The sequence below is a fragment of the Chenopodium quinoa genome, unplaced genomic scaffold (assembly GCF_001683475.1).
Source record: "Chenopodium quinoa cultivar QQ74 unplaced genomic scaffold, ASM168347v1, whole genome shotgun sequence".
Lineage (NCBI taxonomy): Eukaryota > Viridiplantae > Streptophyta > Magnoliopsida > Caryophyllales > Amaranthaceae > Chenopodium > Chenopodium quinoa.
The window spans coordinates 391,570-463,658 of NW_018744100.1; the positions used below are offsets into that span (position 1 = coordinate 391,570).

The 72,089-nt window shown below is 35.2% G+C and overlaps 5 protein-coding genes and 1 pseudogene across 6 annotated transcripts in view; 5 read left to right on the top strand and 1 right to left on the bottom strand.

Moving 5' to 3' along the window:
• LOC110692259 (probable receptor-like serine/threonine-protein kinase At5g57670) overlaps positions 1-1,045 on the top strand; it is a 4,205-nt gene extending 3,160 nt beyond the window's left edge. The window contains exon 7 of the mRNA XM_021869255.1: positions 433-1,045. Within this exon, the coding sequence (XP_021724947.1) occupies positions 433-609 (177 nt within the window). The 3' untranslated portion in view covers positions 610-1,045. The remainder of the gene's footprint in view (positions 1-432) is intronic.
• Positions 1,046-25,608: 24,563 nt separating this feature from the next.
• Positions 25,609-35,471, top strand: LOC110692260 (annotated as a pseudogene).
• Positions 33,402-35,508, top strand: LOC110692348 (uncharacterized protein DDB_G0283697-like). Its single transcript, XM_021869355.1, has 2 exons — positions 33,402-33,409; positions 33,524-35,508. Exons 1-2 carry the CDS (start codon positions 33,402-33,404, stop codon positions 34,623-34,625), a joined length of 1,110 nt encoding a protein of 369 aa, XP_021725047.1. The 3' UTR covers positions 34,626-35,508.
• Positions 34,645-35,542, top strand: LOC110692262. Its single transcript, XM_021869259.1, has one exon. It carries the CDS (start codon positions 34,712-34,714, stop codon positions 35,138-35,140), a length of 429 nt encoding a protein of 142 aa, XP_021724951.1. The 5' UTR covers positions 34,645-34,711; the 3' UTR covers positions 35,141-35,542.
• Positions 35,543-36,632: 1,090 nt separating this feature from the next.
• On the bottom strand, positions 36,633-40,251 carry LOC110692261. 2 transcript variants are annotated; one of them, XM_021869258.1, is made up of 4 exons: positions 39,904-40,251; positions 39,693-39,790; positions 37,041-37,112; positions 36,633-36,967 (listed from the first exon to the last, which is right to left on the bottom strand). In XM_021869258.1, exons 1-3 carry the CDS (start codon positions 40,163-40,165, stop codon positions 37,059-37,061), a joined length of 414 nt encoding a protein of 137 aa, XP_021724950.1. In that variant the 5' UTR covers positions 40,166-40,251; the 3' UTR covers positions 36,633-36,967; positions 37,041-37,058. The 2 variants fall into 2 exon arrangements, with proteins under 2 accessions (XP_021724950.1, XP_021724948.1); XM_021869256.1 differs by having other exon boundaries at positions 36,633-36,958; positions 39,904-40,250.
• A 30,969-nt stretch (positions 40,252-71,220) lies between these two features.
• LOC110692263 (AP-5 complex subunit mu-like) overlaps positions 71,221-72,089 on the top strand; it is an 11,280-nt gene continuing 10,411 nt past the window's right edge. Inside the window, exons 1-2 of the mRNA XM_021869260.1 lie at positions 71,221-71,596; positions 71,771-71,923. Coding sequence (XP_021724952.1) covers positions 71,508-71,596; positions 71,771-71,923 — 242 coding nt within the window. The 5' untranslated portion in view covers positions 71,221-71,507. The remainder of the gene's footprint in view (positions 71,597-71,770; positions 71,924-72,089) is intronic.

A 72,089-nucleotide genomic window follows, 5' to 3' on the forward strand; every position in this document is an offset into this window, starting at 1 on the left:
TTATTTTATTATTGTTAGATTGTCTAATTCTGCTAGCTAGCTGATTAATTAATTAATTAATTACAACCTTTTTTGTGGGGCTATTTTAATACTGTATAATTTTTTTGATTTGATATATTCATGTTTGTTTTCTTCTACATAGTACACCCCAATTATTGTTGCATAATTTGCATTGGAATTGTTTGTTAAATAATTCGCCTCTTCTGATATTAATAGTTACACATGCTATTTTTTGCTCATTAAATATTTGACAATCATGTTACATTATCTAAAATGAAGATATAATTCAAGAGCATAGACGAACAATTGTACAAGTATAGCAATATTATATCGATCATATCCTTAATTAAAATTTTTAGATGATGTGACGGTTATTTTACTACACGAGCACTTCATGGCTGATATTAGTACTTATCATCAATTATTAAATAGGTACTTGAGATGTTGATGGGAGGGGAGATAGATGAAGAAAGGTGGGAAATGCCAGAGAAAGAAGCCCAAGATCATGATCAAGAGTTTTGGGATTTTGAAGACCTTGAATTTGAGTGTGATTCTTCATTCTCCACATCTATACATGAAGATTCAATTTATACTGGAAGCTCGAATTGAATTATGGCGGAAAAGAAGATTCGAAAATTACGATAGTTTTCATGTAAGTAAGAAGACATAAGCTTCGTAGCAACATGAATTTAAATGCTGTAACATAAATTATAAATGATCGACTTTATTAAACAAAAATTATGAGAGGTTAATTTTATTTACGTTGGGCTCCTAGTGTTACATGCATGTTGTTACATACTTCTCTGGTATTATGTAAGGATTTAAGGATGGTCTTGATTGATTTGTACGTACAAAATACGAGTCAAAAGTTCGTTATTCCATTTGTTAGTTTGTAGTGCTATATTAAAAGTTAGTAGGCTCTCGTAGTCTCGTGTAGTAAAAGTAGTTGTAATAGTATAATTAGTACTGTATTAAAATAGTCCCTCTTGTTTTGTGAACACTTAATTCCTTTTAGTAGGTTTAGAACATTTAAAGGTGGGTTTTATTACTTGTTTTTAACATATTTAAATATGTTTTAATTTAATTTATAAAATATTTGAACTTATTTAATCTTATTCAGCTTATACAACCTTAAATTTTTATTATCAAAATGGCTATGTTAGCTCTTTAATTGTTTTGCCCGTCTGCCTTGCAGATATTTGAGTATCAATATTTAATTATTTATTATTACTCCGTATCAAAACTTATGAAAAGATAACTAATTTAAATTACTTATCAAGACGATTTAAGACAATTTTTTTTTTCTTTTACATCGATAATAAGTACTTACTCATAGTCAAAATTTTAACTTCTTATTCGAAATATCAATATGATTCGAAGGACTACTTATAAAAACCTGCCAACTACAGATATATATGTGCAAGATTGCAACTTGCGAGCTTGGCTAAGTTTAAAAAGTTACTATTTGTTGCAAATTAAAAGGTTGGGTAGAACCGTAGAATTATTGATATATTCGTATTAATCATAATCAAGGACAATAATAATAAGATCAGATTTGTCGATCATGTGGCCGAACACTTTGCATCAAATTAAAGGACCACATTAAAATTAACTAGAACTCTTAAATGCTATGTACTACTATTGTACTGATCAAGCTTAACAACCTAGTACCGTTCTCTTGGTAACTAAATTTCAAATCTATGGAATTTTAATCTCTTGATTTTCACGAACTTATATGAGTACTAGGTGTGATCGATTTATTTTAGCTGCATTGTGTCTTTTGACAATTTATACATATAGAAGTTTGTTAGTTAAATGAAACAAGTAAAATGAAATAAAGGGGTTATACACTTATACAGTTTTATTAATTATGCGAATTGAATCTTATATATCAAGCAGAAAAGTCACAAGTTCAACTTTTGTTTATGATGTCACTTTCTTATATGATACAATATTTCATCAATTTGGAATAAGTCTATTAATTGAGTGATTTCACTAACACTATTTATCAGAGAGATCAGCTCAGCAATGAGGATTGTTTTGAGTTTAATATGATGCACTTGATTATTATTAATTCTTCTTGTTTATTCAAACAGTGGATTCTAATGGAATCATCTATCATACAATAGGATTTTAATCAAAGAAAATTAATATATACAGTAGTCCACGGCAAGGGTCAATGTGTTATACACCTTATGTATAAGATGTGGCTTAAGCCATGCAGTTTTGACAATAATAAAATGAAGTCCTCAACAGCAGAATCAACCCGAGCCGCCTTGGCTTATAATAATAATAGATTTAGTCTAATACGGAGTAGAGAGAATTGTGTATCATATACGTAGTATTTAAATTTATTCGTTACTAATAGAGATAGTATCCTATCATACGCAACCAATTGGATAATTAATATAGGTATTTTATTTATAACTTATCTATACATCAACCATTGTAAAAATCCCGTTCTATTTGATGATATTTTAAACATCGACGCATTAACAGGGTAGACTCATGCTCGTGTGTGGTTGCTTCATTATTACGATGAAGTATATGGTAATTTTGAATTACAATGGTGAAATCCTTGGTTCTTTCTATACTCATCTAACTTGCAACGTTAGTAACATTTTGAATTTGATTAACTCTTCTAAATATAGCATAGAATTTGGTCTTGACCCTTGGATGTACATAATTACATACCCTTTATTAATAAATACACTCGAGTTTATGCATGTACGTAGTATTTGTATTTCTTTTATCTGTTAGCTTTCGTTTGCAATATGTCATTAGTTACATAGGAAGTTTGACTACTGTTGCCTATTGAATTGCAAAGTAGTCATTAAAGATTTGAAAGCATATATAATGATGTTATAATTAGAAAATTAACTAACGACTTGCATTCTTAAGTTAGTTATAATTAAGCAAACTTCTGGTCACGGACGTATGTTCTTTGTCAAACGAATGAGATAATTGATACCTAATTAAGCTATCGTTATGAAGGAATCTAGTAGATAAAATGTCTAAAAGTCTAGTTTCAACTAATTTAATTAAGTTACATTCATTTCAAAATTAGGCATCTTATAGGTTACGTATGTTATACTCCGTAGAAAAGAACATTTATTGACCCTAATCCAACTAATTAATAAGCTTCTAATTAAACTTAGGCCGTGTTTGGTGAATAGCTGAAAGTTGAAGCTGATTGTGTTAGCTGATTTTGACTAACTGATTGTATTAACTGATTTGTCTAACTTATTTTATTAACGGATTGTATAAAAGTGTTTGGTAAATAGCTGCTTGTTTAAAGTTGTTTGAGTATGTGAATTGTGAAATGACCAATAAGCTAATTGTGGGGATAGTTGATTGAGATAGGATTTAGGAGCTTTTTGTAAAAGAGCTTATTTAGTGGAATACGTTCTTTAAATAATTTCCATCAAACATTTTAAATTAGCTTATTTAATAGTCAATAAGCTAATTTTGCTCAAATAAGCTATACACCAAACACATCCTTAGAAAAACTGCCGATGTTAGTTAAAGGTCTCATTTCTTTTGTTAAATTTAATCAAGCTGTATTTGTACAGATTAAAATTTATTCTTTACTTATTCTCCAAACTATTATATGTATGAGAATGTTGTGTAATATATATATATATGAGAATGCTAGAAATACACAAAAAAAAAAAATTGCACTTTTAATCTTTGATAATTGATAGTAGATGCTCTATATCACCGACTAAAAATAATTAGCACATAAATTAACAACCACAAGAATAAAAAATAAGACTTTTTAACAAGATTAGTTTGGATGGATAACGTTGGGCGTTGTTGCAGCTTCCACCTGGCTATTTGTGAAGTAGCATAAGAATCTAATCAGAAGAATCTCTAACTAAACTATATGATATGATATGATGAAAATAATTAAGCTATTAAACTAGCAATTAAGCTTCACATTTTAGTACATAGGTAAGTACAAAACTTGTGCAGCTGGGATGGTGTTCAGCTCCTAGGACAGGTAGTCTCTAATTTCTATAGAGTCTAAACCAACAACTAAATTATTGGTGATTTCCTGCTCTTATACGCGGAGCCTTAGTATTGTCTCACCGGATGAGACGAATTTACGATAACTTATTGTGAGAATACTATTGAAGAAAAGATCCTTTGAATTATTAAGCTATAGTACATACACTTCATTTAGGTCTAAATCAAAACAAATGGAATATATAGAACAACGTTCCTGCTTAATAATGAAGTGCATATACTATAGTTTAAATTTTTTTAAAAAAAAAATTAAAAGATTTTGAGTTTATAATCTCTTAGAAAAAAAAAGGAAAATATCCTAATTATGATAGATGTTTTAAAAGTTCCTAAAAATTTAAGTTATCTTTTCTAAAATTAAAAGATATTGAATTCACAATATTTTTTTAAAAATTATACGGAGTAATTGATTAGTTGTGTTGTAAATATCAAAAAGTAGTACATATTATATAACATAATGACGCATGTTTTCCCAATAAAATTGTACAACGTACTTCTAAAAAATAAGCTAAGTAGAATTAAAAAAATTAAAAACCATAAAGTTAACATCATATATTGTTTTAACAGGAAATTTTTAATGATAACTTGACATGTGTCCAAAGTGATGTAAGCATAACCTGTTTTAGTAATTGTTAATAGATTTGAAAGAATAAAATACAATGTATTATGCTATTTAAAGATATGATACACAGGGTGATATTTATAAACAGAAAATATGTTATTATATATATGGAAAGTATGTGAATCAAAATTATTACAATTATATGCCTTATATGATTTGCTAAATATTGATTGGCAATGTCGAAAATAATATATAGTCGTACTAAAAAAAAACCTACAATATTTAGGTAATGTTCAATTAACATTTAGGTTAATGTCTTATACACTTATAGATTTTATAACTAGTTGGTAGCCCAAGCGTTGCTTCGGGGCATTGCATTACATGTTTTATGTAAAAAATGAATTAAGGGAATTGTTGAACTATGGAATGAGATGAGATAGTATTTGTTTTGGATCCATGAAATTAAGCTTCAAATTAAGCTAAGCCAATAGTTGGCCCCTCCCTTCATTCTTAAGAGGTTAATAGCTTCACCCTACAACAATTATAACAAACTACTATACCCTTGCTCATCATCATGTACGGAGTATATGGATGATAATTGTTTACCTTTTCACTCTTGCATTGGTTGTTTAGACCCTCCTTTTATTGATCTCTATGCAATCTTCCTCTCCATAACAACACCCACACAAAATACTACAAAATATATTAGTCGTTCTCTTGATGATCTCTCTCCTCCAATAGTGGAAGCTGACATGTTCTATATATTCTAATTTAGAATATAGGGGTGATTAGTAATGAAATATTTGACAAAAATGGATGATTTATATAAAAGGGTTTAGTGACAGTAATGCAATAATTAGTTGAGATTGAAATTGGTGATGTTTATTGACGATACGTTAAAACTTGCCCAAAAAAAAAATTTAAAAAAAAAAAAAAATCATAGTACTACGTATGAAGGTGAAAAGTTGAATATATTTTCAGATTTTATTTTTGGTCAGCTACAAACTTAATTAGTATGAGAATAAAAAATAGCTACTCCATAGTTAAAAACTTAATTAGTATGACAATAAATAATTAGCTACTCCATCTATAATTATGGACAATGTCAGTTACAAATATATTTTGGGTCATTCATTAAGACCATTGAATTATTTAGCGTAAATCAAGGTAAAAATTAAATTTATGATTAATGAATCAAGTAATGACTTGTTGGTGGTAAAAATTGCTATTGTTATCACACTGACATGTAATTGCTTATGTGGTGCCTGACATTTCAAAAAAGTGACACATGGAAGAATGATACTCCTTGCCTTGAAGTTTTAATAATACTGTTGATTACATGTTTGTTTTTTCGGATCAAACAGGTATGCGAAAACAAAAAAGGTGATTGTCTTTTCCGATTTTCCTCACGAACCCAGACATTCGCAAAATTGACATATTTTTTTTATTTTCGCATTATGAGTCTTATGACGGTTGTCCAATTAACATATATTATTTAAGGATCACAAACATATATTCAATGTCTCACGAACCCAGATTTTTAAAAAATCATGTATGTTGAAGCTTATTTCTTATCTTCATTGGTGTGCGATGTATTTACAGGACAAAGATTATGATATAGTGATTACTTTCATTCATGAATCAATGAAGAATAAAGTTTTGATTTTACTTTTCTTAATTTAATCTTTATTTTTTATTATATTACAAACTAAATATGATAAAATAATTTTGAAAATATCAATGTTTTCGGAAAAAATGATTTTAAAAAAAATCATTATAGGGAATTTGACCAAGAATAAAATTAATTAAATCAAAAATCGGTCAATGAAAATTAAGTATAATGGTAGTTATTTTAAGGATAATCACTGTTGGGAGAAAATGGATTTACGACAACTTATTGTGAGAATATTATCGAGGAAAATGATGCTTCAAAATAATATGTTGTGATTGACTTCTATTCAGAGTGAAAGTAGAAAAATTATACACGACTTAGAAAATTGAATACATTACCCTTTTAGTCTCCGTTTAGTAGGGTGTAAAACATTTTCACTGAAAAGTGTTTTCCCATTTTACATTGTTTGGTTTGGTGTAAAACATTAAAATGTAAAACTTGGGGTGGAAAATCATTTTCCACCCTATTGAAAACATTTTCCCCCCAATTTAGAAGGAAAACATTTTCCATCACAAGTGGAGGGAAAACATTTTCCCTCACAATTGAATTTTCAGTTCAACCAAACAATGGAAAATGCTTAAAATGGAAAATCATTTTCCATTCAACCAAACAACGGAAAACTTTTTTGAAAATGAGTTTTCCATTGTAAAATGATTTTCATCGAAAACCATTTACATTGAAAATATTTTCCATAACAATTATTTCTTGAAAAAGTAGAAACTAATTATTAAATAAGTAAAAATTTATATGTAAAGTACTACAATATTAGGTAACCCTGAGATCAGAGGTAACCTTGAGTTATATTGGTCAAAATTCACATAATAACCATTAGTCACCCTCCTCTTGGACTAAATAAAATAAAAAATAAAAAAAATAATTGTTAAATTGCCCAAATTTAAAATTTCAAGAGTCTTTCAAATTTATTGTACATCTCATTATCTTTGTCCCCCTAATTCTTCAACTACACCCAATTATTTAAACCCCAAAGGCATGGTTCAATTGCTCTATTTCAACCTATTATAAGACTTATCTTGAGAAAACCTTACAAAAATAGTAATTTAAGTAAATTAGTAACACATACATAGGAACACGATTAGAACTCACTACCTCTATTCTAATTGAGGGGACACCATTCTAAAGTTTGGAATGCTCGGATGATGACTAAGGCCCTGTTCTTTTGAGCTTCTGGGCAGAGCAGATTTTAGTAGAGCAGAGCAAATTTCAGCAGAGCAGAGCAGATTTCAGAATTATTATTATTATTATTATTATTATTATTATTGGTGTTTTAAATTAAATAAAATCAATTTATTATTCAAGTTTATGAAAAGAAGTTTTATAAGGTTCATGTACATGTATTTGGGGGTTTATTTTAATTGTTTTGATTATTTGATGACCTAATATTGATTAAGGTTATATTTAATTATAGGGTATTTTTGACAAGAGTGCTTGAGGTTCTTGTTGTGTTTGCAAAGCGAGGATCAAGGTACGTTTAGGTGGCTAGATACTTTTGAAATTGATTGGATTGAATAAGCATGTTTTGTGTGCTTTTAATGATGATTGAATTAAATCTGTTTTATGAAATAATCTTGAGAATTCATGTTTTAAATAAATATGTTTGAGAATGGATTTTTAATATCATGGTTTGATTGATTTGAATTATTTATCATGATTAAAAGGTTTGATTTTGAAAGCATGTTGAATTTAAAATAAAAGGAGTTTTGAGTTGAATTATTATAAAGGATTGAATTATTTATTTAAAGAGGAATTATTGAATTACTTATTAAAACTTTATAAGCATGATTATATTAATCCCACTGTGTGGATTTGGTAGATAAGACTTTAGACTTTGTACGACCGAGTCTTTCCTCAAGGATAGCCTTTTGATATAAAGATACTAACTTGGGGGGTGTGCACACTTAGGAGAGGAATTGGGTTTTTAAAAAGAGAAATTGATTTATTAATCACTATCATTGAATTATTGAGTTATTGGAATTGTTTTGAGAATTTTGAGTATTGGTTTTGAATTATGAGATTTGGAATTATTGAAATAAATATTGGAGTTTTCTATGATTGGTTTTAAAAGCATGTTTGCTAATAAATTGAATTTACTTATCTTGCACTTATCGTACTTAGCATGATTTGCTAATCTGTATTTTGTATTTGTTTTGGTTCGCCCTGTACTGTTTACCTTAATGGTAAGCAATGTTGACTTTTTCAGGTGGAGTCAGGTATGAGCATATGAGAGTCCCAGGATTTGCTTCACCTAGTTTAGGGGACATTGGTTTTTTGTTTTATTTTGAGTACTCATAACAATGGTTACTATTTTTATTATTATTAATAAAGAAAGAGTTTGAGTTTCAGCTGCAAAGTTTTGGTTTTGAGTTAGTAGTTTGAGTAGCCTTGCGTAATCACGTGGCGGTAACAAGCCTAACTCTATCTCTACAGTATAATTATACATATTATACTAGTATTTTCGTAGAGGGAGATTTGGAGGTGATACATTTAAAAGGAAAAAACATCAGAGACTACATATTTACTAAGAAAATTTGACTTTTACTACTACTAAAAAACACCACTTTGACTTTTGCTACTTATTGAAAATTTTATTTTATTTTACTACCACCAAAAACACAAAAATATAAATTTTGCTACCACTTAACGGTTTCGTTCCATCAGTGGTTAGCCATTAAATTTTTTTTCATTGATTTGCGTTCTGAAAAATGTTCCGTTAAGGTTTTAGGAGGTCATTTTGGCCAATAAGGAACCAAATTGAGCTTAAAATTGGCAAAAAAAAAAGGTAAGTACCTCGTTCTACATATCAAAAATGTATCGATTTACGTGCAACTTTTTTTTTTGGCCGCAAAAATTGCTCGGGTAAGGTTTTATAGGTCATCTTAGGCATTAAGGGTCTAAATTAAACTCAGAATTGCAAAAAAAAAAAAAAAATAAAACAATTCCGAGCTCAATAATGCTGATTTAAAAACGCAAAACGAGATATTTACGTTATTTTTTGTCAATTCTGAGCTCAATTTGGATCCTTAAGACTAGAATAACCCCTAAAACTTTACCCGAGCAATTTTAACGGCAAAAAGAATAATTGCATGCAAATCAATGCAATTTTGGATAAGCAAAATAAGGCACTTACGTTATTTTTTTGCTAATTCCGAGCTCAGTTTGGATTTTTAAGGGATAAAATGACCCCTAAAATCTTAACGAAATATTTTTCGGAATGCAACTCAAAGAAAAAAATTTAATGGCTAACCACTGACGAAACTCTAACTGAAACCGTTAAGTGGTAGCAAAATCTACATTTTTTTGTTTAAGGTGGTAGTAAAATAAAATAATTTTTTTGATAAGTAGCAAAAGTCAAAGTGATGTTTTTTAGTTGTAGTAAAAGTCAAATTAGCCAATTTATAAGACTACAAAAATGGCTAAAACTACAAATATTGGAAAATATTTTGTATTGAGAAAGTATTATATATGCATATAAGCATATCATATCATATCCTTGATATGATTTTATTTTATAAAAGGTAACTAATGGAAAAAATATCACCAATTAGTGAGATATTATATGATTTTATCTTTTACCGATGATCATATCATATCCTTGATATGATTTTATTTTATAAAAGGTAACTAATGGAAAAAATATCACCAAGTAGTGAGATATTATATGATTTTATCTTTAACCTGATGAAACAAAAATGTTAGGAAAAAACATTTACGAACTAACAAATTTCATGAAAAAAAATATGTTAAAATGGATGTATTTCGAATATTTTTTTTTTTTACCATATTGTGATTCTTTTTTTTTTTTTGTTTTATTTTTTATATATAGTCTTTTATGGAGTATTTTGATTATTAGTGTCTATATCAATTAAGTTAAAAATTTCTTATTTTTATGGGTTATATCAACCCAAACTAAAATCATGTTATGATAATAAATATATTCGTCATGCTAGTAACATTAGTATAATCGAAATTAACGACTTTGCGTAGCTATTCGTATCGTCATTTCTTTGAAAATTGGTTATGGGATGAAATAACTAAAAGATGTATAGTTGTTAATGATATTGATTGGTTAGCAAGTTTTCTTATTAAATGCCTAAAGTTGCTCAATTTGTTCACCCTATTCAACTTATTTCTAGTAGACCTAGTTCACAGTGTGTTGAGATTTATGTTGATGCTTCATTTTCACCATACAAGAAAACATGGGCTGCTGGTGGAGGAATTGTATTTTTTTGTTCTAATGATGATATGAGACTTTTTGTAACTAGTTTTATGGCTATTTTTCGTTCGCAACAGAAGAATTCATCTTGTATGATTCTATTAAACACGCAATCACCAAGATGTTACTGAAGTTAAAATAAAGTGTGATAGCTTTGATTGGGTTGATGCTGTAGTTGGACATGCATTCATCCGTCATGTTTACTCCGCATTGTAAAGTTATTTTTTTTTTTTTAATAAATTTAAGTTTGAGATTCCACGTAATCACTGCTACATATTAAACATACTAATAAGCCTTGATAATGGTTAATTAGAAAATCACTCCTTTTCTAGTGACTGAACGTGTCCATACTTTAGAAAGCTTTTTCAACAACGAGCTCCAAAAGATTTCCTTTGAACATTTAGTCACCAAAAATATGTGGTGTACATTGCCTATAAGTTAAAGGCAAATTTTTCGATAAATTTATAATTAATTTATTTTTATGTTTTAAAAGTTTTGTAAATTAGTTTGTAAATAAGTTATGAGTTTAAACGTTTTGAAAAGTCACCAAATGGTGAGAAACCTAATAATACTAAGAGCGATGGGGTAACAAAAGACTTTTCAAATGACTAAAATATTGAGAAACCTTATAATTGTTAATTTAGTTATACGAAAACTAGTATTAAAAATCAAATAATTATACATCTATTATATAAAATAAATAAAACATAACACATACCTTTATAACAAATTTAAAATATAAATTATTAGAACCCGAGCCCAACAAATTATGTTGTGTCCTTAAGACAATTTTGCTCCCTCTATGATACCCAAGGTTATTAAGCAATTGTCTCCCAGGATAGAACGGGTTTCATTTCTGTAAAAATGATATTGTAATTATAAGAAACTAGCGAACAAACTAGATTAAAGTAACCGCAACTATATGCATGTTTATTTAGAGAGAGTAGTTCAAACTAATATACAGTATCCATAAATCAGAACAACCAACACTATTTATAGAAAAAGAAACATGGATGAAAAGGTGCAAGTAATGAAATGACACAACTATCCATTATAATTAATGAAGAGTTAATGAAATAACACAACTATTCACATTAAAAATTATAGATGAAAAGTTACCATTATCCAAATATAAAATCCAAATAGTCATACGACACTACTCTACATAATTCTTCATTAATACAAAAATATGTACAAAATAAATATCCAACAATTCCCCACATTAATGAAGAATTTCTCATTCACAAACAATTGAAATCTATCCACAATCCCCCACATTAATGAAGAATTTCTCATTCACAAACAATTAAAATCTCACAATCATCCCCCACATTAATGAGAAAGACTCGTTATGAAATATCATGGTATGTTATGCAAATTGCAATTACTCAATGAAAAATAAGTGCATTGTGATTAGTAGTCAAAGACTTTGAACCACCCCTAGTGAAGTCCATCGAGCTTACTCAGTCGATCAGTAGAATTTTTCAACTTTGAACAACCAACTTTAAAATGTAAGTTAAAACAATAGAAATCACACAAATATTTCTCTAAATTAGTTTGTTCACATGTTCGTGTCCGTTTTGGCCATGGACACTCCTGGTTCTACAAGTGTCTTAGAGAATTCGACCTCAAAATTCTCATAGAGGCGGCCCGTCCTCACACTCACATAGGTGACTTCTATAACTTCCAACAGAAATCATTAAAAATCTAAACTTATTATTAAGCTTAAACTTAACCTTTCTCGTATGAGCACCAAAGTCACATATAAGAATGGGTTAAAGTTTTGTACTTTATTGTGCTTTTACAGTTATCATAATTTAACTTGGTTGTCCCTTTGAACCTAGATATTGGGATCTCCATTCAAATAGGTTGGGTAGCCGCTACAATAACTTAATTGATAGGTCTTAACCCCATTCCCTTTGATTACTTATCCACTCTCTAGTTAAGCCTTTTGACCTTACAAAGTCCATCGTAATAATTCCACTAGAGAGTAGTTGTCTAATGGTATCATGTCTACGACGTATATGTTTAGGCTTTCCAATATACATGACATGCCTTGCCCTTCCTATAGTTGCTTGACTATCACAATGTATGCAAATAGCAGGCATAGGTTATGGCCAATTAGGAATATCTTCTAGAAAATTTCGAAGCCACTCAGCTTCTTCACCAGCTTTATCTAAAGCAACAAATTTAGACTTCATGGTAGATCGAGCGATACAAGTTTGTTTACATGACTTCCAAGACACTGCCCCTCCACCTAGTGTAAATAAATATCCATTGGTAGATTCCGTATCCTTGGAGCAAGTTATCCAATTTGCATCACTATAACCTTCAAGTACCGCTGGATATTTGGTGTAATGCAAACAAAAATTTTGAGTTTGCTTTAGATAACCCAATACACGTTTTAACGCTTTCCAGTGATCTCCATTTGGATTACTCATAAAACGGGCTTAATTTGCTAACAGCAAAAGCTATGTCAGGTCTAGTACAGTTCATGATGTACATTAAACTGCCTAAAATACGAGCAAATGCTTTCTGAGATACACTTTGGCCGTTGTTCTTGGCAAGGTGTAAATTAATATCTATGGGTATCCTCATAGGAATTATGCCTAAACCCTTAAACTTGCTCAAAACTTTCTCAATGTAATGAGATTGAGAAAAAGCTAAACCATCAGAGGTCCTATGAATTTTAATCCCTAAAATTACATCTACAACACCCATATCTTTCATTTCAAATATATTAGTCAACATGCGCTTAGTGACATTAATATGATTAATATAACTACCTATTATAAGCATTTCATCAACATACACACAATAACATATCCATTATGAGTAGTCTTAATATAGACATATTTATCACACTTATTGATTTTATACCCATTAGACAACATTACATCATCAAACTTTTTATGCCATTGTTTCGGTGCTTGTTTTAAACCATAAAGAGATTTAACAAGACGACAAACTTTATTTTCTTGTTCGGGAACAACAAACTCTTCCGATTGTTGTATACAAATCTCTTCTTCTAGATCCCTATTCAAAAATGCAGTTTTAACATTCATCTGATGTATCACAAGGTCATTTAATGCTGCAAAAGCAATTAACATTCTAATGGATGTTATACGAGTAACTGGGAAATAGGTATCAAAATAATCAAGTCCCTCTCGTTGGTTATCACCCCTAATTACCAGTCTTGCCTTGTACTTGTCAATAGATCCATCAACTTTTTTCGTAAAAATCCATTTACAACTCAAGGGATTAACACCAGATGGTAAATTTGTTAATTCCCAAGTGTTATTGTGCATTATGGATTCAATTTCACTATTGACAACTTCTTTCCAATGAAAAGATTCTGGAAATGACATGGCCTCTTTAAAAGTTTTAGGCTCATCTTGTAACATGAAAGTTAGAAAATCCGAACCAAATGACGTAGAAGTCCTTTTTCTTTTACTACATCTAGGCTCCTCTATTTCGAGACCCTTAATATCTCGAGGTCTTTTATTTTTCCTATTTGACCCATCTTCATGACTATTGTCACCCTTTTCTAATTTATACGGAAATATGTCTTCAAAGAACACATCGTCCCTTGACTCAATAAAATGGTATGCACTACTATTTAGTGCATATCCAATAAAAACACAATCTATAGTTTTCAGTCCTATTTTCACCTTTTTAGGCTTAGGAATCGAAACTTTAGTTAAACACCCCCACACTCGAAAATATTTCAAGGATTACTTCTTTTCTTTCCATATTTCATAGGGTGTTTTTTGTGTTTTTTTATGAGGCACTCTATTAAGTATATAATTTGCAGTTAAAATAGTCCCCCCCCCCAAATTTTTTGGTAAACCAAAACTATTAGACATAGCACTCATCATTTCTTTTAATGTCCTATTTTTTCTTTTCGCAACTCCATCAAACTGTGGTGCATAAGGAGCAATTGTTTGACGTATAATACCAAATTCAGAACAAATTTCCTCAAAAGGAAATTCATACTCACCACCCCTATCACTTCTGATTATTTTAATCTTCTTTCTCAATTGATTCTCAACTTCATTTTTGTAGTTTTTGAAGGCACCAATAGCCTCATATTTACTACTTAAAAGATAGACATAACAATATCTACTGCAATCATCTACGAAGGTTACAAAATAGTTTTTACCTCCTCTAGATGGCAATGGTTTCATGTCACATAAATCAGTATGTATTAAATTTAAAGGTTCGGTATTTCTTCCATTAATTAAATGAAAAGGTTGTCTAGTAAATTTAGATTCAATACATACTTGACATTTCCTTTTTGAACAATCAAAATATGGTAATATTTCCATGCTAATTAATTTCCTTAATGAGTTATAATTAACATGGCCTAATCTTGAGTGCCATAAATAAGAAGACTGAAGCAAATAAACAAAAGTAGTAGCAGTCTTATTAATATTGTCATCCTTGGATACAATAGTCATTACATTTAATTTAAATAAGCCATCACTAAGATAGCCTTTGCCTACATACATATCATTCTTAGAAAGTACGAACTTATTAGATACAAAGACCAATTTAAAACCAATTCTACTAAGTAATGATCCAGACACTAAATTCTTACTAAGGTCAGACACATGGAGCACATTATTTAGCGTCATCGTCTTGCCAAAAGTCATTTTAGTGCTATTTTTCCAACTCCTTCAACTGTAGAAGTTGAAGAATTTCCCATGTACAATTTTTCTCCTTCTGATGCATGGGTATAAGATGAGAATATTGACTTGTTTTCACAAACATGACGGGTTTCACCTGTATCAATCCACCATTCTTTTGGATTACCTACCATGTTGCACTCCGATATCACTGCCGAAAGATGTACATCATCAAGTTCTTCAGAGATCTTATCAACCTCCACAAAACTAGCTTGGGCATTCTTCTTTTTCTTATTGGGATTTTTGCAATCTTTGGCCTTGTGACCAAGTTTACCACACCCATAACATTTACCCTTAAACTTCTTTTTGTGGCTCTGGTTGGAGTCATCATTAGTACGCTTCTTTTTCTTGGTTTTTGAAGAACCTTCAACCACATTGGCCTTGGAAGACATATGATAATGTTGCCACTGGCTTTTCGGTTATCCTCTTTGATTCTTAACCGAACAATAAGATCTTCAAGTGACATATCCTTTCTCTTATGTTTAAGATAATTCTTAAAATCTTTCCAAGATGGTGGCAATTTTTCTATACAAGCAGCTACTTGGAAAGACTCGCTTAAAGTCATATTTTCAGCATGTATTTCATGGATAATTAATTGGAATTCTTGGACTTGACTCATTACAGTCTTACTATCCACCATCTTGAACTCCAAAAATTTACCAACAATGAATTTCTTTGAACCAACATCTTCTATCTTGTACTTATGGTCTAGACTTTCCCACAATTCTTTTGCCGTTTTAATCGGATTATACACATTATAAAGTGAAGTACATAATTCCGAAACAAAAAGTCGGAATGCTTCCAAGCATCTATGGCGGCAACCATGTCTTTGTCAGCCTCTCCATCCTTCAACTTAGGGACTTCCTCTGTGAGAAACCTTGCCAATTTCAATGCAGTTAGATTAAACAACATTTTTTGTTGCCATCTCTTAAAATCAGTCCCATTGAACTTTTCTGGCTTTTCCCCATGGTTGACAGTAGGAAAAGGAGTAACCAAATTGGTGTTTAGCCATTTCTAACACAATAATAGAGAATATAATTAAATATCACATGCACCACACTAGAAGAAAGTTATTTAATTAAAAAAAATTACAAACTTCACTTAACTAAGATAATGGTTGAAGTTTTACGCACAAAAGAAGAATAAAATTAAAACAATAAAAATTGAAATAACATATAAACTTCAATTATTTATATCTTAACACATGCAAATCCCAACAAATTGCATCAAACAAAAAACGGAACAATGTAAATCATTATTACTATATTGTCAAAATACTTTATAGACTATAGTAAAACGAAAAGCAATCAAAATTGTCTTAATATTGTTAATTTAGTTATACGAATACTAGTATTAAAAATCAAACAATTATATATCTATTATATAAAATAAATAAAACATAACACATACCTTTATAACTGATTCAAAATATAAATTATTATGATCCGAGCCCAACAAATTACGATGTGTCTTTAAGACAATTTTGCTCCCTCTATGATTACCAAGGTTAATAAGCAATTGTCTCCCTGGATAGAACGAGTTTCGTTTCTTATTATAAAATGGTATTGTAATTATAAGAAACCAGCGAACAAACTAGATTAAAGTAACCGCAACTATATGCGTGTATATTTAGAGAGAGTAGTTCAAACTAATATTCAGTATCCATAAATCAGAACAACCAACAACTATTTATAGAAAAAGAAACATGGATGAAAAGGTGCAAGTATGAAATGACACAACTATCCATTATAACTAATGAAGAGTTAATGGAATAACACAACTATTCACATTAAAAATTACAGATGAAAAGTTACCATTTTCCAAATATACAATCCAAATAGTCATACAAATTGTCATACGACACTGCTTTACATAATTCTTCATTAATACAAAAATATTTACAAAATAAATATCCAACAATAATACTTTATCCATCAACAAGCTCAGTCTTGGGATTATAACAAAGTGTTAGACGGTTTCCCACCTCAGCTATCTTTTACAATTTTTGATGTGAAGTCACCGACAGTCACTAAAGCTAGCTTCTGTTAATGGACGGTATTCAATTAAAATTTGGGTATGTGATATGTCTATTTTATGTAGTGATTTACCCCCATTCCTTGGTCATATTTTGGAGTATTTATGGCTCTACGGAGCCACTTTTATTACTAATATGCATTTTCTAGTGTTTTCGTAATTTTGGTATTGTTTTATAGGAAATTGCGGATTTGGATCATTTTCCCGGACTTATTTGAGCCACTACGAGCATTGGAATAGGATCGCATTCATATGACCATATTCCGTGGCCCAAAACCACGTTGGAGCAATCAAACCGGTGATTAAGGGCTCGGTGAAGAAGAAGAGTTCGAGGCAGTGGACTGAGTATTCAAGACCCAAAGAGGAAATCCGGATTTGGGCCAAGAAAAATAGCACAAATTGAAAGAGTCCATGTTGCTCGATTGCTCGCCCGACCGGGGAGTGCCCTCGCCTTGAGGTGCACCCGCCCGACCGGGCGCGTGTTTTTGATGGACAATTAGCGTCTTTAATCTTCGTTTAAGTTTAGGATTTCTAGCTTAAGTATAATACGCTTTTCTAAGCAAGTGACGATGACGTCTTTCATTAGTTAATTTCCAGATTTTAGTTTTAAGCATTTGGTTAATACTCTTGTTCTCTCAACACTTTTGGTTTATGCAATTCCATTTTTTCGTTTATTTTGGTAACAATTCCTTTCCTTTTTATTTTCAGTAATTTAATTGCTTTGATTAATCATGTCTTGTTTATTTGTTTTGCTTAGTTTAGATTTAAATATGCATGAGTAGTTTTATTTCTAGGTTTGTGGGGATCCATAAATAATATGAAGGGGTGATTTATTATTGTTGATTTTCAATGCTTTAGTTGATTTCCTATTGATTGATTTAATGCTATGCAATTAGATTAGGCTTGCTTTAATTGTATGAGTTATGCAATATTGATTCGAGATTCGAGAGATGAGAATTGATGTTTAGGCTTAGTTTCAATAGGTAGGTTAATTTATAAATGGTTAAGTCAAGATTCGAGAGATGCGATTTAATATCGATAGATTAAATTAATTCTGTGATTGTAATACGTAGCGAAAGCCCTTTATGATCTGATTAATTGATGCATTGATATTTGATTGTTGTGTTTTACTCTGGAATATTATTTATTGGTGAACCTATATCCAAGGCTTTGATTTATTGCTTTATCCTTAATTTTATTTGCTTTAGTTTATTTAATCTCCTTAGTTTAATCCTCATAAAAACAACTTTGTTACTTAATAGTTTAGATTATATTAATTATTTAGGAATAGGAAGACTTGTTTCCCTGAGGATTAGACCCTAATTCCCTATCTACTCTAGTTAGAGGACTTAGGTAATTCTTTTGATTAGGAGATACGACTTTATCCTATCAAAATTTGGCGTCGTTGCCGGGGAAACGGTTTTACAGTTATTCCTGATTATTTTTGTAGTCTAAATTATTTTTCCTTCGTCTCAGAGAACGCAAGTTCTTTGAGACAGTTTCTCATATTTGTTTGTTTAGTTCTGTGTTTATGCCCAAGAGTTCTAGATCAGGTTACATTCCATTCAATCCTAAAATCGAACTTTCTTTTCATGGACAGAAGAACCTTTTCAGACAAGTACGAGCTACTTCGAGGGTAATATACCTTTGGAACCCCCATCTGATTCTAGCGACATAAAAATTTCTTCAGAACTAGTATCAGAGATGGCGAATCCGCCACCACCACCACCTCGCAAGCTCAGCGATTATTCGCAGCCGTCCCTGACAAATTTCCCACATCTTGCTCCTACACCAAATCTCGAGGGAGTACAATTCGAGATTAAACCCTGCTTTATTACTATGATCGAAAGGAAGCAATTTAGCGGAGCTAAGGGTGAAGATCCAAATCTTCATATTTTGGACTTTTGCCAATATCGGAACATTATTAGACAAGCTGGGGTTACGCAGGACCAAATTAGGAAGATTCTTTTTCCCTTTTCTTTATGTGGTAAAGCTAAATTGTGGTATAATGGATTGAATAGGAGTGCCCTTGGTATTAATGACTGGAATTCTCTTGCTATGAATTTCTATAATAAATATTACCCTGTAGAGAGGGCAGCTTTGTTAAGGAGTTCGATCCAAAAAATTTCCCAAGAAGCGGATAAATCTTTATATGAAGCTTGGGAAAGATTTAAGGATTTGCAAAGAGAATGTCCTCATCATGGGCTAGCACAGTGGCAGATAATCCAAGCCTTCTACAATGGGCTTGGAAATTCATCCAGATCAATCCTAGACTCAGCAGCTAATGGAAGATTTATGAATCTTCAAGAAGATGTAGCAGGAACAATTATCGAAGAGATGACAATTCATAATTCCCAATATGAGAATCCTAGAGGTTTTGCAAACAAAGGGAAACATAATGTCGATTCTGTATCCTTTGTGTAACCTCAATATTATCCTCTATTTGTCAGAAATTAGATAATATTAGTACTGCTATTCCTGCTTCCATGGCTAATATTTCTGCTGTTAATAATTCTAACGATGCTTTTTGTGAAAATTATGGAATTGTAGGTCATTGGGCACAAAATTGTAAGAGTTCCATGGAGCAAGTTAATGCCTTCCAAGCCTATAGGCAAAATAACCCATACTCCAACACTTATAATCCTGGTTTCCGGAACCATCCAAATCTTTCCTATCGGAGTACTAATGTGCTAAACCCTTCACCTCCACAACAACCACAACAACAAGCCCCACAACAACCACAACAAAAATATTACCAACCTCCTAACCAGAGACCCCAACCACAAACACCACCTCCATCCACTGATCCTGCCCTGTCAGAAATTAAAACGATGTCAGCCAATATGCAGAAACAGATGCAGAGTAGAGATGCACAAATTGATTCGATCCTAGCACATAATAAAATCATAGATAATCAAATTGCGCAACTTTCCTCTACTTTGCAAACTCGCCAACAGGAAGCCCTACCATCACAGCCAGTACAACCTATAGATCATGCTAATGCAATTACTTTAATAAGTGGTTCACACTATGATGGGCCCTCTATGCCCAAAGATGATGAACCTGTTATAACAAAAATTGTTAGTCCTGATTCTCTTATACCAAATGATGTTGTTACTAGCCCTGCAGGGCCCAGGGTAACGCTAATATTCTGATGATACATTGCAGGGTACAGAAACCAGTTATCAAACTTCCATTCCCTAATAGACATTTGAAGAGTAAGTTGGATAAGCAGTTTGGTAAGTTTTTGGAGGTTGTGAAAAATTTGTAGGTAACAGTTCCTTTCACAGAATTAATTACACAAGTTCCTGCATATGCAAAATTAATGAAAGATATATTGACTAGGAAGAGGGCCTTTAATGAGGTAGAGACTGTAGCTTTTACAGAGGAATGTAGTGTTCTATTGCAAAATAAATCTCCACCAAAATTAAAGGATCCTAGTAGTTTTTCTATACTTTGTCATATTGGAAATATCTTCATTGATAAAGAATTATGTGATTTGGGCGCTAGTGTTAGTGTAATGCTATCGTGTGTGTGTTCAAGGCTTAATATGGGTGATTTAAAAGTTACTAACATTACTTTGCAATTGGCAGACCGTTATGTTAAATACCCCTTAGGTATTCTAGAGGATGTTCCTGTCAGGGTTGGTAAATTTTTTATCCCTATTGATTTTGTTGTTTTAGACAAGGCTGAGGATACACAAATTCCTATAATATTAGGTAGACCTTTCCTCCACGCTGCAGGGGCCATTATTGATGTTAAAAATGGAAAACTCACTCTTTCTGTTGGAGATGATAATATCACTTTTAATTTAGGGAGAGTTTTGAAAGGTCCTATGTTAAAGGAAAATTGTTGTAGCATTGTTGTGATTGATGTTATTGATGTTATTTGTGAAGATAGCTTACCACAGGTCCTTGCAAGAGATCCCTTGGAGGAAGTGTATTGTGGTGATTTTACTGCAGGTGATGTTGGTATTTAGAGCAGTGAGGTGGATGCTATCGAGAAAGCTCTCGCACTTAAACAACTTGACCCTAAAGAGAGCAGGAAGGTAGTAAAATTAGTTCAAGAATCAAAACCTGCAGAGGTTAAGACACCTGAACTAAAACCTCTCCCTTCTCATTTAAAATATGCATTTTTAGATGAACAGGAATTACACCCCGTGATCATTAGTACTGCACTTGATGACCCACAAACTTCCCAACTCTTAGAGGTTCTTCGAACCCACAAAAGGGCAATTGGGTATAGTAATGATGATCTCAAGGGTATTAGCCCTGACTTTTGTGTGCACGGGATACACTTAGAGGACAATCACAAGCCATGTATTCAACCCCAAAGGAGGTTGAATCTTAACATGCAAGACGTAGTCAAGAAAGAGGTTATGAAATTACTTGATGCAGGTAATATCTATCATATTTCTGACTCAAAGTGGGTGAGTCCCGTACAGGTAGTTCCTAAAAAGGGTGGGATGATTGTGATAAAAAATGATAAAAATGAATTGATTCCCACTAGAACTGTGATCAACTTTTAGCTAGGCCACGAGACAACGATACTTGGCATTCCAGTTTTTCGCCAAGTGTCGAGCCACGTAGACAACAATTAAATATTAGTATGATACATAGGATTTATTTAGATATATATTTTATGAATAAAAAACTAGGATAGATTTTGTAGGATAAAAAAAGTTAGTTTAGAGTTTTATTTTCAATAAAATTTGGATAGATTTATAAGTATAAAATAAATTATAAATTTAGTCAGATCACGAGATAGCATTTGGCGTTTCAACTTTTCACCAAATGCCGCGTCACGTAGACAACAATTTAATAATTCATCATATAAATTTATATTTATATCATAATTTTTTTGGAGCAAAGGAAGTAGTTCAAAAAGTACAACATTCGTTTATAATATATCCTAATCGATTTAAATAAAATACTTCACAATCTAATATGATTTTATTACTGTATGTAGAACTATCAATCAGATCGGGTCACGGGTCATTTCGGGTCGAGTCACTTCAGGTTACGGGTCAATAAATGTTCACACTAGCCCAAAGTTTCAGGTTCGGGTCAACTCAACGAGCTTAGAACAATTTTTTGATTTGCCTTATTTTTGGCTAATTTTTAGAAATTTCTAATATTTCAAACTTACTTTGCTATTTTTTTATAATGTTTTAAATCAAGCATTTTCACCAATATTATTATTAGTCCTTATTTGCCTACTGCATAATTTAAATCATCACAAAATCACATCAATTTCTAACTAATTTTGTATCAATAATATATCTTAAAACTTGGTATATAGATAAAAAGTTTATCTTATAAATTCATTAAACTACTTGGGCATCGCATGGGACACCAAACTAGTATATATATAAAGGGGAGTTTTTTCTCGAGTTTTTAGAGCGCCATGTAGGATTTTATTTTTTAAAAAATTATTAGAGTAATATTTTTAAAACGCTACAATCGGATTATGCCACGTAAGATTAGTATTTTTAAAGCGCTACGTAGGATTATAAATTTAAAAAAAAATGCCACGTAAAAATAATAATTTTAAAACGCTACAATAAGATTATGCTACGTAAGATTAATTTTAATGCGTCACATAGGAAATTGTTATATTGTAGCCAATGAAAAAAAAGAATTGCAATTTATTTTAGATCAAAAATTTTATATTAATTATAAAAATAAAATCAACGCGTTTTTTGTGTGTCTGGCCCTATCGTGTGGCCGGCTGAGACAAACCCAAACACTGACCGAGTAACCCCCGACCGTCCGAGTAACCCTGATCGATTGAGTAACCCTTGATCAACCAAGTAACTGCTGACCAAGTAATCCCGACCACACAGTGTGACCAGCCACATATGAAACTTTGTGAAATAAAATATTATCCTTTTATATTACGAATTTTATCTAAATATGAGAAACAAAGTTAATAATTCATTTTATAATAAAAAATTCAAGTAGTAAGCAAGCGAATATCACAAAGTTTATTAGATAAATATACATTTAGTAAAATATTTTATTTGAAAAAATACAAACAATCCGTGCATCGCACGGGCTTCATCTAGTACAGAAAGGTGAGTTTTTCAAGATATTTTAAAGCGTCACATAAAAAAATATATTATATTTTAGCCAATGAAAAAAAAGAATTGCAATTTATTTTAGATCTAAGATTTTATATTAATAATAAAAATTAAATCAGCACATTTTTTGTGTGGCTGGCCATATCGTGTGGCCGACTGAGATATACCAAAACACTAACCGGGTAACCCTTGCCTGTCCGAGTAACCCTTGATTGATCGAGTAACCCTTGACCAACCGAGTAACCCCTACCCAAGTAATCTAGATCACACAGTGTGACCAACTACATATGAAATTTTGTGAAATAAAATAAAAAAATTCATATAGTAAACAAGCGAATGTCACAAAGTTTATCATATAAATATATATTTAGTAGAATTTTTTATTTGAAAAAATTCAAATAATCCGTGCATCGCACGGACTTTATCTAGTTGTTAGACAAATATCACAATGTAAGGATTATGTAACTAATATTCAAAGGGAAAAAAAATGTAAAGACTATAGTTCGGTTCTTACCAAGTATGTGAATCCAAGCATCAACTTACCTCATTATCACCTAATGTAAGGACTATAGTTTGGCACATGCACTAGTTTTATATGTTGCTAAAAAAACAATGTTCAAAATTTTAATATAAATAGTGAAAAGAAAAAAAAAAAAAACAGATGTGTCAATTATTTAGAAACGGAGGGAGTAATCTAACATTTCGCGTTGGATTGTCTATGCTTTGGGTTTTGAAAGCACTTACAAAGTTACAAGTATACTCATAAATATGCAGTATACAATCTATAACTAGTATTCTTTTCGTCCCTAATATTTTGCAACATTTGACTTATTTAGGTCTTCAAGACTCATATTCAAACGGTTTTATCTTTATCTTCATTAGCACGTTTAAAAATTTATAAAAACTAGATATTAATATAATTTACAGTGAGACGAATCCAATAAGATCCACATGACCATATTTTTACAATAGAGCAAAAATTAGCAAGACTTGAACTCAAGACCAACAAGTATTACGTCTGATTATGATAAAGTCTTACCACCTTAGCTATCCATATATTGTGTGAATTTACCCAACCAAATTATAGTTAACTGGGATAGGATGATTAGTCCTTAATTGTACTATTTGTTACATATCATAGGATAATTTAACAACTTTAATTTTGAATTTAAGAATTTTTTGTTAAATAGTCAATAGTTGATCATAGGGCTGAGCAAAATCATCCGAAAAACTGAAAATTCGATCCGTAACTGATTCGAAAATTAGGGTACCCGATCCGATAATTTGTTATTGGGTACGGTTATTGGGTATCATTTTAAAATTAACGGTTAACCGATCTAATAATCAATTTAATCTACTTAAATCTATTTATCCAAAAACTAAACTCTTACTTTAGTTCATAATTTGAATGATTAATAAAATATTAGTAATTTGGTCAAGATCGCGTGGTATTATTGTTAATTAGTGTTGAATGATATCATAATAACTAAATTATAAAGCCTAAATTTACATTATTAGATATCATATTAAGTATTCGATAACTGATCCGAAAATTTGGATACCCGAACTTATCGGTTCAGTTCATGGATATCGTTTTTAGTGTTATTGGTTGTCTGGTACCCGAACCAATAGCGTTAACGGTTTGAGTACCCGACCCATACTCATCTCTAGTTGATCAATATCTTTGAATCATACAAAGTAACATACAAAACATTGAATAGGGTCTCCTAATACAAATCTTTTTTCAATATATTAAAATTTCAAAGATGATTACCAATACATTAAGAAAAAACAATCGAAATTTAATTACAAACTAGTAACTCGGGGCTATCTCTCGACCCACACACTAGTTGTACTAGTTAATACTGAAAAAAATTATATACACTCGAGTGCATGGTGCACCTAAGGGTAATTCTTTGTTCATTTGATGATTAAATGAGCAATAATCATCAAAATGATCAAACAATACCCTTGGGTGCACCATGCACCCGGGTGTATATAACAATCTCTCAGCTAATACAGAGTACTAAGGGGGCGTTTGGTTCACAAAGTGGGTGGGTTTGGAATCAAGAATGGGGTTTAGGTGGTATCAGGTTGGAATTTGATACTTAATACCATGTGTTTGGTTCACTTTTGGAATGAAATATCTCACTATTCCCTCCTTTTATTTGATACCTAAGGCAATGGAATGGGTCAGATCCACCACCCAAGGTTTCTAAACCCTATACCTCATGGGTTTGAGGTATGGGTTTAAAATTCATACTTTTGACAACCAAACATAAGGTATGGCCCTAGTCCTTCTAAAGTCATACATCATACCTATATTTCACGAACCAAACACCCTCTAAATAGAAATGATGGGAAAATTCAAGTTTATCTATAAGATAAACATGGAAATATATCTCATCCAACAATATATTGTTTTATTTTTATTTTCAAAATAAAAAAAGTTAAAATTGTGAGAGGAGATTAACTTAGAATGTTAATATAAGAGATTTATTGGGGCTCCCTCGTTAAATGATCAAATTGTTAAAAAATAAAAAATAAAAAATAAAAAATTATAAATGATTAAATGCTGGCTGAAGAATTTTGGCATCAATTAAGGGCTTAAGGCCATCAGCTCCAAAAATAGAATTAAAGGTGCTACTTCAGTTTAGGGTTCTTCCGAGAATTTGGGGATTTACAAAATTTAGGGATTCGCAATTAATCCAAACAGTGTACAATTCAATCAATTTCCAGCGGAATGATACGAGCAATTTGAATATTTGATCGATTCACTGAAACAATTTCCTCTTCAGATGATGGCAGTAATGGAAGACAATCAGCAGGAGGTGGAGGAGAGAGAAATCGATAAAAATACGATCAAAGACAACGACAATGGCAACGATAACAGTATAACAATGGCGACGATGAGTCGGAAGGAGAAGAGGAAGGCATTGAAGAAGATGAAGAGGAAGCAAGTGAGGAAGGAGTTGCGAAGAAGGAGAGAGAAGAGGAGGAAGCTCGATTGAATGATCCTAAGAGCAGATGAGATTGCTGCGGTTGGAGCAAGAGGAGGCGGAGAGAATGGCGAGGGAGCGCATGGAGTTTGAGGAGAGAGAGAGGCAGTTTCTTCGAGCATTGGAGAAGGAGAAGAAGAAGCAGGAGGAGGAAGAAGAGGAGCGGTGTAAACTCGATGAGGAATCGAAGAAAGAGCTGGTTTGTATTCTTTGAATTTTGTTTATGTTTGATTGATTTAGTTGCTTTGAATTTGAGGTTGAGCGGATTGGAATTGCCGGTATGACTAGTATTATGATTGTAGTTTGATGACATAATGATCTTAGTTCTGTTATTGAAGTGAGCAGTATCGTTGGTGGTAGCTTTGATCCTTTTGCTAGTACTTGAGTGATGGTTAATCAACGCGGTTTTGATTACTGTGATAATTGATGAAAGTAACGCGTTTAAGGCATTAGCTAAATTTGTTCAATATACAATTTGAGGGTTTAAGTGGTGTGCTAAAACATTTTCCATGTTCTCAGCAATTTAATTGTGATTGATTAAATTTGTTATCATATGTATACCAAATCACCAACTGATTTTCATCTTGTGTGTAATCGTTCTCTTCTATATTGTTACATATAATTTGTAATATTATCTTAGGTGCTAGACAATTCATGTTCTTTTGCAGTTTTGCTAAATGTATGTTTTATGGAATGTTTGTTGCTAGGCTAATAATGAGAATGCTAGTGAGGCGAATGAAGATGATGATTGGGAATATATAGAAGAAGGACCAGCAGAAATAATATGGAAAGGAAACGAGATAATTGTTAAAAAGAAAAAAATCAGGGTGCCCAAGAAAGCTCCTGAGATTCTAAAAGAAAATCAGGTAATTGATGTGGAAAATAAGTTGGTTCTTTTGGGTTTGACAAATAGTGTCAATCCTAAAGTGTAAAGTACTTCTCAGGAAAGTGAAAGACCAATATCGAACCCTCTTGCTCCCCAGTCTGAAGCCTTTGAAGATTATAGGAGTGCGAAAGAGGTTCTAGAAAGTGTTGCGCAATAAGTTCCTAACTTTGGAACTGAGCAGGTTTGTGTTTATACTTGTTCTGTTACACATCATCTCTATTTTTTCTATTTTTAGGCATGATGTTCTCAAATCTCAACCATGTGAAAGGGGAAACATGTTGCACTTTCCCTCACCTGATCTCCTTTTGATACTTCTTTATGGCAGGATAAAGCACATTGCCCTTTCCATCTAAAAACTGGGGTTTGTCGCTTTGGAGCACGGTGTAGCAGAGTTCACTTCTACCCAGATAAAGCTTGTACAATACTGATTAAGAATATGTACAATGGTCCTGGTCTTGCTTGGGAGCAGGATGAAGGGCTTGAGGTCTGTTATTGAAGCCATTGGGTGGTTCTTGTATCCTGAATGCCATCTTATCTAGCTTTCAACCCACCCCCCTTATATTTATTCTTTTGCATGTTTTTAGATGCCAGTTTTATGTGGTTGAGTCTGCTTACTTGCTCAATATGAACTCTTTCTGAACCTTTTTCTGCTGACTAGACATCTCCAATCAAGTTCACAATTCAAATGTGTGAGGTGGAGATTGTTAAAATGGGAGTTTATATCCTATTTTCAATTTTTTTTTGGTCACTGAAACATTATTCATGGAATGTTAGGGTTAATTTTCTGCTTCTTTATTACTGCATTAAGCAATTGAATGCTATCCTTATTTTGATGTCATCAGAGTCCTGCTCAAATGAGTGGAACTTTCCTTAACAGCCAATAGTCTACTGGGGAATTTTGTAGGTGCTGAAGATGGACAACTGAAGCTACATCCCATTATATCATGATGGGTTTTCTTTTCATTGCTTTCAATTGACATGCTGCAATGGTGGAACTTTAAAATGTATTTTAGGAAGTTGAAGGTTTGAACCTTAACCCCCTATTGCGAAGAAAAATAAACTAAGACAACTTATTAATAGGCAACAATGTCCAATATGCATTTATGGGTAACACATGCTTTTTATAATGACTTGGAAATCTTCTGCCTTTGGCCTGTTCTTTAGCTCTGCACTGATCTTTTGGGTGACTGGACTTTTGCATGACTTGGTAGACTTTTTTTTTTTTTTTTTTTTTTTTTTTTTTTTTTTTTTTTTTTTGGCAGTTTTAGATTTGCATCCTTGTTCATATTCAGTCCCTATCCTTTTTTTTTTATTTTTATAATTACCAAGGCTGTAGTAAATGGTATATTAGTATATAATGTAATATATATTGTAAAATCACTATTATGTTACTGGTTTATAGCCATATGTGTCTAGAATCTCCTTTTTCTTTCTCTTGCCGCCCCCCCCCCCCCCAAAAAAAAAAGAACGGAAAAATTGAAGAGAGCAGATTGTGACAAGCTAGAAAGAGAGTATTGATACTTTTTAACTTAAAAGGAAGCGGACACTAGCAGCACAAGCAACGATTAATACTCTGTCATTCATTTGATCTTTATGTCATTCTTTACAATTAGGAGAAACAGCATATCCCAACATTAAACTAGATGCATGTTTTGGATAACTTTAGTACAAAGAAAGGAGAGAAAGTTAAGTTATGCCTTTGTGCCTCTTTAAAAAAAACCATCTTTCTAAGAAGTCATGAGTTTAACTAGTTTTGTATTGTGGATAGGAACATCATTTGTGGTATACTATACTTCCTTTGTTCGAAATTAGTTGACACCTTTCTTTTTGGCATACATGTATAGATACCTTTATCGGTTTACCCTAACCTTACCAACCAACCCTTCACCTTGGCGGCTTGGCCAATCAGCTTGGCAAGTTAACAGAACCACGCCACCACCCAAATCTCCGTCTACTCTCTGCCATCCCAACCCCATCCTTGTCATCATCTTCTTCTTCACCATAAAACTTATCTCTTTTCCTTTTCTATCACAAGAGTCACAACCCAACTATTGCCATCTTAATGTCACTATTGTCAACCTCACAAGTCACAACCCGTACCTGTCACTGCCCAGCCACTCCCTTATCGTCATCTTGTGTGGTTGAGATTTCTAGACCCCCGTTTGAAAAATCTCCATAGAAGCGAAAGGAGAGAGATTGGAGAAAGAGAGCGGCTAATTGAGTTAGGGTGTCAAAATTGGATTGAGTTAGGGCAGAGACTCACACAATAACACTCGTGGGAGGTTTTGTTGGTGATGAAGTTGATAAACTCCATCACACAATTTTTCTTTGAGCCTTCGCATCTTTCGAGATTTTAGCCATTAAAAATGCTGCTTGTTTTTGAAGGAGAGGGAAAGAAAGAAAGGGTGAATGGGGTTGGCTGAATCACAGGGGATCTGTTGGAGTGGTGGTCATTGTCAGAGATTTGATGGTAGTGGTGATGGCGGTGGAGGTGGAGAGGGAAAGATGATGAAGATTGATGCTGTGATCACTGAGGAGTGATCATGGTGATGATAGGAGAGAGAAGAGGAGTTCGTGAAATTAGTGAGGGGTAAATTTGATAATTTAAAATATAAACTTACCCAAGATAGAAATGGGTCAAAAAGGAATACGTGTCAACTAATTTGCAACGGAGGAAGTACAATTTAACAATGTGCTTGAGATGAAGGGGTAGGAAGTATTATTTAAGAATGTGCTTAAGATGAAGTGGTAAAGGGAAAGCTCATACTAGCGAAAGTCTGTTTCTGCCTATGCAGCTTAACTTTCAGACTAGATTAAATTGTTATGATGATGAAACAAATCATAGAAATACTCTCTGTCCTCGTTCACTTTTCATATTTTCTATTGCTGTTTGTATCATGTTCTTTTGTTCTAAGGGGAAGTGAAATTGCTCTCCCTTTTCTGTGGCCTTTTATTTGATCCCTTTCGCATTCTGTTATGTTTTACTGATGAATGATAATCAAAGTAAAGCACTCAATTTTCTTTATCTTTTTTTTTACTAGTAAATTTTTTCTGAATTTTTTTTTTTTAATATCTTATCTACTTGCTCGCATTTACTTGAAGAAGTGATTGCTGAATGCTTTGCTTTCTTTGTTAGCATACGGATGAGGAGGTAAAGCAGAGTTTTGAAGACTTTTACGAGGATGTTCATACAGAATTTTTGAAGTTTGGAGAACTTGTGAACTTCAAGGTGATTTTAGTGCTTATGGATGTGCTCAGTTTTCTTCTATTGACCTCTCCTTAATCACAATTCATAATTGGGCACAGTTACTTAAGACAGTCCTTTGTTCACAAAAGAGAGCGCCTAAATTTTATTGTGTTGTTTGTCATGCTGCCCCACTCTATTTTCCCCTGTTGTTAAGGGGTTGAAGGACTTATTGACTTTTGGCATTGTCAATGAAGCATGTCACTTCTACTTGCTTATGTCATACAGAGTTATTAATTGTCAGCTAACTTCAGACTAGCTGTGTACTCTGTAAACAGTTTCCTGGCGCTTTAGTATCAGTTGTTCTATTGAATATCTAGTTATGTAGTATCACTTCTACTTCCCCATGATGTATTGTTGAGGAACTTTTGTAATCCTGACCTGATTGCTTTTCACAGGTGTGCAAAAATGGTTCTTCCCATTTGCGGGGTAATGTATATGTGCATTATAAGTCATTGGAATCAGCTATGCTTGCATACCAGTCTACCAATGGTCGATATTTTGCCGGGAAACTGGTAAGGTGGTGTCCTGTTGCTATCCTTTGAGTGAATGTGTGCGCGTGCGTGTGTTTGTGTGTGTGTGCATTTCACATGATATAGTTCTCAGAATGATAAGGCGTTGGATACATTTCATTCTGAGTGCTATATCATGTGGAATTGACTTGCAATGGATAGGTTCCTTATTCAATTACCTTATTAGAGGACAGAAAAGTGAATTTCCTAGTTGCATTATAAGTCTCTCGTGATGTTCTAGAATTAGCTTGAAAATAGGATGAGAAAATCGCATGTAAAACATTTACTATGCATGAAATTGGTAACTTTTCGGGCAAATTCCAAAATAATTAGTTTGATATCTGCAGCAGATGCATGTGTAAATGAAGATTTATGTACTAATTGCAAATTGTTCTTGACAGCTGACCTGTGAATTTATTAATGTGATGAGATGGAGGGTTGCTATTTGTGGGGAGTATATGAAGTCAAGGTTCAAGGTATGGTCACAAACTTGGGATTGAATTTTCCCAGGTTGATCACCATTTACTTTCGCCTTTAATGCTTTTTAGAGTGCTTTGACAAGTAATATAATGAACAGTGATCTTTATATTTATATGTTTGTATTTCTATAACAGAGTTGTTCTCGGGGATCAGCTTGCAATTTTATCCATTGCTTCCGAAATCCTGGTGGAGATTATGAATGGGCTGACTGGGATAAACCAGCCCCGAGGTACTGGCTTAAGAAGATGGCTGCTTTATTTGGATACACTAGTGACGATTTCACAGATGAAGTTTGTCTGAGGTGTGTGATAAGTTTATGAAGATAATATGTGTCTAATGCCTATATATTTCCATTTTGCATATCTTCAATGTTTGCTTTCAAGTATATATTGCCTTAATTATAGCTTATTGTTCTCTCTCTGAAAAGTGAGCAACTGTTTTGCTTAAATAAAGTTTATTGCTTCCTGTCTAGAAAATGTATTGAGGGTTCATTTAAATTTTATGAAGTTACCATGTAACATATAAAATGTATGAGGTAAACTGGTAAATTTCTCTGTGAAATAGTGAGTAAGTATTATGATTGAGCCTAAATATAGCAGAAAATGTATTAGTGGGTTTATTTAATTGGAAATGACTTTTACAGATGCAGTGATCAACAAATATAGATCATGACAGAGTAGCCTACTTGATAGATGTTGCTGAGACGGTTATCGCGGCTCTTTATTTCCTAAACTTTTCCTGTCTATGCAGGATTGACAAACATAGTGACAACCATTTCATGTCAAAAAAATAAAAAAAGTAGTGATGCTGTTTTTAGGTTAAAAAACTAGAATAGTTTTGTGTTGGCATCCATTTGCTAGCAATTGAGCTTTCTGTATATATATATATATATATATATATATATATATATATATATATATATATATATTTTGTACACATACTTTACTCATTTTCTTTTTTATAAACAGCCTTATAATAACTTCACTAAACTAAGATAATACCTCTTGACTATAACTGTGCCCATAGCGTCTGCAGTAGTATGAAATAGTTTGAGTAATACCATAATCTTGACTTCCCTGGATTGCCCCTGAGCAATCTACAGTTGAGTGTGTCACGGTTGTGAAACATGAAAGAAGAATGCATGAATTTTTCTGACATCAAAGGAATTGACATCTATTATATGAGGAATAAAAGCCCCTATTGTCTGAGGTGGCTTATTACCAACCACCCCCCCACCCCGCTCCTTCCCTCCCCCCCAACCCCAAACAGGCCTTTGACAGCCATTGACTTGTGGGGAAAATTTTGTATTTTGTTAATTTGCAGTACAATGAATAAGATTAATTGGATGGGATCTGTGAGGGAGCAATTTTTAGATTCTACCTTTGCTGCTCTTTTGACTTATACGAGAGTATTATTTTATTTTGGCTGAATCTTGGTCTTTGCTTTATTGTTATTTTTAAAAATCCCCTTCAGCCTTCTCACTCACCTTCACATGTATGTAAATGTTTGCGTTCTACCATCAATGAGGAGTCCTTTTTAATAACAAGTTTCATTCACCTACTGTTATAATGCTTTATCACCTTTATGTACCCACATTTTGCTCAATAGTGCATGTTATTTATGTTTCGTCTTTTGTATCAGGTACCATTCAAGGAGATCAAGGTCCAGGGGTTTAGACATCCCTCATAGGAAAAGTTTATCTGATGAGGATGATGGTTACAAGAGTAGGCGCGGAAGGCACAGTCCGCACAGAGGAGATGGCAGAGAGACCAGCAATCTTGGCAAGGAGATGCAAAAAGAAAGAACCTATCTAGATTATCGTTGCTTTAAGCACAGTGAAACTGATAATGTTGATGTATCAGAGGGGATCACTGATGGTCATAGATCTGTTGTTGGCATAAAGAAAAGCTCGAAAAAGAGGAAAAGGGAACGAGTGTCAGCAGACCAAGACAACAAGAATAGAAAGAAAAGTTGAAGCTATAAAAATGTTTGTGTTTTACCATCAATGAGAAATCCTTTTTATTTAATTATTTACCTACTTAAATGCTTTATGTACCCACACTCTGCTTAATAGTGCAAGTTATTTATGTTTGGTCATTTGTGTCAGGTACCATTCAAGGAGATCAAGGTCTAGGGGTTTAGACAGCCCTCATAGGAAAAGCTGGTCTGATGAAGATGATGGTTACAAAAGAAGGCGTGGAAGGTACAGTCCACGCAGAGGAGATGACAGAGAGACCAGCAATCTTGACAGGGAGATGCAAGAAGAAAGAAGAACATGTCAAGATTCTCGTTTCGATGTATCAGAGGGGAGCACTGATGGTCAGGGATATGTTGCTGGCACAAAGAGAAGCTCACAAAAGAGGGAAAGAGAGAGATTGTTTACAGACCAAGACAACAAAAGTAGAAAAGTTGATGCTAATTCTTCCAAAGGTGAGATTGCAGAGGGAGGAGTAAGTGACAGATACCATGAACACAAGAGTAGAAGCTCAAGTAGGCAGAACGGAGTTGCAGAGTCAGCTCGTGAATGTCCCCACAATAAAGTTGACAAATCTGATGTGGGAAAGAGTCCTTATGGAGAAAAGAATTATGATGAATTTCATAGATATAAAGATAAACGTGTCACTGCAAAGAAAATTGAGGCAGCCTCCTTAAATAACTCTCATGGTGATAGTCAGGACAATGAGGAAGATGGACACCACAGTCGTAGTAAGGAAAAAACAAGGATGATGAAAGATGAAGCAGAATCATCTAGCAGTGCTTCTCAATGTTCTGATGATAGTAGGCTTGTAAAGGTCGAAAAGAGGCAACAAAAGAAAAGAAGAAAAAGTTCGAGGTTTAAGGATAAGACACGTGCTCAAAAGGATGTAAGAAAAAGCTCAAGGCTACAGAAACAGTCAGGCTCTACAGACACAGAGAGTGATGGGGATGATGATAGACACCATAGACATAGTAGAATACATTCAAGACCCATGATATATGATGTAGAATCATCAGATGGAAATAAGCTTGGCAGGTATGAGAAAAGATCCCACAAGAGTCGAAGAACAAGGTCTAGGTCCAAGTCCAAGAAAGAGTCAGATTTTGCAGATACAAAGAGAAATAGAGAGAGGATTGATGAAGAAGATAGGCATTGTGGACACAGAAGTGCCCAGCACCATGTCAAGGAGCCGGGCATGTCAGAAGTTGTTCTAATGCATACAGGGGCTTAGTTGAAGTTGATGTTGAGAATTTTGTTTCTATTGATAGGTCCAGAAGTTACTGCGGGACTTGTAATCAAACTGCAAGATCTGATTTCATGAATCCTGATGTTCAAGGAGGGATTTTATGTAGATCTAGTGATGGAGACAAGCTCCATGATTCAAGTAACAGGGATTCGGCACCTGAAAGAGAACGCAAAAGGCCTGATGAAGAACGTATGTTACAGGTTTATAGAAGTGATGAGGAAGCTACTGCACCTGGAATGGTGGCAACTAGTTTGGTGCATACCAGCTTTAAGGGCACTGATAATGAGGCGAAGGGTGAGCTTGAAAAGGCTTGTCGTCTTGCTGCTTTGAAGAAGTTAGAAGAGATTAGAATGAAGAAAGATACTCAGACTTTTCACCGTAGGGAGCCTATTGAAAGTTTGAAAATTTGCACCGAAGAAAATATACATGGTAGAGTCCTGGAGAAAGCTAATTCAAGTAAAGTGGAAGTATGTGAAATTTCTATAAAGAGAAGGATTTAGTATTCAATGAGGTCAGTAAATCTTCAGGTTAATAATTTGTGCCCTTGTTTTGCCAGCCAATATCTGAATATCGGAAAGCCTTCTACATAATGCTGTAAAGTGTAAAGTAGAGCAAGGTATGCTATTGCCATCAGATGCCTGTCTGGATGTTCCTGTATTTTGCAGAAACGATGTATCACCATTCTTCAGGTGTATGTCTCCATTTATGATGGTTGTGTGAAGTGTTCATTTCTTTGGAAAGTTCCTCATCTTGTATATACTTCATACACTTTAAGGGCTGTTAGGCTTTTAGATTTTGAGATGAAAAAACAGCAAAAGGAAACAAAAATTATTGAGATAGAGCATGGAAGAAATTTTGTTCATTCCAATATGGTAAAAAATGCCTCTGGTTAATGTTTCTCATTATAAAACCTTAAAATAGAGTGTATGTCCTACATAATCCCATTCCCCACCTATATGGTATTCCAATTGTTTGTGGTCGCAACAGCCAAAGATCAGCTTCTTACTCTTACCAGGAAATTCATTTGTAGACCTGGTAATCTGGTATGGTGTTGCAAGAGATGTGAGACTAAGATTCACATTGCTCATCAGAGGTTTATTTATCACCATATACGTCCATAAAAATTTATTGAATATTTTTAGGGTTAGGAGGAATAAGTACATAAAAGATTATAAGGGATGATGCTGGAAGGGTGCTAGTGGTGGCGATGCGAAGAGAGAAAGGGGGCTCTGATGATATGGTGGAAGATCTTGCTGCTAGACTTGGTGTCACAGTGGCAAGGAGTCTTGGCTACAAGCAAGTGGTAGTGCGAATATGTGTGATACAATTCGAAGAAATGTAGAGGAGCACCTCTTGATCTGATCATTGAAGGTATTTGCTTTATGGGAGATGACTTTGGACCATGCAACCATGTAAAAAGATCCGGGAATTTTGTGGCTCACTTAACTGCTAGATTAGTCCCAATTGATTGGGTAAAGCAACTGCAACCTTAGCAGATTTTGACATTGTTCAAGAATAGCTTTTCTCACAAATAATATGCACCCCCGAGGCCCGAGCCTCTTCTTCCTTTCAAAAAATTTAGAGGATCTGATTTGGTCTAATTCTATTGTAAATAGGTACTTGTAATAAATATACATAGTATGTAAGGTGAAGAGAACTCAACCTAAGTGACCTAAGTGTCAACTAAGTGCAGTTTCGATCCTTGATTAACAAGTCCTTTATGATGTGGATAACTCCAAAAGAGATTATAAGTCATGCTCATCTTTCCTTGTAAGCACCCAACTAATTTTCATTAGGTCAACATTATGCTTTCTTTCCCAACAATTTACATGTACTGTATTGGAAGTAGAAATAGGATATTTTTGTGTGGTCAGAAAATAGGCCGTTTGGTAAGATTTCTTACAATTTGTGAAATCCAATTGAAGTTAGTTGGTACACGCTGATTTCCATCTAAGCATAAGTAGATTATTGAAAGAGCTTTAAATACCAGTATGTAAAAGCATCAGTAGGGCATTCGAATATCCAAGGAACAGTTACATATTTAGATGATAATATGAATGTAAGCAATAACTTGGAGAGAACATGATGATTACAGCAAATCTAAAAGATACAAAAAGAATACATGGTGACCAAAGACTGATACAGGCAGATTTAGCACTTGAGGAATCACCACTCCCTGCATTTACATGAGATATTATGCAGGATAAAGCCGTAAACCTTCATTTCAGACACGACTCCTAACTCCGTCAGATTCAACCATCTGTACAAGTATATATTACAATTGAAAGGGTGTACAAACCGCATTCTATATATGATTCCTGCAAGAACCGTAAACAAGTGAGGGACTCAGGGATTCGCAAACCAGAGACATAAGGGGTTTTTATTATCAAAATATTATACCTGCAATACATCACAAGTTTAAACAGTTGGTCTCTTGCTTGAAACTTCTTTCGTCAGAACATCTCCCTTCTCCTACAAGCAAATCCCAAATTTCAGTGTTTATACACAGCAGTTGCCTGTGACTGTGAAGTTCAGTCAAATAATTACTACTTCATATTAGTTAGATGCTTACCACTGTAACAGCAATTCATAAACAAGGTGCCAATATAGTTTAGTTCATGACTATGATTCATGATCTCATGACATAATAATGCAATTTATACTTCCCACAAGCTAATTATATAACTAACTGAAGTTGATTGGTGGTCGAATAATCGGGAAATCAGTGTGGCACAACTCTGTTTTTCTTCAATTTCATTCACATCAAGAATATTTTAACGTGTTATGCCTTTAAAAACTCAAATAGCATCAAAATTTGCATACCACCATCTCCTCAACTGAACCACAAGTAATTTAACTATGTTAGGTGATCTCTTCATATTACAAATTACTCCAGGTAACCTTATGGGTTTCATGGTTCATGGACTGCTCACAGTACCCAACTAAGAGAGTATTGCACGCATTTCAAAAACAGGTAACTCTAAACTTTGGACATAAATCCATAAACGTCTCTCTCTCTCTCTCTCTCTCTCTCTCTCTCTCTCTCTCTCTTCAGAAATTATTGTTCTATGTTTTATAGCTCATTTGAAATATATTGAGGGTAATTAAAGAAAAAGAAAACAAACAGTGGCAAAATGAATGGAATAGAAAAGCAAATGGATACAGAAATTTTGTCTTAAAAACCTTCACTAAACAAAGCTAACAATGGAATTAGAAAGATTCATGCTCATCCAATTAGATATGAGATACTGTTAAAATCAACACCAAAAGTCAAGAAAAATATCACAATTTCTCATAGTCAGCCTGTGCGTTCCCTCCCAAATTTGTTTTCATGATAAAAACTCTATAAACCAATGACATAAAAGTGGCAAAACATCCGGATTATTGACTAGAATGAGCCTTAACTGGGCCTCAAACATAACATCATGTATCTAGAGCCCACCTTTCAAGGCTTGAAGCAGTTGTTAACAGCTAAAAAGGCAAGTCAAGTTGGCTATTGAGATAAACTATATTAATTGAGTCCAACATCTGTTCCTCATTATCAAGTTAGCCTAAGACTAATCTATCCTGCATTCTACAGGTCAATTGAAGCCACCAATACTTATTGAATTGAAGAGCTTATTCCCAAGACAATAATATCCTTATCATACTTTAGTAGCAGAAACAGTATATGAGGAAAATGCAGAAGTCCTCAACAATGATTTTAATCTCATCAGTCTAGAAAGAAATGTCCCCTTGGAAACAATTTGTTATTCAACATTTCAACTACTTGATAGAGTAACTATGTAAGTGCAGGTATGTTACACCCCCCTCCCCACCCCCAACAAACACACACACAATAAGTAAATTACTTCCACAGTCTATATAAGATATGTTTTACACAAGGAATCAAGTCTCATGGACATTGGTCACTAGTCACCTTCTCAGCTTTGAACGGACTTGAAGTTCCCAAGGCTACTTATACCTAACAAAAAAAGGCTTTGACTAAAGAACCAGGGATTTGAGTAAATGGATTTGTGCACGCAGGATATTAACTCCCTTTAAGGTCAACATTTCTTAGTTTCAAGGGGGGTGAAATTATGACAATCCCCAGGTGTACTCTTTGCACAAATAATATACCTCTATATAGATAACACCAATACCAAGCTATCGGGCTTGAAATAAATATCAATTCTCAACAAGGTAAACCCAAAAAAGACTACGTACAACTGTACAAGATACAAATTCCAAATTTCCTATAATGGATGAAGTACAAACACCAGTCTTTCTAATGGTTATCTTGGAAGCTATACTTTCTCTGCAAAACCTGCTAAAGCTCAATGAAGTCACAAAGAGAACCTGTCACAATCAGCAGCAACAAAGAAGACCTTGTAAAGATCCAACTAAATGCAATGCCTTTATGCATAACAGCCCTTTGATTTTTGACATAGTTTTAATGAGACGGCAATTTCTGTAGGCAAAGAGACAGGACATGGCCATTTCATGGCACACCACGAACCTCACGCAATTTTTCCTCTATGGACACTTGTAGAAGATATTGTGCACCTCGTTCATACTCGAACAAAGACCATTGCATATACTATGATATATAGCGAAATCTTTTCAAATTTCACTGTTTTATTTATGTGTCTGTATCACACCTATACCCGAGTCCATTTCTGATTCCACACAAAATACCCAGTTAAGGACTATAAATCAGGCAAAGATCCAGAACACCCACAAAGAAATAGCAACTATCAATCGAAAACATATACAATTTACTCAAATCCACAAAAGAGGAATCACTTTACTTCTGTATGACACATTCTAAACCCACAACAAATCATACATTCATACTACAAGATTAAATCTACAATAAAGCTAAGAAATGGGCAATTCTGGGACAATTGATTACAACCAAGTTCATTTTCCTTCAAAACACAATAACGCCGCCATTTCACTACAATTTCTAACACATGCATGAAAATTTCTATAAACATTGAAATAAAACATCAGGATATTGCATAAAAATCTCAAAAAATTAAATCAAAGAAGAAAAAAAAAAAAACATACCATTCCTTTAAATTCATAATAATCATTCAATGCCCATTGATATCTCGATTGATCCAACCCCAACCAATTCGCCACGTACTCATCTACACTCGCATGAACTAAATTTTCCCAAAAAAAGAAAAAAAGTAAGTAAAAAAAAAACCCAAAAGAAGTAACAATAAAGTGCGCAATTAAAGAATCCAGGAAAAGGGAAAATAGGTTAAAACGGTACCGTTTTGAGCTTTAGCAATGGCTTCCCAGAAGAAAGCGAAGCGGTCACCGGCAGTTTCGAACTTGGCCGGTGGCGGCTGAACCGGCGGCGGAGAATTGACGGTGATATTTTTGTGGGGTTGTGAAATGACGGCGGGAGGAGCTTCGGAAGTGGGTTTAGGGGTCGTCGGAGGAGTAAGAAAGACTGTGTATGGTCCGATCTTACCTATTGCCGGCGGCGGAGTTGGCGGCGGAGGTGATGTTGGGTCGTTCAATTTCGCCATTTTCCGGCGAGGGAGGAGAGAGAATGAGAGAGTGAGGGAGTAGTGTGAAGAGGAAAGAGGTATTTTTTTAACGAGTTTAAAAAGTAGATTTTGTAATACCATAAGGGTGAACATTAATCGGGTACCCGTATCGTTAACACTATCGGTTTGAGTATTCGACAACCAATAACATTAAGTATGAGATTTATTAACCGAACCGATAAGTTTGGGTATCTGAATTTTAGGTATTCGGATTTTCGGATCGGTTATCGGGTACCCAATATGCTATACAATAATGACAATTTAGACTTTATAATCTAGTTATTATGATATCATTCAACATTAATTAACAATAATACCACATGATTATGACCAAATTACTAATAATATTACTAACCATTTAAATTATGAAGTAAAGTAAGAGTTTAGATTTTAAATAAATAGATTTAAGTAGGAAAAAAATAAAAAAAAATTGCTTATCAGATCGGATCGGGTAACTATTAATTTTAAAATGATACCCAACAATCGTACCCGATAACAAATTATAAGATCGGGTACCCGAACTGTTATGGTTATCGGAACGGGTACCCTAATTTTCGGTTCGGTTACGATTCGGATTTTCGAATAATTTTGCTCAGCCCTATTGGGAAGTACCAAAAATATTTTTTTTTTAAAAAAAAAAAACTAAAAAATTGGTTAAAAAGACACTTTTTTAGTGTTTAGGATTTGTTTTCTTCACTTTACGCCATAATATCAAATTATTAATGGTTTAAAAAATAAATTGGCAAGTAAATTTGAATGATTTTTTTTTTTGGACGGGAAATGAAATTTGTCATCAGTATATGAGCAAGTATGTAATATGTGATCAATGCTAAGTTCAGTCATATCTAATATCTATACATTAGATCATATAACTCCGTTACAGAGATTAACACAAATTTAGACAAGATTAAATCATACGGCATACGAATTGAAGTATCAAAAAGGTGTCTTGTCAAAAAAAAAAAAAAAAAAAAAAGGTGTTGCTGAACTTTATGTTGTGTGGTAGTGTAACTTGTGGATACATTTGCGATGCGAAACAACAATATGAATGATGAAATGAATTTAATATACAAAACCATAGTTTAGGGAAAAAAAAAAGTACTATTTATTATTTGAAGAAAAAAAAAAGGCAAGTTATGATATTATTTAGGAAAAATTGATGGAAATAAGTCAATTTTTGCTCAATCTACACAAAATAAGTCTACCTTTAAAAAATTCTAAAATAAGTTAAACTTTAGTACAAAAGGTATATTTTAACCTGTTATATTTTTAACAAGTTTAGTTATATTTTAACCTGCTACAAAAGGTGGAATGGTGATGTGGCAAGGTTTGCTCCAGTTTTTTTTTTTTTTTTTTTTTTTTTACCTTTTATTTTCTTAGTTGTTTTGTTCTTCATTACTGTACGAAATGTTACAAGTTACAACCGTTATTCTTCCTTTATCTTACTTTTTTACTTGCTTACTTTTTCATCCCAAAAAACTTACGACTTATTTTCTTATATTTTTAGTTAAGTTAATATTATTATTATTATTATTATAAAAGCACAGTAGATCGAATACTCAATGTAAGGCTTTTAGAAGGATTAACGTGAGAAATCATGTGGAAGTTCTACAATATCTGACTTTTGTGTGGTATATTATATTGTATCCAAACGTAACTCGTTTTGTAGCATTTAATTATTCATGAATTTTCCTAGTAAAGTTTGGACACACGAAATATTACAATATTAAAAGTGTTCGAAACAAAAACACGACATAAGTCCAAAATACCTAAGAAAGAACATAAATAACAAGTTTAATTGTCGTGTACTACATAAATTTCGTAGAAAAGTTTAGTCATACATAAGTACATTATAACCAAATACCTACATAGCAAATGAAATGTTTGAGCATAAAACTAAACTATTACATCAAATTTGTTTGACTTGCTTGTGTTCCAATGCAAGTGCCATCAGTTAATTAGCACCCCTGGTTTTAATCACATAGCTGGTTTTTTCCTTTCCCCTTTCCTCTTCCGATTGTAGGACCACCATTATTAGATGTTCCCGTACCATTTGCAACATCATCAACAGCACCATTACCTCCTATACCCCTTCCATTTGAGCAGTGAGTTTAGTTCATATATTATCAAGATTGTCTTTTTAAAGAAACAAATAATTCCCATAACTTAAATTTTAGAAAAGTTAGGGCTAGCATTCAAACCTGCTGTTTTTAAATTTAACTATTTTATCGCTTTCAATTTTGCTCGCAGTCAATGAAGAAGTACGAAGGTTGCTGAAGCTCAATTATGGTAGAAAGCTTGACATGGAATTTCGTAATGGAGATGAATATGATGATGGACTCTAGAATGACCTTCCTTTTTTTTCCCCTTACTGATGATGGCGTTGATGGTTTTTTCACTTTGTTCTTTTGGAGTAAATGAAGTTAGGTAAGTGATGTAAGGTAATTGTATTCTTTAAAAAAAAAAAAGGTAAAATGAGGTGGGTACTGGGTAGTTAGGTAAGTAATTGTAAGGTAAATATTTTTGGGAGATAAAAGGTCCTAAGTTACCTGTTCACTGAAATATAATAGGTTACCGTCAAAAAAACTTATTAAAAATAAAAGGGTATTAAAGGTAAACTTATTTTAGAATTTTTTAAAGGTAGGCTTATTTTGGATAGATCGAGAAAAGGTACTGTCAAATTTTGTGTAAATGATTTCCTTGATTTGTATTCCATAACAACAGAGTATATATAATACAAGCTAAGAGTAACCTAAAACCCAATTAGGACTTAAGTACATAAAACATAATATTGACCAACACTCCCCCTCAAGTAGGAGCATGGAGATCATAAATGCCCAACTTGCGAAGTAGATACAAAAATTTCCGCTTGCCTAAAGCCTTGGTAAATATGTCGGCTAGTTGCTCATCTGTTGAAACATGACTAGGAGATATAATCCCTTCCTGAATAGCATCCCGAACATAATGACAATCAACCTCAATATGCTTAGTACATTCATGAAACACAGGATTTTGAGCAATATGAAGAGCCGACTTACTATCACAGAATAGGTCCATACCACGTGGGTGCGCCACTCCCAAACTAGCAAGTAAGGCTTTTAACCATTTCAACTCTGAAGTTATGGCTTCCATGGACCGATACTCGGCCTCCGCGGATGATTTAGATACGGTATGTTGTTTCTTGGTTTTCCAAGACACGGGAGAACTATCGAGAAACACGAGCCAACCGGTGAGGGACCGCCGAGTCAAAGGGCAACTAGCCCAATCCGAATCACACCACCCGAACAAGAAAAGAGAACCATCAACACGAAGTAGAATGCCTTGACCCGGACACCCCTTCAAGTAGCGCACGACTCAAATGGCAGCATCCCAGTGTTCTTGCCTTGGTACTTGCATGAATTGCGCCAAGATGTTCACAGTGTAGGCCAGGTCAGGACGAGTGAAAGATAAGTAAATCAAACGTCCTACGAGCCGCTTGTACCATTTTGGATCGGCAAGGACCTCACCCTTAGCGAGAGCAAGAGTGTGGTTTTGCTCGATAGGAATTCCCGAAGGCTTTGAGGCCAACAGACCCGCCTCTGCAATAATATCAATTGTGTACTTTCACTGACATAAATAAATGCCCAAATCCTTCATATGAAAACATTCACCCAAATATCGTTTAAAAGATGTAATTGCGGAAGAATCATTACCAGAGATGATTAGATCGTCGACGTACACAAGTACATTAAGCTGAATCTTACCGTGAGTCAGAGTGAATAGGGAGTAATCTGGATATGACTGAAGGAAACCATACTTCTTCACGGAAGCAACTAACTTAGCAAACCAGCATCTCGAGGCTTGTTTAAGACCATACAACGACTTTTTCAAGCGACACACCATCCCTGGTTTAGCCACTGTAAATCTAGGAGGTAATTTCATATAAACCTTTTCATCTAGGTCTCCATGTAAGAAGGCATTGTGAACATCCATTTGATGCAATTCCCAATTCTTAGCTGCGGCAACAGCTAGAAACAAACATGAACGGTGACCATTTTTGCTATAGGAGCAAATGTCTCATTGTAGTCTATCCCATCAACCTGATGATTACCAAAAATAACCAAACGAGCCTTCAACCTCTCAATAGTACCATCGGCATGATATTTGATTTTATACACCCATCTACAGCCAAGTGCCCGTTTGCCGTGAGGTAAATCCTCCATTTCACATGTTCCATTTGCCTCAAGAGCACCTATCTCCTTTTGCATCGCCTCTCGCCAACCAGCATCCTTCATGGCCTCTTTGAAAGAATAAGGCTCATTAACGTCAAGAATAGTTGCAGTAAAAGTATGGTGTCGCATAGAAAAATTACTACAATCCACAAAACGTGCAATAGGATAGGGAGTACCTGAAGAGCTAGAAGGGGACGGTGAACTTAGGGATGGACTCATAGTGTGAATAGTGGGTGTGACATAATCTTTCAGAAAAACCAAGGGACTCTTAGGACGTAAATCGCGGCTGAACTCAACCGTGTCATCAACAACTACAGGTTGGGGCTGCTACACCTGATGTGCGGGCTCGGACAGTAGCTCGGTATTGGGCTAGGAAGCAGTGGAAGCCTGTTGTGTTGCTGGGGGAGCTACTGTTGTGGCTGTGGCAGGCTGCTGTGTTGCTGGTGGAGCTTCTGTTATGGCTGTGGCAGGCTGCTGTGTTGCTAGTGTGGCATTGGCAGCCTGCTCCACAGGCTGACGGTGGCCTTTAATCCCTTGCTGCAACCCACCTGTGGTAGCAACCACATCTATCCTCTTGTGGGGAAGCTTGCAACACCTCCTCCATGTCATCCAAAAAACTAACATCAACCTCATCATGCCCGGCACATTGTAGAGTAGGGTCACCTAAAGAGCTATTAATCTCATTCCCAAATGGAAATTCATTCTCATGAAATTTGACATAACGAGAAACAAATATGTCACCCGTATCGAGATTGTACAACTTCCACACTTTCTTGCCATTAGGATAGCCCACAAACACACATTTCCTACTCCGTGGAGCAAATTTGTTCCCTTTTGATTTTTGATTGTGAGCAAAACAAAGAGAGCCAAAGACTCGCAAATGATCAAAGCTAAGTTCCGTACCACAGAGAACCTCATAAGGGGTTTTATTTTGTACCAATCCTGAAGGAGTCTGATTAATTAAATAAACAACCCCTATACTACACTCTCCCCAAAAAGAAATTGGTAAATTACCCTGAAACATCAAGGCACGACTGACATTGAGTATGTGTTGGTGTTTTCTCTCAACTCTACCATTTTGGTGGGGTGTCCCAACGCAAGAAGTTTGAAAAATAGTACCATTCTCATCAAAATAATCAAACATGCATTTAAACTCTGTCCCATTATCACTTCTCACAATTTTGATAGTTGTATCAAATTGACGCTCAATCATAGCAAAAAATGAACGAAAAGCTTTATAAACTTCAGTTTTTGAATACAACAAATACACCCAAATGACACGAGAAAAATCATCCACTATTGTCAGAAAATAATGTGCACCACTAGAGGACGGTATACTATTCCGATCCCATAAATCACAATGTATTAACTCAAAAATTCTACTAGCTTTGCTATCGCTAATAGGAAAACTATCACGGGTTTGTTTTGCTTGCAAACACACACCACAAGCTTTATTTAGTTTCTTTCTAGCAGTACTACTACTTTGTTTAACCGGAGGAACTAACTTAAGAACTCGATCTGATGGATGCCCCAATCGACAATGCCAAAGCTCAAAAGTAGAGACCTCTGGAACTGTCACCGCACACACTTTAGGAATCCCCTTGAAATAATAGAGTCCATCCTTACGTTCACCGGCTCCAATCAGGCTCCTCGAACGTTGGTCTTGTATTGCACATAAAGAATTAGTGAATTGTAAAATACAATTAGAATTATTGGTCAATTGCAACACCGAAATTAAATTGCAATGTAAAGATGGAACATATAACACATGCTCAAGAATCAAATCTCCAGAGAGAAACACACGACCCTCCTTGGTGGCAACCACTTGCTGCCCATCTAGCAACCCCAGAGGGCAAGGTAAAATAGTACAGATATCAGTCAAGCACAAATCAGTCCCGGTAACGTGATGTGAGGCACCAGTGTCTATGATCCAAGAAATAGTCGAGGCCTCACCTGTCATCTGATCAAGATCCTGATTGTTTATCATAGTCAAAAGAGCTTGTTGTTGCTTAGGCTGAAAAGAGTCCAAGAATGAACCACTGCTAGTACCCAAATCAGCTTGAGGAACGGTAGGAGTGGTGATATTGTGCGCATGAGCAGGGGCAGTAGCAGGCACGGATTGTGATGTACTGTTTTTAGCATCGTCTTTAGCACGTCGCCCCGCAACTCTTCATACCAAGGTGGGACACCATGCAGAGTAAAACAGGTGTTAATGTCATGACCACGCTTCTTGCAATGGGTACAATTGAGCTTCAATTTGTCAGGTCTTTCAAAGCGAGGATGATTGCGGTCAGCCTGCAATGCAAAGATAGCCTAGGTTTGAATCTCCTCTTTCCCTGCCTTCCCACGAGCAATCCCTTTAGAGCGTTCTTCTTGAACAAAGGCAAGATATGCCTCATTCAAAGAAGGAATTGGGACCCTTGACAACAAGCTGGTCCGAACAACAGAGTATAAGTCATCATCAATGCCAATAAGAAATTGATGAAAGATTTCTTCATCTCGATCAGTTGCAATTTTCCCAGCCAAATCACATGTGCAATTACCACATTCACACGCATGTAAGGGCTCCAATTGAGCCAAATCAGCATATAAGCTTGTTAATTTAGTATAATAATCATCAATGGACATGTTTTTGGATTGCTTACACTCAACGATTTCCCCACGAAGCTGCTGCAAGCGCGGACCGTTAGCAATGCAATACTTCTTCTCTAAATATTCCCATAATTTCCTAGCATTATCATGGAAGGGAATAGAAGAGGCAAGTTTGGGCTCCATGCTACGCAACATCCACGAAACGAGCATCGAGTTTACAGTTTCCCAATCAAGAAGCTTCTTTTTCTCAGTCGGTTTGGTAATTGTGCCATCAATAAACACAAATTTGCGACGCGATTTCATGGAGAGCGTCATAGCTCTCAACCACGCCAAATAGTTCTCACCATGCAATAAGACATGGGTGATTAAATTTCCCGGTTGATCCCCCGATTCGAGGTAAAACGGAGAAGAAGAGTTAAGTTTATTGTCCATTATAGATCAAGAACAGAACACGCTGGTGTTGTTCATGAATAACAGAACGAAGAAGAGAAGAGGGAAAAAATTTTAGATGATATGGGTTGCTAAGCTGCTAGGGCTCCGATACCATGTCAAGTTTGGTGTAAATGATTTCCTTGATTTGTATTCCATATCAACAGAGTATATATAATACAAGCTAAGAGTAACCTAAAGCCCAATTAGAACTTAAGAATATAAACACTACTATACAAAATATAACCCAACAGGTACGTAGACTTATTTTCATCAATTTTTCCTATTATTTATTGCATGACTTTTTTAGGATGATTGTTTCAAATTTTATGCAACACTTAAAAAGTGCTCTCGCCATCTTGCTACTTGTCATTATTTTTGTTTATACTTATAGTAAGTACTTAAGTAAAGAGAAACTCTTATGATAAGAGATTACATGAATTTTGAAAAACATGATTAAAAACGCAAAAATTAATATTAATCTCTTCGTTCTTTTTCATTAGTTTTATTTGGAATATTGAAAGATTTCATTGTAAAGTGAATCTGATGATTTTTCCTATACAGGGTATTTCAAAATATAGCAACGAGTGCTACTTTTAGTTTTAAAATATGTATTTTTTTTTAACTCTTTGTGATACATAGTCCGTAGAATACTTGTTCAAGATTAAGATAATTAGAGTATTATACTCTTCACTAATACCAAAAAAGTAGTGTTGTTGAACACCGTCTGCAAATTACTTCTATCGTTCGCATTTCCTAGTGAACTGCCCTTATATCGTTCGCATTTCATAGTGAACTGCCAGTATAGTCTTACAAACTGCACCCAGCACATTTACCACAAGTCCACAACTAATATAAATAGGATCATCTTTTATATAGAAACCTTTGACCATGAAATTGTAATGGATTGATGCTTAAATTCTTAATTTTATTCACAAACTCTCCAAAAAGACAGGTGTACATTAATTTATTGTAAAACAGGGTAAAGTAATGTTAAAAGTATTTAAAGTTACCCTTTATATTGCAAAAATTATTAGTTTTCTATTAATAAATTTTATCTTATAAGAAACTTATATTATATTAGATTAATCATATTAGTCTTTATAGTATGTAATCACGTATCTATAAGAAATTACACATTAAAATAAAATTCAAACCAACGACAAATTAAAAGTTACTCTTTAAGTGGTTAAAGTTACCAGAAAAATAGTTAAAGTTACCATAAAAAATAGTTAAAGTCAAGCTCAAACTGATCGTTTTACAATAAAATTAATGTATACCCGCTATACATAAGACTTGTTTGTGTCCAATTTATTCCAATTGGGCCTGACCACAAATGATTCAATTATAAAGCCTAAAAGAAGGTTTAACTCTCCTAATATATGCCAAGTCAGTCAAAGGCCCGGTCAACATGGCAAGCCCATTTGACCTTAAGACCCAAGTTATCCATTTGAGTAAGGTATAAAAGCCTTGACTTCTCTCTCTCTCAATTCAAGCTTCAAGCATTAATTCTCTTACATAGCTTTTTCTCTCTGAACATTGTACTGACTTCGGCATCGGAAGGACCTTCCTCGGCACAACCCCCGAGGCCAGTTTATGTGTGTTTTTTGTGCAGGAAACCCTCGTCCCAATCAACACTTGGGTCGGCCGAGTCCAGTCTTCAACCCACAAGTAAGGTCCAAACGAAGGACCCATTGTTTTCACTCGAAACAATTTGGCGCCGTCTGTGGGGAAGGCATTAAAAACAAGCCAAAAATCCACCATCTTAGCAACATGACTAAGAGCGGAAAGAGTGCCAAGAGCACCAAAAAGAATGGTCCTTCTTCCTCGAAGAAAGTCCCAGTTCCATCTTCACCCTCGAAGAAGGGACCACCTTCTTCATCATCTTCCGAGGCTACCTCGTCGGGGAATGCTGCCTCGGGCAGGTCACCTCACAACACGGGTCAGCCATCCAACTCTTGGCGGTCAAGCCAGTCAAATGCTAGGAGTCCAACTCCTAGCTACCATTCCCAATCTCGTCCAATGGGGACCACTACTAGAAAACAGCCGATTTCCAACGGAAACCTTCCGACGGACACTTATTTCCGTCGGAAAAACCGAAATTCTTGACGGAATTATAATCTGTTCGAAATTTCCGACGAATTCAAATATTCCGTCGGAATAAAAATCCGTCGGAATTTAAGTACTTTTCGACGGAATTTCCGTCGGAATACTAATTTAAAAAATTATTTAAAAATAATTTCGGACCCTTAAACTCCTCTTACTTCCCCTTATTTTTCTCTCTCCTCTCCGTTATTTCCCCTTTCTTTTTCTCTCTTCTTTTTCTCTCTCCTCTCCGTCATTTCCCCTTTCTTTTTCTCTCTTCTTTTTCTCTCTCCTCTCCGTCATTTCCTCTTTCTTTTTCTCTTCTCTTTCTCTCTCATCCTTCCGCCTCCTCTCTTTCCCCTTTCTCATCCTTCTGCCTCTTCTCTTTACCCTTTCTCTTTCTCTCTCCTCTTCTCTTTGATAAATCGCAACCGCAACCGAGATCAAAAACACCACCACAACCGCAACAACCACCAACAAGATCAACAATGCATCAACGACAGAGCTTCACTGAAACTTTTGATAAATCGAGATCAAGAGCCGAGCAACCGCAACAACCACCACCGACATCAACAAATTTGAAGAACATTTTTTTGAATTTTTTCGATTTTTTTTTCCTGATTTTGATTTTAGATTTGTAGAACTAGTTTCTATTTTTTCGTTTTTATTTTGAATTTTGATTTTTCTGCTTTTGTATTATTCAATTTGTATGGTATATCTGTTTTTGTTCAATTTGTGGGTTAGATCTGTTTTTTTTATTTGTATATTTAAGTTTTCTGTATTTTGTGGGTTAAATTTGTTCAATTTGTATATTAAATTTCCATTTCATCCTCTCATTTTTTTTCTGAATTTTTTCGGTTTTTTTTTTTTTATTCTGGGTGGGTGTGGTGGTGGGTGGGTTAGGGTTAAGGGGGTGGGTGAAGTACGGTGGTCTGGGTAGGTGTGGTGGTGGGTGGGGGTAGTCTGGGTGGGTGTGGTGGTGGTTTTTTCTCGGCAGGTGGGGTGGGTTCGGTTTGGTTAGGGTTAGGTGGGGGTGGGTGAAGTACATGGTCTGGGTGGGTGTGGTGGTGGGTGGGGGTGATCTGGGTGGGTGTGGTGGTGGGTTTTTCTAGGCAGGTAGGGTGGGTTCTGTTTGGTTAGTGTTAGGTGGGGTGGATTCGGTTTGGTTAGGGTTAGGTGGGGTGGGTTTGGTTAGTGTTGTTACGGTTGTTGGGGTAGTTTGGGTGCGTTAGGTTAGGTGGGGTTGACAATGGGTTTTTGGGTGGCTGAAGGTGGTGACAGGCCGTGCTAGTGGTGGTGCGGCCTGTTTTTTTTTTTTTTGTAATTTTATTTCACCAGTTGTCCTTTTCCGACGGATTTGTATTTCGCCGGAAATTTCTGACGGACTTTCCGGTGCCGGAATTCCTCTTCCGACGGAACAATTTCGTCGGAAGTTCCATCGGAATCTCTTTTTCGACAAAAATTCCGTTAGAAAAGGTCGTTTTCCCTACAAAAGGGCTTCCGACAACCGGTTTCGACAGAAATTCCGTCGGAAACGTGTTTTTTCGACGGAATTAAGGGTGATTCCGACGGAAAAAATTCCGTCGAAAATGGCCTGTTTTCTAGTAGTGGACGCCTCAAACGGGTCCCAATTTGGAGGAAATGACAAGAGCCATCGCTACCTTCATGGACTTCATGAAGGCTCAAGCGAATCAGCATCTCCCACCTCCTGCTCCCTCGGTACACGCTGACTCCATAGAGCAGCCAAGGTACCTAAGGAGGAGAATAGGGTAAGAGGAGGGGGAACGAGTTCCATCTTTTAAGGAGCTCGAGCATTGGGACGAAGATACTTGGAGAACTGAACGGGAAAGAAAAAGAAACCCACAGTTCTTCGAGAGGTTCGAACCCCGAAGCTTCAAAAGCAGCAACACCGCATCCACGCGGTAAGAGTCTGCTCGCCAAAACGTCCACGAACATCGACCTAGGAAGGGGAGCGTACACAGTTGCCTCACCTAATCCGAAGGTACTGCACCTTACCATGCATCGTCCCAGCTGAGGACAAAAACCACTTTTACCTCTCTGAGAGGGGGAAGCGAGGTCCCAACGGCTGGGAACAAGGGGAAGGCAGTGATGGTTCCCTCAAGTTCCCTATTCCAGAGCTGGATTCTGGAAGAGCATGTGTCGATAGTGAAAATCCTGGCACACATTACATATGATGGTACTTTGGACCTGAAGGAACACATTGTCTTATACGAGGGGCATATGTACCTGAACCTCAGGTTCGAAGTGACCCGGTGTAAATACTTCCTGATCACTCTGAAGGGTATTGCACAAGCGTGGATCACCAAAGGAGTGAAGGAGGGTTCGATAACTGGTTGGAAATACCTTTCCAACAAGTACAAGAGGAGTTTTCTACGGCAAACCGCTAAGAGAAAACAACTGCAGAGATGATGAGTCTACAGCAAGGGGAGGACTAAAGCCTCCGAGACTATCTGACTCGCTTCAGCAACGAGTCGTCCAAAATCACAAGTCTGGACCAAGGGCTAGCCATTTTCGCGTTGAGGAACGGGCTACAAGCTGGAAAGTTCCTCGACTTCATGGTCATGCACACCCCGCAGACCGTGGAGGAAGCTCTTGATGCTTCGGATAAGTACATCCGAGGAGAAGAGTGGAACAAGACCAAGTCCCAATCTCAAACTGGGACTGGTAAGACAAAAGGACAATAGTCCGAAGGCCAGAGCCAGAGGAAAGGGAAGACAAAAGCCTTAGAACCGTCCTCGGCAGCTGAGGCAAAAAAAGAAAAAGCCCCATTCGTAGGGAAATATGAATCCTACACTCCTCTCGCTCTTCCGCGTGCTAAAATTTACAGCATAGCGAAGAATGAGGAGAAGTGGAAGAAGCCGAGGTCATTCCCATCGTGGCACCAAAATAAAAATAAAGACCGATGGTGTGAGTTCCATGAGTCTCCTGGACATCACACCGTAGACTGTATCTAGCTGAGAGATCAGATCGAGGATATGGTCCGAAAGGGCTACCTGAAAAAATATCTCGCGGATCACCGCGAAGAGAAAAAAGCTGAGCAAGACTCTCGGCTGCAGCTGGCCTTCAACCAGAAAAAAGACAAGCCGCAGGATAAAGCTCATCCTACCATCCTTGTCATTTCTGGGGGGACGAGCTCCCGAAACGCTCGAAAGCGCCACTTGAGGGGTCTGACCCATCAAGTCAACCATGCCTCCATCCGAGGTCCACAGTCTCCGGTGCCGAACATTACGTCCACAGCCAAAGACTACCAAGGGGTGGCATACCTCCATGATAATCCGTTGGTAATCATCACGTGGATCACTAACCACAACGTATGGCAAACCCTCGTCGACGGCGGCAGCGGAGCAAACATCCTATTTCGAGATGCTTTCGATCAGCTGAAGCTGCAGTCTAAGGACCTAAGTCCGGTACCCTACTCGGTATCTGGATTTCATGGTTCTGCGACATATTCGGATGGGAAAATCACACTTCCTATCATCATCGGCAGAGATCGAGCATAGCTCGGAACGTGATGGCCGAATTTTTTGTCATGGACGTTCCATCTGTTTACAATGTGATCATAGGAAACCCATGATCCATCAGATTCAAGGAATGGTCTCCACGTACCATAAAATGATGATATATGTTTGTAGGGAATATTTCAAACCCAACCTTGAGCCCCATTGTGATCATGCATTTAAGCATGGTGGCGTCCAAAGGGAAAGAAGCTAGAGATAAAAGAGTCGCCAACAAGTTTTAGGAACTCGTAAACCGTTCACGGGTGTGAAGGTTACACCCCATTCACAATCACGGAGATCGCTAACTCCATAGTGGTCTGGAACCATGACTGGATATTCAGGGATGATGGTACAAATCCAACTTAAAAGAGATTAAACCCACCCTAAATCGGCCTCTACTTAATTCTTATGATATTCATGTGCGTTTTCCGATCAACATACATACAACAAGTTAGCCCTAAACTTGTTTAATCTATGTTGGTTGATTATTAATGCACAAATAAACCTATTATCGGTGATCACTTGAATTAAAATCATATTAGCCTAAATTTAAATTATTAATTATCTTATTAAGCATGATTTCAAGTACAAATTCCCTTTAAACCTGCAAGAAGGAGGCGTGATCAAGCAATAACAATAATCATGAATAATCAAGCAACATATGAATTGACACAATAAATCATCATCATCATAATAAATAGCAAGATCCTAGGCATGATACTAGAAAGCGTGATATTAGAAATATTAATTAACGCCCTAAACATGATACTAGGAATCAAAATCAACATCCTAACATGATTTCTATATCAAAAGCGAGTAATAAGGATAGTAGATCTACTCACTTTGATGCCTCGCATCTCTTTCTATCAAAACAATACACACGCTAGTAACTTCAAGAAAGATTAAATCAAATAAATCAAATAAGAATTGAAATATAGATTTGGGACCAAACCCTCTATCAACCTTTCACGTCGAGGTCGAAGGCAACTTCGAGATTGGCTTGGAGTGTTCAAGGCTCGTGAAGGAAGTATGGTGTGTGATTTCAAGAAGGTATTGGGATGTGTTTAGGCTAAGCTAAGAAAGAAATAGAGAGAAAAGCTTATAGCTTAGAGAGAGAGGGATTAGATGATGATTGTTGGTGATCAAGTTTGTTGATGATTGAAAACGGGGAGAAACGACCTTTATTTATAGGGAAAAACGAGGGTCGAAGGATCAGAAAAGAGTCAGAATCCGACTCGGAGTAAAATGGGTTCCATCGCGACATGATAGGAATATTGCTGCACGATAGCCTTATCGCAATGCGATATGTCTATCGCTGTCAATATTTCTATCGCTCAGCGATACTTTTTGGAAGATAGAATTCATACAAAATCCGACTTCCAATCAACTTGGGTTGGTCGAATTTCCGTACGCATTCTAATTTTATCAGAATTAAAATCATTGAAAAACAAGTGTTTTATCCGATGTAAAATTCTTAAGTCTTTATCTTTTCAAAAACAGGATAAATTAGAACCTTCTTGAAGATTCTAGAAGCTAATAATAAATCCTAAGGGATTTAGAATTGAAAACAACCTTCTAGAGGATTCTAGAAGTTCATAATAAATCCTAATTGGTTTAGGAATGAGGTTAAGGTTAATAGACTCTCCACATAGTCATTGGGCCGTAGGTAAGGCTCGGTTTAGGCCCAGTTTAGTATTTTGGCCATAACTTCTTCGTTATAAGTCGGATTTGGGCTTATAATATATCATTGGAAAGCTCTTTTCAAATCCCATCCAACTGCATAATAATTGGACCAGGATTATGGACTAAAATAAACTGGTTTGGACGTTTTAATAAAGAGTACAGGAAATGAATGATTTTAAGAGACACGAAATGAATGATTTTGGGTTTAAAGGCACGAAATAAATGATTTTGATTTAAAATATTTAAGGAGAGGTTAGAAACGATTAAGGCTAAAGAGAAATTCACGAGACTCTTCACCTAACTCGATAATCAAAGACGTGAAAGGTACTCATCACTAGGTTTGCTTTTTGGGGAGATACAATCAGGTGTCTACAATGTTTCTAACGAAGGCCACTCCGAGAGAATTCAGGGAAGCCAAGAGGCTGCCCGAAAATGTAACTACCTCAAACCATCCAAAGAGTGTCGTGAAGACAAGGATGATTAGGAAAAAGAAGAAGAGAAAGACCGAAGCACCAAGAACCAGAATGGCTTAAGTGCTTCGGTTCAAGGGACCCCTGCCTAAGAAAAATCTAAGGGGAAAGGAAAGGTTGGCTCCTCATTCAAACCAAAGGATTCGGAAAGCCAGCCGAAGTCTAGGACGCTTACCGACATCGACATCAGGCCACATTCTGAAGAGTCCGGTTCCAAAGAAATGGAGCTGGACCAGCAGACTGAGTCAATTAAATTGACCGAAAGAGACCTAGAAAAATGTGTCAGCATCGGGCTCGGACTCCATCCGAACATTCGAGTTGAACTTATCTAACTCCTTCGGGACAACAGAGATGTGTTTGCTTTTTCAGCAAAAGACATGTCTGGGATTGATCTGAACCTCATCTCCCACAAGCTGAACGTTGACCCCACTTGTCGACCGGTTAAGCAAAAAAAGCGGAATTACTATGCTTATAAGAACCGAGACATCGCAGCCAAAGTAAAAAAACTTCTGGATGTAGGTTTCATCGAACCCTGTTAATATCCGGAATGGCTGGCCAATGTGGTGATGGTTCAGAAGGCAAATGGCACCTGGAGGATGTGCGTTCACTTCACGGACCTAAATAGGGATTGTTCGAAGGACTTCTATCCCTTGCCGAGGATCGATCAGCTAGTCGACTCGACAAGTGGCCATGCTCTGCTTAGTTTCATGGACGCATTCTCAGGGTATCATTAGATCTTCATGCACCCTGACGACTGAGCAAAAACGACATTCTTTACGAACGCCGGGGTGTACAACTACAAAATGATGTCTTTCGGATTGAAAAATGTCGGGGCAACATATCAAAGGCAGGTTGATCAGGCCTTCGCCGAGCAAAAATGCCGCAACATGGAAGTCTATGTTGATGATTCCATCGTCAAAAGCAAAGAGGACAAAGACCATGTCGCGGACTTGGCCGAAACCTTCGCCACCCTTAGAAAGCACCAACTGAAGCTGAATCCGAAGAAGTGTGTCTTCGGCGTGAAGTCAGGCAAGTTCCTAGGCTTCATGGTCAGCAAAAAGGATTGATGCCAACCCCGACAAAGTACAAGCAGCGCTCGATCTTCCCGAGCCGAAAACAAAGAGGGATGTCCAGCGTTTCACTGGGAGAATGGTAGCCCTGTCCAGGTTCATCTCCAGAGCCTCAAACAAGGGGTTACCCTTCTTCAAAGAGTTAAAACTCCCAAAAACCAAAGACCTCATCTGGGAAGATGAGCAAAAGGAAGCCTTCAAGAAGCTCCGTGAGTACCTAGCTCAACTTCCAATGGTGGCTTGCCCAGATGAAGGAGAAACTTTATACTTAGGCAGTTAGCCCTGCCACCATAAGCGCGGTTCTGCTAAAGGAAGAAGACAAAGTCCAGATGCCGATCTTTTTCGTGAGCCACACTCTGACGGATGCCGAGACCCGCTACCCCCTGCTCGAAAAAGTTGCATATGCAGTAGTAGCGATTGCTTGCCTAGAGTTGTGCATATCGTTGAAGGCGAGCATGTCTGCTTGAAAACAAACTCTCAGCTCATCGCAAATCAGATCTGAGGCGAGTACAAGGCGAAAGAGCCTTCGATGATTGCTTACCTCGCAAAAATCAAAACGATAATTGCTAAGCTGAGAACTTTTGAAGTCGAGCTGATCCCAAGGGGTCAGAACGCACAAGCCGATGCACTCTCCAAACTTGCAAGTTCGACTCTAACCGAGCTGAACCGATCTATTTATATGGAGGTGCGACGAGAAAGAAGTGTCGACGAAGGACCTGAAGTCTGCTGCGTCGCACATGAATTGAGCTGGATGGTTCCCATCCTAGCTTACAAACTTCGAGGAGAAATTCCCGGAGACAGAAACTTAGCCTCCAAACTGAAGCAAATTAGCTCAAGGTTCATCGTCTTCAGAGGAGAGCTGCTGAAAAAATCCTTCTCAACCCCACAGCTGAAATGTGTGGGACCAACAGATGCTGATTACATCCTTCGGGAAATTCACCTCGGCATTTGCGGAACATCGGGGGGAGAACACTAGCCCACAAGGCATTAAGGGCAGGATACTACTGGTCCACCATGATCCTAGATGCTAAGGAGTTGGTCAGAAAATGCAAAAAAATGTCAAAAATTCGCACCAGTTATCCATCAGCCAGCACAAGATCTCCAGCCGATTCTGAATCCTTTTCCATTTGCTCAATGGGGTCTAGATATCTTGGGGTCGTTTCCTGATGCTCCATACCAAAAAAGATGGCTGATAGTCGGCATCGACTATTTCAGCAAATGGATCGAGGCTGAGGCAGCCTCGAACATCACAAAGTAAACTTTTTGAAAATTTATCTTGCAAAATATATATAATCACTCGCTTCGGAATTCCGAAGGTATTTGTCTTCGATCATGGGAGGCAATTTGACAATTTTCCGCTAAGGTGGTACACTGATCAATTCGGCATCAATTAAGTTGTCTTACTATGCACTATGCTATTCGCAGAGTAACGGTTAGGCCGAAGTGGCAAATAAGAAGATTCTTAACGCACTTAAGAAGAGGGTTGAGGATCAAAATTCCAAGTGGATAGAGGAACTCCCAGGAACCCTCTGGTCACTTCGGATAATCGAAAAAGAGGCTACGGAACATTCGCCATTTGAGTGGTGTATGGATCCGAAGTCGTTCTTCCAGTGGAAATCGGCACAGAAAGTCTGCGGGTGCACCACTTCTTCGCCGAAGAAAATGAACAGCTCATGAAAGAATCTCTCGATTTTCTGGATGAGGTCAGAGATTCGGCCCGAGACAGAATGGCTGCATACAAACAAAGAATCAGCAAGTTCTACAACCGAAGGGTCAATATAAGACCACTCAAGATTGGGGACTTAGTTCTTCGGAATGCTGCAGCAGTGCAAAACAGCCTCATTCATGGGAAGCTCTCAGCCTCTTGGGAGGGAACTTATGAAATTTATGATGAACTTCAACCTGGATCATACCGACTTCGTCCATTGGGTGGAACCGAGCTGAAGAACCACTGGAACGCTGATTAACTGAAAAAAATATCATGTATAAGCTCTTCGGGAAGAAAAATCTATGTAAGTACATCTTTTGAAATTAATGAAAGGCCACCGAGCCACCATTCTTATCAAATTTTCAAGTTTCTATTTTTCTGTCTTCTATGTTTTTTGAATAAAGGTTTTCCTTCGGCATTGTTCGAAGCATAGCCCAACTGTGGTACTGTACTTCGGATTGCCGCCAAACCTGCCTAACAGGGAACAATGATTTCACAACCGAAGTATAGCCATATGAAGGCACAGTACTTCGGACAAGTCAGTTCCTTGGGGCAAAGAGGTCGTGGACAAATCTAAAGCATAGCCAATCACTAGCATTGTGCTTCAGAGGAGTTATATCTGAGGCGTTGCCAAACACTGACACTGTGCCTCTGATAGCCATTCCCTTGACAAATTTCAAGGATTAAGAGAATACTGCTCTCGGGGTGTAGGACTTCTGAGCAGCGAACTCATAGATTCTTCCAAAAAAAAAAAAAAAGAAGAGAAAAGAAAAAAGACAGGAACTTCAAAATTTTTGCTAAGTTGTACAGGGCAAAACGAAGCAAGACTTCGTCTGTACGAGTAAAACCAAGCAAACACCTTAGAAATCCGAAGAATAAAACTTTAGATTTCTGGGGGGCAAGAAGCACTCAGCAGTTTTTCAGCAAGTGAGGACCAACTAGATCCAAGCCGAAGCTCAACACTTAGAAAATTTTTGCAAAATTAACAGAAAAGAGCAAAGTGCAAAACTAAATAAAAGAAGCAAGGGAACTGGAAAAGAAAACAATACATTTCAAGCAAACAAACTATGCTCTGATCACCGAGCTACATAAAATCAAGTTTAGTAAACTCATGGAAACCAAATACTAATCGGCAACCGTCCACAAGATGGATAAAAGCACAACTGCCGAACTAAATATAACTACTTGAAATTCAAAAGCAAGTAAAGAGTTTGTACATAAAGGCAAGCCGAAGCAAAAAGGTACTAGAGGCAAAAACAGATGCGGCATATTATGAAATTAAGAGCAAGTTGATCCGCAAGACTTCGTAGACAACTGCCCGAATTCCTATTCTTCAGCATTCGCAGGATCTAGCTGAGAGGCAGCTGCATCTTGACCAATAAAAGTTTCAGCTCTAGCTGAGGACGAGGCAGGTTGAGCAAGGGCCTTCTCGGGCTCTTTCTTCTGAGCTACTTCTTTCTCTTTCCTCGCAGCTTCTTCCTCTTCTCGAGCCTCAGCTTCAGCCCGGTGAGTCAGAAAATCAATCTCAGCCTGGCTAGCAGTGGCCAGATGAACATCCTGCCCATCAGAAGCCTAGACTTCCACCTGATCCCATTCAATGTTAGGATCGTTGTGGAATGCCAGACGCCGAGCTACATTAAATCCATTCTCAAAACCCTCGTCATACTAAGCTTGGGTATAGATCCGGACCTCCAGTAGCTTCTGAGCCTTCTCGAGCTCAGTCTGAGTCTGGGAAGCCTCCTCTTTCTAGACCTTCAGTAGATCTTGAGAATCCTTGAGCTCATCCTGGAATTTGGAGGACTCCTACTTAGCGTTCAGCTTGTTCTGGAGTTGTTGAATTTTATCCTGAAGCTCAATTTGCCTTCTCAGCGACTCCCCCTTAGTAGCAACAAACCTCTGCCTGAATTCTTCAGCCATCATCCGCTGAGTTTCCTCCTGCTGCAGCTGTATCTCTTAGATTCGAGACTCGAGGCCAGGGATATCCTCAGCCCCATACTTTTTCAGCAACTTGGATCCCTCCTCCAAGACGGGGAATGTATGATCCTCCAGATTCTTGAAGACTGTCTCTGAGGTATTCCTAGCTGCGGCGGCCTCTTCTTCAGCTGCTGTAGCTCGGAGCTAGCCAAAGTTAGCTCGAACTTCGGCCTCCTCCAGCTTTAGCTTCAACTCCTCATTCATCTCCACAACCAAAGTGTGGTTTCGAACGGTTTGTAGAGGTTGAAAACCCGTCAGCCGAAGTAAAAGAGTTACCAAAAAAAAAAACCTTAAGTAAAAATGCTTAAGTATCAGAAATTGTACCTGCATCAATAGCTTCTAGGTTTCAGCAAAAGGGTCTGGTACCCTCACCAAGGGCTCAGATATCCCAGCTGTGGCCCTAAGAGACCAAGTCTTAGCTTTCTCCAACATGGACACACCCAGACAAGTCACCGAAGAACGAGACAACTGAATCTCGGTGTGACCAAAGGATGTTCCTGGTGCTGTCAGGAACATGAAGCAGTGGGGCTGATTCAAACCCCATGTCTGCAGACTGGAAGGTTCTGATGGAGTTGTCCACCAAAGTCGAAGGCACGTCAAATCCCTTCACAATCTTCGCTCCTCTCTCAGCTTCAGCACCCTTAGAGGTCTCAACATCGAAGCCCTCGGGCTTCCCACTCAGAATCTGCACTTCTTCTTCTTCGGGCTGGACTATCAAGTTGTCTAGAGTATCAGCTTCTTGCTGAATCTCATCAGCAAAAGGCTCGGTCGGGTTCCAAGGAGATGGAGGAGGAGTCAAACCCTTAGAGTGAACCTCCTGAGTCTCGGCCAGCGGCTCAGAGGGAGGAACCTGTTCCTTAGTCTTCTCTTCGATTGGCTTGGCTAGAGTGTCAGGAGGAGGAGGAGTTTGCTCCTTGGTCTCCTCTACTTTCTCTTCCTCTAGCCGAGGCTTCTTGGCAGGCACGGGGCAGCTTGGAACTGCCTAGGTCCGATAATAGCTCTTCGCTTCGGCCTCGTCATTTCTTCGTCCGAAGAAATCTCCTGGGCAGTTTTAGCAGGTTCATCCTTGTTCTCTTCTTCCTCGTTTGACTGCACAAGAAGGAATAGGGGGACAAAGAGCCTTATGAGCAAAAAAAAAAAGAAAAAAAAATGCAAAAAGCAACAACAACAGCAGCAATCAGACAAGTCAAGTTTGAATTATGTAAATAAAAAGTTTTAGGGGTATTAATGTTAGCACATTATTTTTAAGAGTTTAATAGAAGAGTCAACTAACATTAATGAGGACAAATAAGTAGATACACATTTTAAAGGGTATAATTGCCCAAACATTATTTATAAAAGTTATCTCAAACTTTTCAAAAGGTAGGGAGAAAAGACAAAAAAAAAAAAGTCACACATGTGATTTGCATGCATAAATGGGGTATATATGTAAATAGACATTTTTAGGGATATAGTTGGCATAATAATATTCAATTATTCATAAGTATTTGGTTAAACTTCTAACAAGGGGGGATATACCCAATCCTAATATGATAATGGTTTGGGTACCCGTCTTATACTCACCCTTGGTACTCGATCCTATTATGTTAATGGAAAGCATGATTTGAAAATTGTTTTCTCTTCTTCATCTGATTTTAAGGAAACGCAAAGAGAAAAAGGAAAATGGAAGTAAAAAAGAGGAAAAAGATAGAGGAAAGAAAGAATGAAGTGTGGTGTTTTGGGTAAACATACCCCGAGGCTTTCCAAAGGGAGGTTAGTGAGGTATGAGAAGATGCATAACGGGGGGCATGAGGTTCATTACACGTATATGCATATTCTGAATTTAGAGTAGTACCATTGGGTGATCAATAATATCACTGGATGATCAAATAATACATTGAACATTCAGTGGCACTATGTATGTATATAGTGGTACTATATATTCAATTATTCATTCAGTGGTACTAACTACATGTAGAAATAGTATCACTACATAGTCAATGATATTATATAAGATTTCAGTGGTACATTTAAAAGTGGTCCCACTTACCCATCTCTCTCCTCCTTTCTCTCACCCCCATGTGCTTTTCAATATTTTAGTATTTGTTATGCATTTGCAAATGCATAACAAACCTGCATTAGTACTTCCTCAAATACCCCTGCCACATGGACTAATCACATGCCAACAAGTGGCCTTACGAGAAGCTATCACATGACATCCAACTCTGCCCCCATGGCCAATTAGAGCCTTACACGTGGCAATTCAACTAGAAGTTCTTTCAAAATTATAAGGCTTGAAAGCTCGTGAAATGAGTTTACCTTGGAAAACAGTGGCTTCCATAACACGTATTACTCGTGTATTAGACATCCTATAAAGGAATAAATACCCCCGTCAATTATTGATGAGACACGTTACATTATTGTATATAACAAGGCTTTGCTCATGTAGTGTTTTAACATTTCTCTTTCTCTAAATTTATCTTATTCCGGGGTTTGACTTGTTCATTGGAGGAGAATAGTCAGACTACATGGATATTATTTGTTTTCCAAGTGGTTGTCTGAGGGCTTTGTGACATTCCAATCGTAGTCTCCTAAGGGACATAAAAAAAACCTAATAATTGGGGACTAAAGAGAACAATATAGTCTACCTTCTTTATAGAAGAATCAAAAAAATCATTTTCTTTATCTAAAAACAACTATCACCGTTAAAAAATTGTTTTCCACCTTTTAACAAAATAGCACATAAAAAAGGAGAAATGACGAAGGAAAATCATATTCCGTGAAAAAACAAACGAAACCTTTGGGTGGCTTTCTAAACGAAGATGCGTACTCTAATTAACTTGAGTTTGTTTCTTTATTTAAAGAATGGGTTTCGATGGATAGAGCTTCTGATTAGGCATTTTTCGCAAGTGGTTCTAAAGAGTGTAAATTAATTATACACATTAATTTTCATCTTAATAATTGTTGGAAATTATCACAAAAAGGTACTAAAATCATATGTGATTTCATTTTTAAATTATTGAAATCCGAATCTTAAATTGCTTATTTTGATAGTGTGAGAATCACACATTTCCTTTCATGTGTGAGCGTTATGTTTTATATAGCGTGAATTGTGTAATCAATTCATAAAAATACAGGCAGAAGAATGTGAACAAAGCGTTTTCTTAAAAACTCTCTTCATTTTTCTTCATAGTAGTTCTCTAAAAACACAAAGAGGTAATTGAAGTGAAAGCAGCAAAATCTAAAATATTAGGTTTTCGATCGCCGAAGTAAAGTTTACAGATTGACTATCAATAAAACCGACGAGCATTTTAAGGTAATTGTTTTTCTCTTAATCAATTTCATACACATAAAAGTAAAAGATTGCTTAAATCTAGTTTTACCCTGAATCAAGAGCATCAGACCATTCAATTCATGGTGATGACTCAAATTGGAATTCGAGGGTTCATTGATTTTGTGGACTTTTGCTCTTTTGTGTGTGTGCGTGTGTTTTTTTTTATTTATTTTTTTTAAGAAGATGCTCTTTTGTGTTAAAAAATTATTTTGTTTGAAGAAATTCACAATTAAAAAAGAGATTTTTTTTTTTTTTTAAAAAGAGTTTTTTCTCCTCATATCAGATTTAAGCATCTTTTGATTTTCCCTATTTTCTATAGAATGATTAGAGAAGTTTTTGATACTAAAAATAAAATTAAACAATCCTTAAAAATATTTTAATTAAGAATTTATTGAATAAGCCCAAATAGGAGAGAAAAAGGAACGAATGGATGGAGAAGAAAAGTGATGACAGGGAAGGAGAGAAAATGACCGGCATTTTAAAGGGGTTGTGGGATATCTTATTTCAATTTATATCTACTTGTTTTAATTTATAAGATATATATGAAGCAAAATTATGCTAATTTCTCATGCATGGAAATAGCTAGAATAGATAATTTTTTTTCTCCAATCTTGATTATGTACAACAATATTGTTATGTTGATTGAAGCACTTTCAATGTGAATTGGGTTAGAGGTGGGCAATCCACATATGCACAATATCACTATAGTCCAACCTACTTACTTGTGTCCATGATGTGCAAGTATTTTGAATTTGTGGTTTATAAGTAATTGAAAGTTCATTTTGTATAAGGTTCCTCGCTTTAATTATAAGCGTTGCGCATATTTATCATCTCTAATAGTTTATTCCAAATTATTCTACATTACATTATTTTTGTTGATGGTTTAGACTGTGTAGTGTTTGTTATGTCTAAATACTTTTTCCCTTTTAATAATTTCTTTTTATTTATGATCATTTAATTTATTGAGCAATTTAACGAATGTTGAACTAAATTTTGGGGTCGTGGAGATTGTGTTGTAGCACAAAAAAGGAAAAGGTAAAAATTTCATAATATTTGCATGGTATAACCCTCATAATTTTACAATAATTGAAATAGCTAAAAAAAGCTTCACTTCTTCCGTGTAAAACAATCCATATCTAAAGCCAAAGGGTCCAAAACCTCTTATGTTAATTGCACTATATTTATTGACAATTAAGCCTAATTTGAAGATGTTACATTATGTCAATTTACTAATTGTCACTAGTATAGAAGCATAACAATTAGATATTTATATAGATGAGCAGTGATACAAGTGAAATCGAAGTAAAAAAAGGTACGACGGGAGAAAATCTTACCCTGCATAGCATGTCCAGTTTGCAAATTACCTTTCATTGAAGTAACCACTATCAATGAATGTCTCCACACCTGTGAGTGTCTATTTGTCTTGATCATAACCCTCTCTTTACCCGTGCAGCCAAGCCATTTTTTGTCTCTTTATAATCTGTTATTCCTGTTATATACTCAATTATGTTGCAAGTAAAGTGAGAGACAAGAGTACAAAGTATATAATTGAGAGTATATAGATGGATGACAAGTCATAACAATTAAGATTTTTTTTTATCCAAAGGTAGATGTTCATTTTTATATAAAATTTTTATGGAGATGAATTTTTCCTTCAACATATTACAAAGGATTGTGTTCTAAGTGATAACTAATCGAAGAATCGATCTTCCCCTTAACTATTTTGCAGTTTGTAAAAGGTGTATATATGATACGATTACAAATGAAACCCTGAAGTTTTGTTATGTGTGCAATGTAGTATTGGGTAACGCACCTCTTAGTGAACTCAAGTACCATATTCTGTATTTAGTTTTTGAAGTTAGCTAGCTTGCTTGTTTAACTCCATTATTAAATATACCCCCCTATAATTATTTGCTACAATTACTCATAAAGTAGTCTCCTTTCTAACATAATAAAGGTATAAATAAACTTTAATCAAGTCATTTAATTTGTTATGTTGAATAGAGAAGAGACGATAACAATTATTTAACTTTTATAAAGAGTAATTATTTTTTTAATAAAATAAGTAAGTGTTTTTAGTTTTTTAATTTATAGATATTCAATTCAATATCCTTTGATTTTGAATTAGTCAAGAAACAAAGTGACAAAAAATTTATAATGAAGGGAGTACATATATTAAATTATACTCCTTCCGCCCAAAACCTTAAGTTCTTAACCCATTTTTCCATTTTGGTGTGTTCAAAATTACTTGCCCGACTTATCCTGAATGCTAAACTTTTTCTATACTTTTCTTGTCTTTAAAGAGTGTGATGATAATTTGGGGGAAAATTAATTTAAGATGAAGGGGGATAATATCATAAAATTACAATATTAAAGTATTATTGTATTTAATTAGCTTGTTTCTTAAGATAAGACATACATGTTTTATACATTCAAACTATCATTGTTTTTTTTTTTTTTTACAAATAAAAAATAAAATTACTCCGTAGTAAATTAATATAACAAAATGGAATTGTGAAAGAGTATTTTTTTTATATGATAGCTTTATTTTGTCAAAATAACTTTCATTATTATAATATTTGTAATAATCGCACTCAAGATAAAACAACCTTCATAGTTTTAACTTCCTATTTTAAATTACGATTGTGTGACCTTAAATGAATCAAATGAAGTATATATTCTGTATACAAAGTAGTGCAATGTATATATTTTTTATAATCAATGTCTTGAAATACATGAGTGACAATAGTTTACAAGTTTTGTGTGATAAAATATTAACTGTAGCTAGAAAGAAATCTGAGGAGATGCATTCAAAGGCACCAGTTATCCAACCTAAAAAGATTAATCCTCCTCGAAATGTGCAAAAGAAAAGAAAAGAAAAACCACTTTCTTCTTTCGTAATGGATAGCTTACCAAACCACAATATCACCACAAAAAAACGTACGAAGAGTACTAGGACTGCAAGAAAGTGTACTACAACACTTAACAACAATGAGCCAAGTAAAAAAGATGAACAATCCTGTCACAAGAATGAAGCATCTTCATCAAATCCTCCCGAGAATGTTATACCCCAACAAAATCAGGTATAATAATCTAGTTTATGATTTTTATTACTCGTACAAGTTTTATTTGCTTGATTTTTTTCGCCATGTCATGAATTGTCACTAGTTTCTTATTTTGCTTATATGAGTTGATTATCACCTTTTCCAATTAATCGTACACAAAGTATGTTATCTTTGGTTTATATTATCAGTCAAAAGTAATTTTTACTAATTATGTTTGTTTTGTTGATCACAACTAATTTTTATTACTCATAATTTTTTTTACTTCTAATTATTAGAATTGACTTTGTATGAGTTACATCATATTTTAGCTTTAATTATACATAGCAAATTTTTAAAGCGAAAATTAGTACCCTATATCTAGATAGTGTTGTCATCTTATTCTTACTTTCATTACAAAGTATTATTTTTTTTGTTTACTTTTGGGGTTTGATTTTATATGACGCAAACTAACTTTTATTGTATAATTAAATGGTTGTATGTTACCCAATAGGCCAATACTAGTCTATTTACCATTTTTTTTAAAAATAAATAAATAAAGTAATACAAGTCTATTTACCAAATTTACTTGGAATTAGGATTATGGTAGGATGATACAAGAGTTTCAGAGTTTCAAACTTTCAATGTTCTCTGATGTGTTATTGCTTTTGTTCCAAGCATCTTGTAAATATTTGTGCTGTCGACTAGATTACCAAAATTGATGCAAATCAAGGTTGAAATTTTGGATGATTAAAATAAATTTTTACTAATCAGATTTGATTTTATAATTTGAAAAGAACATAGACTAATCAACGAATGTTATAGTTCTAACTTTATCCACATATTTCAATAGAAGTTTTAAATGAATATATAGATGCCCTGTGAATACAAGATAATTGCTCATTCCACATGTATGGTTTGATTCACACTAGTCTTTCATTATTTCCCCTTCAAGATCATATATATATTTCATTTTCTTGAGTAATCTATGCATTTTAAAAAAATATCTTTTACTCTAACTAAAGATTTTTGTTAAAGCAGGTTTACGATGGAGATATAGCAATTGCTAATAGAAAACCACAAAGAATTCTATCGTTTAACCTAAACGAACCTCCAACTATCATAGATGAAGATGAAAGCAATCCAGAGTCTATCACAAAGAATGCGAGTAATGTTCTAAAAACTTCCCACATTAAGTGGCATGTTGCTTAAAGTTCATCTAACTCACTTTATTTTATTTTTGGCAAACCCCATATCTTGCATTACCTCACATTATTACACTTTTTTTGCACTATTTCTCTTACTTTTTTACACATTTTTTATTTTTCTTACGCCCACTCATATTTTTACACTCTCTCTTATTTAATCTACTTCTTACACCCACACACTACCCTCTTTCTCCAATTGCATAAATTTCCATGAGAAAAGTACATGTTAGGAATAAATAGGAAAATAGTTACCACTAATTACGAAACATGACTATAATTATTATTTAGAAAATGCCAGTAATAATGTGATAATTAATTTTGCACATATATAGAATACTTCTTTCATATTTGCATTGTTTATTGTTCTTAGCTTCTTTTAATTTCCTCTTCAACGAGAACATCAATTCATACATAATTTAAATTAAGAAAATTTTCAAACAGTAATTAAGAAAATATTGACTTGTAATTATGTAACCAGGACACCAATCAAATCAATGCTGAAGATGTAATTACAAATGCTGAAGGTGAAATTATAAATGCGACAAAAATAAGAGCAGTTGATTTAAACGAGCCCCTAAATCTGTCTACAGATGAAGAGATTGCACAAATAATAATTGATCTTAAGAATGAGAATACCCATGAGCCCCCAAATGTGCTTATAGAAGAGAATGCACCAACACATGATCATATCAAGAATAAAGCTATTAATCCTAGTGATACACCTTCCAAAGACGAGGAAGAGGAGGTTGTAGCACCAAGGTCCTATGATCTTAACAAGAAGAATGTTAGTACTATTCGTGATTCGAAGGGCAAACATAAAGAAATTGTAGCACCAACATCCTATGATCTTAACAAGAAGAATGTTAGTACTATTCGTGGTTCAAAGGGCAAAGGTAAAGAAATGGTAACTTGTAATCCGAAAGATAAAGGAAAGAAAAAGAAAATACTTTACCATGAAGAGAAACTTGTAAACCCTAGGCCTGCTAGGAAGATTGGAAAGCGATGTCAGCCAAAGATAGCAAAGCCTGATCAGATTGCACCCTCACCGGATCCAATGCCGGAATTACCACCACTGATACAAGTACCAGAACCAGTGCTACCGGATGAAGACGAAGTAGTATATATTACATCCGAGCGACCAAAGGCAAACGGACAAGTTTGGTTCAACTTATCTCCTTCTGAAAACAGGTAAGATCATACTTACATACTATATTTAGCAAATATTAAAAAAACATATGTACTAGCTCGTTTTAAATGCATTTTAGCTAATATCTTGATGGAAATTATAAGAGATTGTATCGGTAAATTTTTATTAATAGAATTTAATGCATGTTTAATTATTAGATCATGTATGATAAAAAATAAAACATAAATAAAAATTGTACATAAGAATGAAGGAATTATGGTTAGAGTAGCTTCTATATACTTTAGTGATAGAAAATTTTATTCGTTGTATTTGCCGATTTGATTGGGATGATTTATGCATTATTTCATTAATGATAGGAATGGAGGCACACTAACACCATTGACGAGCCCCCATATTCTTGCATGGTAAGTATTTGAATTATATCATGCATTATTTCTTGATAGTGTAGTTCTTCATTTCCTTATCATGTCATGAAAATATTCATTCATTTGAATAAAAAAGTGGTTAATGGAAGATATGCATGTATTTTCTTTTATAAAGTTTTATGGAAAATAGTTTCAAAATATATATATATATGGATTTGCTAGAATAAGAAATGAGAAAATGAGAAAGCCACTAATATCAAGACATAACAATTGAAAAAGTCCAGATGTTTATTGCAACCAAACTCAATCTGGAGAAGGAAGAGGTATGCCATGCTTTTTCACCTTCTTTTAAACTCATTGATTAAGTAGAACTTCATTCATAGACATCATAGTTATTTTTGTAGGAGGGAGGCCTCTTGGTGTAGTGGTACAAGAGGTCGCCTCGCATCCTCGAGGTGCGAGGTTCGATCCTCATCAGCAACAAATTCCACCCCTACCCCTTTAGGACATTGCTAGTTAGGTTTTCTGTGATAGGAGCCTTCGGTTGGGGCCTGATTGACCTTACCGTGTAAAAAAAAAATCATAGTTATTGTTGTAACTGATTGTAAAAAAAAGATTGCATAAGTTGTAAAGCAGTCATCCTAGAATTAATTATGCATAACTAATAATATAAATATGCTAATTATGTAAACTCTTACATATACTCTTATAACACTCAAATGTTCCTAAAGCAAAAGATTGAATAACTTAGAGCATTTATTAGTAAATGAGTGCATGACAATACAACATGTCAACACACACCCCAATTTAGATATATATGCTAAATTTATAAAAATTGAAAACTAACTATTAATTTCATCGGAACAAAGTAAGTTCATTCATGTCGACATAAAGTTAGAAGGGTAATCACTAATCGGTAAAAACTTGCATTCAAGTCAATGACCCATTTGGTGAAACATTTGAAATCTTGCTTATGATCTTGGTATATTATAAAGCATATATACATCATTATATATTATATATAATTTAAACATACTATATATGAATGTCATATGAGATGATTTAACATTAGTGAATTATTAATGTGATATAGATAGAAGTAATGTTAAGAGGGCTTCCAATAATGTCTCCAACAATGACACTTGGTGGTCTTCAACAAGTTTGGAAGCAATATGAACCAGAAAGATCTCAAGCAATCAAAGGCAAGGAAGAAGAGCCACCTAAAGAAGAGTGTGTGCTTAGTTTTACTTATGCTCGAGTTTAGTGGGCTAATTTATTTCAAAAGTTGTTAGATTTATGCCCATACTTTTTTATGCTTTGAAACTTAAATTTACAATCCAAGGTCATATATGCCCTTGGTGTGTGTGTGTTTTTTTTTCATGGATTTGCTTGCTCTTGGAATTATGTTTAATAACTCTCTTGAATTATGAGAGTAAACTTCATTTAATTTGTGTGACACATGTTTTGGAATTACTTTATATTGTTTGGAGTTATGTAGAAAGATTTGCATATCACAATCATGAAGTTGTGGGATCAATTCAAGCTTCACTAATAGAGCCACTTTAGGGTGGAAATTTCTTAATCATTTCTCTCCACTTCTTAAGGACCTAGTACGCTAACCTGGGCGAGGTAGTTAATCTGTGAGAGGTTTCGAATCGATAGGATCATTCTCCAAAAAAAAAAAAAAAAAAAAAACTGAACACTCATAGTACTTACATGAGCAATTAATTAAAGTTAGTCTTGAAAAATTGTGTGGCTTTGTTTGATTTATGTTTTGTTGTTGGTTATCAATTGTAAATGACAAATGAATTGAATTGATGATAAATATAGCCTTAGTCCTGAAAAAATGTTTAGGTTATTAGTTTTTGAAGACGAACCTGAGTAAAAAAATTATATAATTACCATGATTTCTAAAACTCCTATACTACAATTTCAAAATAGTACCATAATAAGCATGGACCATGGTGAATTATGAGAGTTTGCATAACCTAAGCTCAAGTACAACGATAATGATTTTTAGTATAAAAAGGTATTGTATAATACCATACTTTAATTTCATCTGCTAGCAATAGCCTAATTTAACATTAGGAGTCAACAATGTGTACTTCACTTATATACTCCGTATGTTGGAAAGATAGGTGACAATAATTAGTCGTATAAGTTTGACACACGATTAATTAAAATTACATAGGATGTTTAGAATCACAAACTTCGTATTTTTCCAAATATGACATGTGAGCAATGACTAAAAATCTACAATAAAAATAATACGGAGTAATGCGTGTAGTGATCAAGTTATCATGGACCATGTATCAAATTTCATCTATGTCACTTGATAATTTGGTAGCACCGAGTCACTGTTCTTTGTGGCTATGAGGCTATCTATATGCCCTCCGAAAAAAATACGAAGTGATAAATAAAAAAGAAAAAAAAATTCCCTTTCTGTTTTGAGACCCTTCAACAATAAACTGAAAATCAAAACAGCTTCAAACATCAATCTCTTCATCATGCCGACGACGACGAGCAACATCAGCAGCAAGTGCAACATCAGAGCTCTTTGGATTCTCAACAATGTCGATTTCGTCGTCTTCTCCAGGTTATCAGTCTTCATTCATCCTCCATTTTCATCATTTTGTAGCTCAAATTTTACATTTGTAAACCCTAACATTATCGATTATTTTGTGTGTTTAATCGTCAATTTCATCGCTGCTTAACCTAATATCGAAATTTTCAATTCGATTAACAACAATTTGATCTGATTTTTGAGTAGGAGGTTTCTTACTGTTGAGCGCCGATGGCGTGCTGCCTGCAAATCGAAGACTGAGAAAGTTGTGGATGAAAACAATGATGATAAACCTACTGTATCGACTTCGCTTCCCAATGATTCGGAGTTTTCCGAGGCGTTTACCAATCGGAGGAAGAGGTTTTTGAACTAAATTATATATTGATGATGATAAATTTATGCTGTGTTGCTTAGAAATTTTAATATTGTTGTGATCATTATCTGGTTCAAATGTGTTGAAATTGGATAAATGAAATGCGGTAATCGTATCGAAGTTCCTGAATAAGATATTGTTTGGATAGATTTT

Coding starts and splice junctions, on each gene's coding strand:
- LOC110692262 (XM_021869259.1), top strand. CDS start 34,712: ATGAATCCTGATGTTCAAGGAGGGATTTTATGTAGATCTAGTGATGGA.
- LOC110692261 (XM_021869258.1), bottom strand. CDS start 40,165: ATGGCGAAATTGAACGACCCAACATCACCTCCGCCGCCAACTCCGCCG. Junction 39,791..39,903: donor CATTGCTAAAGCTCAAAACG/GTACCGTTTTAA, acceptor GGGAAAATTTAG/TTCATGCGAGTGTAGATGAG. Junction 37,113..39,692: donor ATTATGAATTTAAAGGAATG/GTATGTTTTTTT, acceptor ATTTGCTTGTAG/GAGAAGGGAGATGTTCTGAC.